Raw genomic sequence first — 72,089 nt, 5'->3', positions numbered from 1 at the left:
ATTTTTGTCAATTTATGGATATTATTCACCCTAAGTTTGGAGGTAATGATGATTCTGGTGATCATCAAGTATCCCTAATTGAAGTCCCTAACTTGGGACTTGAGATTTGTACTCATAAGGTATTACCTGAGTTTCTTCAAACTCTGCTACCCGATCTTTCAGATACTGTCCATGAGGAAATCCAGCTTTTAGAGACCTGTCATTCGAGTGATCCTGTTTTTTTAGACACTCATATGGATCCCAAAGGGACACCCCAGATAAGTCTATATGCCTTAATAAAATCCCTAGATAAAGTTATGTTACGCATGTTCATTAATCTGATTCAGTATGGTAGTCTTATATTTGTGTCAGTTATATTTGGTTATGAGAACTCGCAACTATTTAGGCTATTGGTATATGACTTTAGAAGGTGAGAATCCTTTTTGTGGTATTTGATGTCTGGCTGAAGACTCTAAACTTAGCACTTGATGGGAGGTAACCCATGCTCATGCAACACGGTAATATCTTTCCTCATTTCCTTTCCTTCAAGTGGTAGCAGTTTCTACTTGTTCATGCTTTTCATTTCATCTTTAGAACATCGAGGACAATGTTAGACTTAAGTTTGGGGGTATGGGAGAAACACTAGCCAAGCTAAACTCCAGATCCTATAGACTTTTTCCAATTCAGGATAACACTAGCCAAGCTAAAAAGATGGAAACATCTTGGTCGTAGGAGTTGAGGGACCCAAAAAAAAAAGTCTATTCATAAAAGGACAAAGCTCAAGTGTTAGAAATAACATAGTAGTTTCATTGTGTCTCGGAGTCGTCATATCATTTTATGTTTTTATTTTTGCATACTTTTTTTTCTCTAAGTGATTTGATGGGGAACTAGTATCGCCTTGATTTCCGCTAGGGTGAAGTAGAGTGATTGAGATACCAAAAAGGAAAAAAAAATGTTCAATAAGGAAGACCATACCAATCAGACCAACCAGAATAAGTTATTCAATAATATCGACCATTGGGACCCTCGTATATACCAGTTGTGTTGATATTAGAGTTCACACCAGTATCTTAATCCATTAGGATTCATAGGATTTATCTTGGCGTTGATGATCAAATAGATATTCTGGGAAACACCATTCACCTTAGTCAACATCGCAAACCATCTATCTCTATATCCATCTTATTAATCAATTCATGTGATTGTTTAATTCCGGATATTGATGTCCATAGTGCAACTATCGAGTAGAGCTTTATCACTTATATATGAATTTTAGTACGCTTGAGTGCAAACTCATGTACACCAATTGGATTCGCATCAGGGTAATTCCTCATATAGTCAATAAGAGTACGCAACTAAGGAGATTGTTTACCGTCGTTCCTAGATTCTGCACATGTATCTAGGGTTTGGAGTAAAAGGTTTTGTGGGTACACCGCTTGTAAACCCTCCCGAGACTATAACTCGGCCACAAGGTCCACCTAGGGGTTTAAAGGCTTGTTCCACACGCTAAGTGCAATCGCGATGTCTGCGACAGTGAGTTAGGATTTTTATTTTTTAGATTAGATTTGCCCAAGGACTAGCAAATAATAAGTTTGGGGTATTTGATAGACACAATTTTGTGTCTAAATTTTTCTCAATTTTTTGTATTGTTAGTGCTCGATTTTGTACTTATTATGGTGTTTTATGTGTGTAGGTATTTTTGGAAAAATAAACTTTCATGGAAAATTTGGTTCGAAAAGTGATGTTTACACCCATTTAGAAGAAGTACTAAAGGCACCCACTACTAAAGGCACCCCTAGTCTGGATAAGGGGCGCCCCTTCTTCTTCACAGATTGAAATGAATTTTGGCGGGAGATATTGCTTTGCAACTGCGAAATTTCTGTATCAGATTGAGGTGAGATTTAAGCGGAGCGAGTACCCTGTTTCGACGAATCAGGGTTGATGAGTGATTAGGATTCGAAGAATTAGGAAGTTTACGTGGATTGGAACAAAACAGGGGAAGTATATTTACGGGGAAAGATTCTCGGGATTTTTATCTATTTTTGGGGAAATTTTGTGAGGAATCACGAGTTTAACTCAATATATTGCGTGAGTAAAACGTATCTGGATGATCTCTGCTAAAGAGTAACGCGTGCATGAGTTAAAATATAGAATTATTTCTCGTGAACTACATAAAAAAGAAACAAGATTGTTTGGGGTTATGACGAAAATTTTCTTAATGCTGCGAGTATGTAAAGGTGTTACGGGATTCATAGAGGGGATATAAAGAGTTTGGGGCCGGGAGGCTTAGAAAGTGGCAGATATACAAAATCACGAGTTGCAGAACTCTGTTTCTCCTGTTGTGTTAAAGAAAAAGACGAAGAACTTTGTGTTGCTGAAGACAATCATTTAAACCGTGGTTTATTCTCATAGTTTACGACTATTTTCCTACAACAATATTCTTTGTCACACTAGCGTTTGTAACATTTAGTTTGAATATGCAACACTTGCTTTGTAACAATGGATCTGCAACGATCATTTCCGTTGCAAATTCCCTGCTTTATTATATTTTCACCTGTTGTAAACACTTATTGAGCAATGAATCATTATTTTGAGCGAGTGCATAATATGAGGAGCTAAATCCCATGGCAGAGGCGATGAAGGAAGCCGTTTTTCCGATAATTATGTGGTAATATCAATTTAAATTAATTTGTGCAATTGTTTTATGACTATTGGCATTAAATAAAAATTGATTAAATGGTTTTTATTAATTAGTTGTGTTTTCTTTTGATGATGCATGCTTAGTCTAGGGCTTTTGATGCTTCATGCTTGCAATTAACAACTAATATTTTGAAAATTTAATTTTAGAAATATTATAGAATTACTTGAACGTAAAAATTGCATGATGATTGTTAAAATTGAAAAGATTGGTCATCAGTGGAATCTTAGCCTCGGCACTCCTTATAACTTGATATCATTTCTTCCAATTTAGTTCGCTATTTTTAGTTTGACAAAAATTAGGTCTAAAATTGAATCTTCACAAATCCGAGCAACGAAATCCTTTTCTTATCACTGTAAAAAACCATATCAGTGGTTCAGTCTAACTTTTAGCTCTTCTATAGCTTGTACAATATAAATGTGGATACCATAATCTACACGTCTATCTAAAGGTTCAAAGGAAAAATGTTAAGAGGCAAAAAACTAAAAACCCATGTATAATAAAGTACTCTACAATGTATGTTATTTAGTTATGTTAGTCCTTGAGTAGCACCAGATCGTGGATGTTTGCCTTCTTAATCAATATTTATTCTCGAAGATAGAGAAGGACAAACCCTCATAATCAAGATCATATTTCCATTCTTACTTAGTTCATATGCACTTAGGCGTGTGTTGTGTGTATACTATATTAAAGACTATTTTCTGGCATTGACATAAGGGGATAGTTTCAATATTTGTTCGTTGAAAAAAAATCAAAAAAACAATTTTTCTTTTAGATCACTAGAAGAGTAGTAAGTCTCTGAGATCTCAATTTGAGATTCATTTTTTCGTAATTAGATTTTCCGACAAAAAACTACAATTATTTTCTCAATTTTTTGAAAACAACAAAAGATAATTCTCATTTTGTACACAAGAGGATCATTGTCAGCTTACTATACCAATAAAACTATGTTGCGATAACTTGTAGTAGGTGAAAAAATATAAGATCTGTGCAGCTGGCATCTATATGTTAGGTAAGTGGTGTAACCAACTGCCGGAAGTGTTAAATTCGGTAAAAAAAAACGCGTCATGCCTCATGTAACATTGGAAAAACACAGAATGAACGACGAAACTAAGATTTTATATTTGCATATCTGGGAGACGATATATGCGGCAACATTATCGGCTCAGACTCGAGCACTCTATCAACATGGAAAAACATACATACAAAATTAAAGTATGTCTCCTTTCATACATTTCCAAAAACATATGGCAGAAAGGAAGAAAAGGCAAAACTGGAGGCAGACCTGGTTACCAATGAACTTTGCAAGAAACATATACACACATGTCAGTCATTAAACGACTTTTATAAATAAAACTCAGATGGAAGACTTAGCTCATCGATACCCTCGCAAATGGACCAATAATACGGGGAAAACTCGCAAAGCTTAACGCGAACTGGAAAAAGGAATCACATACGCAAGTACAACATACACACTTTATAATTAGATACCACAATCAAAGTGTTAAGAATTTGATATATTTCTTATCTTATTCTCTAACTCTTTACAACGAATTATATATGATTCAATACTTGGGAAAGAAATAACTTCTTTCCTAATACGACTCTTTTCTAGACCGACCTTAAGAGTCCCAATTAAACCATATTCCTAATCAGTCTCGGATCCTCATATTTCTTACCGAGCTTAGAAGTCTTATTGGTTAGACTTTCCTAAACAATCTCTAAGAGACGTGTATAACTGAGACTTTCCTAATCAGTCTCGGATACACGTCTCAATACCCCCCCTCAAGACGGAGCATGCAGGTCACAAATGCCCATCTTGGACAAAATAGCATGGAACTGAGCTTTTCCCAACGACTTTGTGAATATATCCGCCAACTGCATTGTTGTAGGAGTATAAGAAGGTAGAATAATCTTCTGTATTACCGCATCCCTGACTAGATGACAGTCCACTTCAATATGTTTCGTTCGTTCATGAAAAACAGGGTTCTTCGCAATATATAAAGCTGATTGACTATCGCAAAGAAGACTCATAGCTTGTGTATGGTAAACCCCCATATCACTGAGTAATTGTTTCAACCATTTTAACTCACATGTAGCCGCCGCCATGGAACGATATTCTGCTTCAGCCGAGCTACGAGACACAGTTGGTTGCTTCTTAGTCTTCCAGGATATTGGCGAATCTCCAAAACAAACAAACCATCCCGTCAGTGAGCGCCTAGTTAAAGGACAACTTGCCCAATCTGAATCACACCAACCTCTCAAGGTTAAACTACTATCAGAGCGCAACAGAATTCCTTGTCCAGGATTCTTCTTTAAATATCTAACCACACGAAGTGCTGCTTCCCAATGCTCCATTCTTGGTCGTTGCATAAACTGAGATAAGATATGCACTGAGTAAGAAAGATCTGGTCTGGTGACAGATAAATAGATCAAACGCCCAACCAATCTTCTATATTTTTCTACATCATAAAGCAAATCTCCTGTTGCTAAAGCAAGACGATGATTGGTTTCAATAGGAAATTCTGCAGGTTTCGCACCCAATAAACCTGTCTCCATTATAATATCCAACGCATACTTTCTCTGGCAAATGTAAAAACCTTGTTTACTACGTGCCACTTCCAATCCTAGGAAGTATTTCAGTTTTCCTAAATCTTTCATCTTAAAACATTGACCCAAGTATGCTTTAAATTGTGTAAGCGCAACTAGATCATTTCCTGCAATAATCAAATCATCAACATACACCAGCACATTAAGTTGCATTTTTCCCTTCATCATAGTAAAGAGAGAATAATCTGAGTACGATTGCCGAAACCCATAATTCTTCAATGCAGTTGACAGCTTCGCAAACCAACACCGCGGTGCTTGTTTTAGGCCATACAACGATTTCTTCATCTTACACACCATATGAGGGTTACCCTTAGCGAATCCAGGTGGTATTTTCATATATACTTCCTCTTCCAAATCTCCATGTAAGAACGCATTATGCATATCCATCTGATGCACATTCCACTGTTTAGCTGCAGCAACAGCCAAGAACATACGAACAGTTGTCATCTTTGCCACTGGTGAAAACGTCTCATTGTAATCTAATCCTTCAACTTGATGATTTCCAAAAATCAAAAGTCTCGCCTTTAAACGCACCAAACTCCCATTTTCATCATACTTTTCCGTATATATCCACTTACTTCCTAAAGCTTTCTTACCAGGTGGCAATTCTGTTAGATCCCACGTGCCTTGTTCTTCTAAGGCTCGTATTTCTTCCGCCATTGCTTTCCTCCAACCTGGATGTTTCATTGCCTCTCTGAAATTCCTCGGCTCAGACTTTGCAGATAATGCAGCAATATAATTTTTATGCATGTCAGAAAACCTGTCACAACTAACATAATATGTCAAAGGATAAGGTGTACCTGAGGATGATGACTGTGATGGTTGAGAGTGAGATGGACTATTTTCTCTAATGGTGTGTGTCACAAAACCTTTCAGCCTACTCGAGGGAATCTTCTGACGCTTCCCCTTACCTAAATCATCATTCCCAACTGCAGCATCTGTGGCTTGTCCATCATTTTCACAACTGCCTGTTTTCTGAGTTGTAGTCTGACGCTGAACTGCTACATCTCAACAGGTGTTGCAGTTTGCACTGCGACATCTTCATCCGTCTGTCGCGTTTTCTGCAGTTTCTTCACCATCAGCGACTAGCACTCTTCGTCATCACTCCACTTCACCAGCACGATCAGTCTCAGTTGTAGTCCCAGCAACATCAGTTGCTATATGACTTCTAGAGTCTCCATCATATTCCGTTCAACTATATTACCATTCAACTCAGTCTTAAATGGAAATTGTGTCTCATAGAATTTTACATCTCGAGACACCATAAATTTTCTTGTGTCTAGATCATAAACTTGCCATGCCTTCTTACCATATGGATAGCCAAGAAACACACACCTCCGTCCTCGACTAGCAAACTTATCTCCTTTACTATTTTGATCATGTACATAGCACAAACACCCAAACACCTTCAATTGTTTATATATAGGTGGTTTTCCAAACAATACTTCATATGGTGTTTTATTATTTAGGATAGGTGTAGGCGTACGATTTATCAAGTACGCTGCTGTGTCAATGCACACTCTCCCCAAAACCATTTCGGCAAGCTTGCTTGAAATCTTAAAGCCCTTGCTACATTCATTATATGTTGATGTTTTCTCTCTACTCTTCCATTTTGTTGAGGAGTACCTACACATGATGTCTCAAAGACTATTCCATTAGTCTTAAAATAACCACGTAATGCATTAAATTCCGTCCCATTATCACTTCTAACAATTTTAATATCTTTGTTAAATTGACGCTTCACAAGAGCAACAAATTCACGAAATATTGATTCAACCTCTGTTTTATTCCGAATTAAATAAATCCAAACACCTCTTGAAAAATCATCCACTATTGTCAGAAAATATTGAGCTCCACATGATGAATGGATCTTATAAGGACCCCATAAATCTATATGAACTAAATCAAAAATACAATTTGATTTACTCAAACTACTAGAAAAGCTGCTTCTACGATGCTTTGCCCGGGGGCAAATATCACAAGCATCATTATTCTTCTTAATTAATCTACTAACACCTTGCAACTTCTGCAAAACTTTCTCTGAAGGATGTCCCATACGTTGATGCCACAACTCATATGTATCTTCACGCACAGCCATAACTTCAACATGCGGCACACCACAGAAAATATATAGTCCACCTTGTCTCTCAGCCACTCCAATCATCCTCCTCGTAGACCGGTCCTGTATAAGACATAATTTGTTAGTACACTGAATAATACAACTCATCTCATCAATAAGTTGTGTGACTGAAATTAGGTTACAGGTTATCTTTGGCACATAAAGTACGTTTTCAAGTTTCAATCCACCAGGAAGAATCACAGTTCCTATTTTCTCAGAGGATGCATACTTTCCATCAGGCAATCCAACCGAACATGCCCTAATATCTCTTACATTTATCATGTTAAGAAGTTCATACGTAACATGGTTTGTTGCTCCTGTGTCAACAATCCAAGATGTTTCATTCTTTTTACCTTGTAGATGAGAACCCGATTTTCTTGAGTTTAAAAACTCCATCACCTGTTGAACCTGTGCTGCTGTAACTCCTACTAGACGTTTCATCAGCTGATGACGTACCAGCACTATCTTTGTTGCCGAAACATGCAGGTTATGAGCACGGACAGGATTACCTCCTTGTCCTCTACCTCCTCTTCCAGCACGTCCTCTTCCTCCAGTTCTTCCTCCTCTGCCATTCTTTGGTCTGTCTCCCCACCATTCTGGATATCCAATGATCTTAAAACACCATCATCAGAGTGTCCTTGTCTGCTGCAAGTTTTGCAGTACTTGGTGGGATCATAAGCACTATTAAGTAGGCGTTGATCAGCTTGCACTTGAAGGCCATAACATTCTCTGCATCTCTGTAGGTACTACTCCATCTCCAATCTTCAGGCGTTCTGAGTTCACAATGGTTTGATACGCAACGTCTACAGACGGCAATGGTTCCCTTGCAAGCAATTGTTCACGCAAAGAACTGTATACAGAATCTAACCCAATCAGAAAATAGTGCAAGAAATCTTCTTCTCTTAACATACTACCTGAGATGCAATATTACATGTACACTGTCCACACTTGCATTGCGGTATCTTCATATAAGTCACCATCTCATCCCATATTTTGTTCAATCTTCCAAAATATATAGCAACTCCCTCTGTTTTCTTCTGTTTACAGTCACTTAAAGATGCTTTTAGTTGACATATTCTTGTCCACTAACAACACAAAATCTTCTCTTCAGTGTGCCCATAATAGACTTGCATCCTCATAATCTCCCAGGGTTGATCTTACTGACAACTCCAACGTGTTACAATCCATGACACCAACGTTGATTGCACTGCTATCCATTTCTAACTGATCTGGATCTTCAGGTCGCTTATGGTTCCATCAATGAAGCCATATTTTCTCTTGGCTATCAGCGATCTTCTTATGGCTCTAGCCCATTCATCATAATTATTCCTCTCATAACTATTGGCGTGATGATAGTTCCTGGTCCATCACTCGATCCTAGATGATATACAGGATTCTTCTTCTGTGTATCATATTCCACCATCTTACTTTTGATGATTCAATCTCATTGACCATCTTGTTTTTTTTTTTTTTTTTTTTTTTTTTTTTTTTTTTTTTTCAAAACTGGCTCTCGATGCCATGTTAAGAATTTGATATCTTTTTTATTTATTCTCTAACTCTTTACAACGAATTATATATGATTCAATACTTGGGAAAGAAATAACTTCTTTCCTAATACGACTCTTTTCTAGACCGAACTTAAGAGTCCCAATTAAACCATATTCCTAATCAATCTCGGATCCTCAGATTTCTTACCGAGCTTAGAAGTCTTATTGGTTAGACTTTCCTAAACAATCTCTAAGAGACGTGTATAACTGAGACTTTCCGAATCAGTCTCGGATACACTTCTCAATACAAAGACACTATATATAAGAACAACCCACAGGACGGGAACTAATCTAATGATCGATAACCAAAACAGTTGCCAGCAGCAGAAAAATTTGTCAAAGGGATAATGACACTTAGGAATTGGCGTCCCGATATCTTCTTGGGCGATGAATCCAGTTTCATTACATATTTTATCTGAGACACAAACTAGAATAAAATAACCCTATTTGAGAGATTGGATGTGATCCAAACACCTACTTACCATGGATCCATAACCCTAATACGACAAAAACTTATATGACTACAACTAGAAATTTGCATATCCCCATAATTATGAGAACACCCACCTCCAAAGGCGCAAGATACCCGGAGAATATAGGAAGAGCGCATAATCCATAAGCTTTGAACAACTTATTTTACACTTCATGCCTACAACCGTCAAACCGCTAGAGACCGATGACACACCCACGACATGCACGCAACCATCACAAAACCATCAAGTTCCAGAAACATAATCCAATGTCATCATCGATCGCGATTGGAAACAACCTCCACCCAAAGTAAAAAATAAACAAAATCAGTAAGAGGAAGATACTAAAATATGACTTTACGAAGTGAATTAGAAATAATATATAAAGTATCTCGCATATTACCAAGGGACTCGGATGACAAGAGTAGTCATGGAATCGAGATTTCTATATACCGATGGTGTATCAATTACAATGAAGCACTGCTTCTTATATACAGGCTATATAATACTAAAAAGGAAAATAAGTATATTACAGGATATGAAGAAAACTAAGAAACTAATATATACTGAATATCTTCAGTATATCCTAGAGTAATGAAAATGAAACTAATATATACCGAATATCTTCAGTATATCCTAGAGTAATGAAAATGAATGTGCAAAGATATGCACATTACTCTAGTATGACAACATGATTCTTAACACACACACCCTCCCCCCCCCCCCCCCCCCCCCCCAAAACTCAAGATAGTCTAAAACACATATTGAGTTTGGAACTTAGAAACTGAAGTCGTTTAGAGGGATGTGTTTTCGTGAACAAATCTGCAATATGTAATTCTGAAGTAGCATAATGCAGCCCAATAGTCTGTTTCTTGTAATGATGTCTAACAAAGTGACAATCAATTTCAATGTGTTTTGTTCGTTCATGAAAGACATCATTGTGTGCTATATGAATAGCAGCCTTGTTATCACAAAATAATGGAGTAGGCCCTGAAAGATGAACTCCCATGTCACCAAGAAGCCAACGTAGCCAGACAATCTCCGATGTAGTATGAGCTAAAGCTCGATATTCTGCCTCGGCATTTGAACGAGAAACAACAGATTGTTTCTTACTACGCCATGAAATTAGAGAATTACCAAGGAATATACAATATCCAGTAGTTGATCGACGATCAGTTACATCACCAGCCCAATCAGAATCGGAATATGCCTTCAGTTTTAAATCAGATGTTGAAGAAAAATGTAGTCCTTGATGTAACGTACCTTTGAGATAACGCAGGATTCGAAGAACAGCTGCATAATGTATCGAACGTGGAGCTGACATAAATTGACTCACAACATGTATTGCATGGCTAATATCTGGACGTGTGATAGTCAAATAATTAAGACTACCCACTAGTTGTCGATACAACGTAGGATTAGATAAAATCTTCCCATCTGTAGGATTATACTTAACATTTACCTCAAGAGGAGTATCGACTGTTTTATTATCAGTCAATCCTGCACGATTAATAATGTCAGTAGCATACTTCACTTGAGATACAAAATATCCTTTAGATGATCGATCAACTTCAATACCGAGAAAATATCTTAGATGGCCAAGATCTTTCATTTGAAAAGACATACTTAACTGTGATTTCAGAGCATTGATTCCTTCCAAATCACTCCCAGTAATAACCATGTCATCAACGTAGAGAAGAAGAACAATCCCTTTATCTGACCTTTTAAAGAACATGGCAGAGTCATATGCACTTTGAGTGAATCCATATTGAGTAACAGCACTGCTGAACTTCTCAAACCAAGCACGAGGTGCTTGTTTGAGACCATATAACGCTCGACGAAGCTTACAGACTTGATTTGGGGAATGAGGTAATCCTGGAGGTGGCTGTATGTATACTTATTCTTCAAGGTCTCCATGAAGGAAGGCATCTGTAACATCCATTTGGTGAAGATCCCATCCACGATCAGCAGCAACAGCAAGAAGAATACGAATTGTTATCATACGAGCTACTGGTGCAAATGTTTCCTCATAATCAATACCATATTCTTGAGTATAACCTTTAGCAACAAGGCGAGATTTATAACGTTCGATTGATCCATCATCTCTTGTCTTAATTTTATAAACCCATCTGCATCCTACTACAGATTTTCCAGGTGGTAAATCTACCATGTCAAATGTTTCAGCTTCGTCAAGAGCAATTAATTCTTCCTTCATTGAGTGTTGCCATTCTGGAATTGCTGATGCTTCCCTGTAACTCTTAGGTTCATACAAGGGTAAAATAGTTGAGAGATAACAATGATAGTCAGAATACTTAGTTGGTGGACGCCTTTCTCGAGGAGCTAAAGTAATCTCTTCAGGTGCAGGATCCTGTTCTGGAGAAGCAATGTCAGGATGAGGCATAGAGTGATTCGAAGAGGATTCAGGCACATCTAGAGTATCAGGAGTGGAGGATTGATGACTTTCTGGTTGTATACTGGTCTCGGGAATGCGTGTGTCAGAGATGGGTTCTAATGGAAGAGATTCAACATCAAAAGGATCTTGATACGAGAAATTTTCAGATGACTTACTTCTTGGAAGGGAAAAGTATGGTATTTTCTCCCAAAATGTTACATGACGAGACACTACACCATTTTAAGGTATTAGCAACCGACAGTAGATGTTGCTAAACAGGGTCCCAACAGGCTTTCGCTGTTGCTAATGACAGTGTCGCAATTTTTAGCAACGGCATAAGCTTTATTGCAAATTTCGGTCAACAACGGCAATTCGCAACGGAACATGTCGTTGCTACATTGTTATTAGAAACAACAGTCTGTTGTTGCTAATCTGTTGCTAATTATAGGAATACCCTTACCTGGAACCAGATATTGTTGGTTCTGGTTCTAATTTATTGGTTCTAGTTCTGATTTAGCAGCAGAGAACTGAGGTTGCTAATTTTTTGCAACCACAAAAAAAAAAAGGTCAAGTCTATGTTTATTGACTTAGTCAGCATTCATTACCCCCACATTTCCCCCCCTACAATTACCCAGTTCCCCATATTCAACATCCACACAGATATACAAACTACAATGGCAATACAAAACTGATACAAATATAGTTAAGAACCACCAGTGATAATATTATCATAAAAGAAAGGATTCTTCAATTGAATATTGTATGTCAGTCACAACATACATATGTTGTGACTCACATACAATATTTCGATCTATGGTTTGTGTCAACTGACAGGCATTGAAAAACAGGGAAAGAAAGACTAAATCACCAGAAGTATCACCAGACTCCGCTTGCTAAACCAATCTCCTCAGCAAAGATTCAACTGCTTCTAAAATATCACTAGAGTACTACTTTTTGACTTAAGCCCAAAAACCTGCATGATAACCAACTTGGTGTTTCAGTACTGATGTCACAAACAAAAGACTAAACCCTAGATTTTGTATAATCTGCAGAGCCAAGTCAAAACCATGTAAAGCAAATATCAACAAACTCTGTTATAAGTGAACTAAATGGAGATGTATGTAGAAGCAAATCCAAACAAAATATTTAAGAGAACATCATGTGAGAGGGAAAAGAGAACTCTTTCTTCCACTACTCTACTAAAGTGAACTGAAATTGAGCTGTATGCTTGTAGGAGGCTTAGAACAAAATTCAAAGTTCCATTTCAGTTCACTTATCAAAATCTAGTAATAATAACTAGGAGCCTTGATAATGCAGTTAGTTCAGAGAGACAAGTGTGAGAATGAGAGAACAATAATACACTCATAAAATCCAACCTAAATATCATATAATCGCACAAGAAAATAATATCATGTTCAGAATTGTTTACCTAGTCCAAAGGAACAGTTCACTAATCCCTTAAAAATGACCAAAATTTCAGCTGAGGGCAGTTGTGACACTGGTGAATTTTTCTGGAATTGTGAAAGAAGAATCTTTGACGGGTAGACACCTCTGTTTCAAGACAAGTGACAAGGAAATCAGAACAATTCGGTGGAAAGCTATACAATGTTGAAATTCCCAGTAAAAAGTAGAGTATATCAGAACATACCTTTTCAGAGAAGTCATATCAAGAGTTAGAGTCACTTTACATCCAGTCTTAAAATCAATAAATTGAAGTTGCAAATCAAGTTGGTCAACTGTCACATAAGCCAAAGTTAAATTGTGCACAACTATGCTGATATATGTAAATGTGAAAAAGGGAGACCTTCTGGGGATATGCAAGAACTTTAAATCATATTCTAGTTTAGGCATTACACATTTAGACTTCTTTTGTTGACGTGTCAACCTGGCGGCACTAGGGACTATTATTACGTAGGACAAACAACACGATTCACAACTAAGAGTAGGTTTCGAAAAAAAATCAACCATTGTTGAGCTGAAAGTGGAAATGCTAAAGGTGTTAAAGCTAGATTAAACAATATATGCATAATATATAGCTTGTGAAAGAGAACGAAAGAAACGTTTTTACCTCTGGGAGAATGGAAACTTTTTTTAATCACATTATCAAGCTCTACATGTATCAAGTATGCCTCCTCAACCACATCTAGAAGATTGCTCAGAAGGAGACTAGTTAACTGCAGCATAAAATTCAGTTTAGGAATACAGTTGCCAGAATTTCATTCCAGTTAAAAAAACAACAGGGGAGAAGAAACAACTATGTAAAATATCAGGAAGCTAAGCTATTGACAGGCGAGTCCATCGCTCAAACAGCATTATACACAATCCACAACATGAAGAGCAAATTGTAAGCATAAAAGATACATTGCTTATATGAGACGATTCCAGGTTAAAGACATTCCCAACAAGATGAAAAAAAAGAACAATAACCAATAGTTTCTAATCACTTGCTTGTGTTTCAAATGCCAGGTTTTTTCCACTACCAAGATTCTGAGATCTCATAGCATTGGATACAAACGTAAAGGCAACACAAGCGTTTATATTCGTGAAACTATACAAAAAGATGAAGCATCGCATGAATAATTCACACCAAGTGTCGTATTAAGCTCTTCTAAATCAATAAATAGCATTACCTTCATAATATTCACATCAATCAATTTGATTGTTGCTACTGTACTTGATGATGGACCAACATCTATGCTAAACCTGCCAGCCACGAAGAAAGGGTTCAATATATATATCAAGAAAATTTATTATTTAAATAATTAGTCATAGATAGGAGAAAAGGCAACAACCTTTGATGGAGGAAATCACGGTAGTTGAGCAGAAGGTCATACTGAGAAGTCTTTCTCTCAAAACCAACCACTTCCCAGAGCTGAAGGTAAAGCCATAAAAGTAAATACACAAAGTTAAATAAGTTAGTTTAACATTGTGGTGAAATCATATCAGTAACGATGGATTAGTACGTACCTGTAAGTCATGGCGAACAAATATGCTAGTTGTCTCTTTAAATAATCATTCACCAATTCAACTACATCATTGGATCTCGGTTGTATTGTGATCTTACAGGAGGAAATGAGTGACTGAGTTAAGTCCTTTACTTTTTTTATCTAAAGCCCCAAGCTCTTACTTTTTAGAAGTCACTTCATCATGTTCATCCTAGAAATGCAATCAATCAGCCACATTGGAGATACCCCAACGTACCTGGGAAAATGAGAACTACACAACACATTCACACATTGAGAGCCAAATTACCCTGGTTTTATGTTCTGTTCGCATGTGAGAGGAAGAGCCTCATAGTACGATTTCCAATACTTCATTTATCTATATACACACGATACATCAACAACGAGAGCAATAAGATTGATAAAAGTAACAAGTCACTACCCACCGCCAACAAGTTGGGTGCCATTGCAATGAGATGGAAAAATCGAGAAGGGAAATATAACCAATAATTTCTAATCACTTACTTGTGTTTCAAATGCCAGGTTTTTTCCCACTACCAAGATTCCCAGATCTCATAGCATTGGATACAAACGTAAAGGCAACACAAGCGTTTATATTTGTGAAACTATACAAAAAGATGAAGCATCACATTAATAATTCACACTAGGTGTCATATTAAGCTCTTCTAACTCAATAAATAGCATTACCTTCATAACAAAAAACACAAATTAGTAAAGAAGATTACGTGCGATCTTTCCTGCCTCAGATGCACTAACTGCAATTTAGCATGTTTATACACAAGCATCTGTTGCAAGTACCTTGCTTTGGCTACTCTGCACCCAAAACGCAGCTTAAAGTCAGTGGATTATTTTGTTAAATAAGAAATTCATCAAATAAATTGAATAAACGTGAAGCGTAACAGCATGTGAGAGGCAGGGCCGCATAGTACGATCGCCAATACTTCAACTATCCATATATACATGATACATCAACAACAAGAGCAATAAGATTGATAAAAGCAATAAGTCACTATCCACCGCCAACAAGTTGGGTGCCATGGAAATTTCCCCTTGGTTTATCATAACTACTAAAACCAGCCACCACCTCCAACAACAAAAAGGCTATGGCAGCAAGAACCAAATTGCCCCCATGGTTTCTTTTGGCTTCGTCACCACTAGCACCAACTCCAAGAACAACTTAAAGGTCTTGGGAACCATAGGGGTACCTCCAATACCAACAATAATTCAAAGGATTCTGTATTCCTTTAAGTGGAGGAATATAAAGGTGAAATGAAGTCTCGAATTCATAAAGTTTAAGGTGAAATGAAGTTTAAACTAACAAACATTCCACGAAGTTAATCAAACTCACAAAGTACCAGAAAGTGTAGGGCTATCTTAGGGACAGAAGAGATCCTATACCTATTTTAAGTTGGCATCAATTTTGAGTGTAAATCTATTTGCTACTACTGTATATGTAAGAACACTTACTGCTTCTTGTGCATTATAACAGTTTTTTGCTGGTTAATCTTTTCCCTTGGATCCGCACCATCAACAACTTTCAGAGGCAATGCTAACCTTAAAATCACTGCAATGGTAATACATATGTAATGAGAAGCATTAACTTATAGAAGTACAAATTAAAACCAAATACAAATTTAGTGTACGAAGAATAAGGCCTCCTTAGTCTGAACCAACGAAGCCTAGTCGATGATATACCAATGTGATAACGACATAATAATCTAAGAAATATATATGAATTGTAAAATAATAACAAAGGGAAATTTTTAGCTGAAATTCATGCAACTGTAAACCAACGTACATGGCTTCCCTTGTTCATCGTTCTCAGGTCCTGGTAGAAAACAAAGGGTTTAGAAACCTTAATATATCAGTGAGAAATGAACTATCTAGTGTCTTGACATGTGAGCAAAAAAAAAAAGAAATTACAAATGAAAATGGGAAGAACTAAAAAGAAGGCTACAAAATTTTACCTTAACTAAATTATGGCATATGCGATTTCCAATTAATAGGAGTTCCAGACGCAATTGATGCTCTTCCTTACTGGGAAATAGAATGTGAAACCCAATTTTATCTGCCTACGAGGAGCAAGTTCAAATCCAGGTTAATATATTTACTGCATCTTCTATAGTAACAAATTTCGCTAGTTCAAATAGGTCCTGCAATTGCAATTATTTCATTTGAAGTTTAAATGGTTATAGTAGATATCTGAATCATTGAAGTTGGATTGGGGAAACATAAAATCAATCACCTTTATAGGTCGCAAACCCATGAAAGTATAGGTCCTTCAGAAATCACCATTAATGAAGAAACATAAAAAGCAATCAAGATTGGGTATAAGTTTTGACATAACTGATCCAGCCAAATTACATTAGACAGTAAATTGAAAAAACCATAATTGCAGAGAAGATTGGGTATAAGTTTTTTAAATAAACAGAGATGAATAGGACTGAAGATTATCATGATCTCTTAGTTTCATACCCAGGTGAGAACCAATCAAAATCGAAAACAATAAAAACCCAAATCTCATAGACAACCAAACCTAAAATTGAAACCAAATCATAAAACTAGAACAAAAAGATGACCTTATTACCTCATATCGATGCTTCAAAGTCTAATAAATGCCCCTAAATCTCAGATCGATGCTTCTAACTGCAACAAAAATTCCAACTAAAATCCATTAGAAAACATAAACCTAAAACCAACATATACACAGAACAAAACGATTATTACATGCAGATCGAACTAGGGTTGTTGTGCTTCAATCAATTTTGTGAAAAGGGATCTGAAGATGATTCTGATGACTTTGTGCTCTTGATTAAGAAGAATTCAGTTAAAGAAGAGACTAGGGTTTTCTTTTGAATCTGAGATGAAGTGAAGAAATTGATGGTGGTTTTATGATCAATCTGGTTATAAGGGTTTGAAGTTGTAGTTGAACTAGGGTCCTTCAGAGCTGCAGCTCGAAGAAGAAAGAGAATGAAAGAAAAATGTGGCTGAGAAAACTCTAGGGATGATAGAAAAGGCGGATAAGGCTGAAGGGGTGGAAAAAAGAAGAAGAAGACTTGACCAAACTTTGACTTGGGCGTAAACAAAAGTCAAAGTGTTCCCGACCACATGCGCTCTTCGCATGCACGAACAACTAGCAGTTGTTATTCGCAACATAAATCTCGCGGTTGCGAAATTAGCAACAACAGCATGCGGTTGCGAAATATTAGTAACAGAAATTTCGCAACGGCACTAGTGTTGTTGCTACTCTGGGTTGCTAAAACCTTAAAATGGTGTAGTGAGAGACACGAAGTCTTTGACTTGCTGGATTATAACAATGATACCCTTTCTGTTCTATCCCATATCCTAGAAATACACATATTGAGTTCTTTTTACTGAGTTTGTTACGTTCTCATTCTGGAAGAAGAACAAAACAGATTGAGCCAAAAACATGAAGCTCTGAATAATTAGGTATTTCTCCATAAAGACGTTCATACTGAGATATACCACCTATAACAGCTGTTAGGATACGATTTATTGTGTATACGGCAGTAAGGACATACTCCCACCAAAAATTAGAGGGAACTGATGCAGAAAGTAATTGGGTTCTAGCAGTTTCTACTATGTGACGATGTTTGCATTCTGCAACACCGTTTTGTTCAGGGGTTTCTGTGCAAGACAATTGAAGAAGGGTACCCTCAGACTTGATTCTTTAAATGGATTTGATATATATTCCCCCCCCCCCTTGATCAGCGCGGAAGGTCTTAATAGTTTTTGTAAACTGCGTTTTGACCATGGTAGAGAACTCAGTATATATTTTTAAGAAATCTGACCTTGAACTGAACAGATATATACAAGTATACCTTGTGTAGTCATCGATAAAGATCACATAATATAAAGCCCCTCCTTTGGAAACAATAGGAGATTTTCCCCAAACATCGAATGAACAAGATCAAATGGTGCAGTGGGAAAAGTTGTACTGATATTAAAAGGTAGTGCCGGTTGTTTAGCTATCTTACAAGTAATGCAGAAAGGTTCTTTATCTAGTTGGGTTGATCCTAACAGACCTTTATTAATCATGTATCTAAGACGAGGGAATGAAATATGACCTAACCTAGAATTCCAAGACATAAATGGGGAAGTGGTGGATGGTAGTGTAGAGGCTGAAACAGCAGCAACTTGGTTTTTGGATTGTGGAGGGATAATGAGCATCTCTAGGAGGTATAGTCGACCCACTCTACGGCTTATCCCAACTAGCTTCTCCGTCCTTGGATCCTGTATAACACAACCAGAAGGAAAGAAGCTAATTTTAAACCCTTGATCACATAGTTGACCAATAGAGATAAGATTCATGGTAATCTTAGGATATAGAAGTACATGAGGGATACACAATTTGTTGGAATATTTAACTAGTCCAATATGACTTGCAGTTAATTCAGACCCATCGGCAGTATGAATTTTAGGAGTTATTATTGGATGCAAACTCTCAAAGAATTGAGGATTAAATGTCATATGGTTGGAAGCACCTGAGTCGAGAAACCATCCAGTTGAGAAAATACCTGTAGGAATTGCAAGTGCAGAAGTTATTGTGGAATTATTACCAATTGATATAGATTGTTTGATCATCGCCTGAATATCAGCTAGAGACCGTTCATGTTTCTTTTCTATCTTAGATGAGATACGTGTTGTAGTGAATCTTGTTGGTGTATTTGTACTGAAGTTCCTCCTCTTTTCACGCATGTTTCTGGATGTTGGTGATGTGCAGTTATTCACAGTATGTCCAAACTCCTTGCAGTAGTTACATTGATACGGAGACACGGCTTGTGATATTGATGAGTTTTTCTAGAGATTATAGTTTGTCCATCAAACTTGGTGGTGATAGGTTGAGAGTCTTCTCGAGACATGGTGGATGAAAATGATACCACGGGTAGAAAAAAAAGATCAAGGATACGAGGGGCACACAGGAATGATGTGGAAGATTTCAAATTTTGTTAAGAAATATGACTATCGGTTGTTTGCAGCGGAAGGTTGGATCTTGTTTGGCTCTGATGCCATGACAAGAGTAGTCATGGAATCAAGATTTCTATATACTGATGGTGTATCAATTACAATGAAGCACTGCTTTTTATATACATGCTATACAATACTAAAAAGGGAAATAAGTATATTACAGAATATGAAGAAAACTAAGAAACTAATATATACTGAATATCTTCAGTATATCCTAGAGTAATGAAAATGAAACTAATATATACCGAATATCTTCAGTATATCCTAGAGTAATGAAAATGAATGTGCAAAGATATGCACATTACTCTAGTATGACAACATGATTCTTAACATCGGACACCAATCAGACATGGGCGGAACCACATGTTGACTAAACCTAGCTATAGCCTCCCTTTTCCTTACAAAACCTCACCAAGTTATGATTTACCCTTTGTCATTTATTTTATAAGTGTTGTCCCCCAATCTTATCAGTTTAGTCCACCAATCTCAGCAGTTAGTCCACCATATTCATATCTATGGTTTCTTGTTAGCAGAGTAAGAAGATATGGGGAAAAATAAGAGGGATAGTTGGTCCATATTGTGCAGTTCTAGAGTTGCTTAGTAAGTGTTTGTTGAAATGATTCAAAGTAGTTGTGTTATTTATTTGATAGTTCCCATATAAACCTACCAAGGTAACATCCAGGTGAAATGAAATCATATTAATGGAGGAATAAAGATTAAGGATGGTGTTCCTTGCTATTCTCTCACAGTTGACTCCGTAGTTGGTATCATAACTGGAGGAGCAATTTGGGTTTATGCACATGGTTATATGATTCTTGTAAAAATTGGACTTCACAGTGTGGAATTTTTGCTGGAAAATGTACTAGTCGCGCGAACAAACTGATCCAGTTCCAGTTTGAAGAAAACTGTAAAAACAGAGTCCAAATTCCTTTACCGATTTATGTGAAAATACCCTAAATTAAATAAAATAAAAGTCAAGGTGCATATCTGAAAAAGCGGGGGTCTAACAACACCACCCAATATTTCGCTTAGCAATCTGTATGGACTAACTCCGAAATACTTTGCTAGAGAATCAACTAGACAGTCAGACTAAATCTAGATAAAAGTATCTCAAGGAGTTAATATCTCTCTCTTGGTTTGATTTTTACTCAAGCTAAAAACAATAGCGAGTCTTTATCAAATACAAGGAATAACTTGGATGGTACCAAAGACCAATGTCCAAGTGTTAATCAATGAAATCGACAACCACAAGGTCGGATCTTCAATCGATTAACCTTTAACGCACAACCTGTATTATTTCAATTATAAAGATAAACAATATAATGCGAAAAATGAAATAACACAGACACCAAAAAATTTGTTAACGAGGAAACCGCAAATGCAGAAAAACCCCGGGACCTAATCCAGATTGAATACACACTGTACTAGCCTACTCCAAGCTAACTTCGGACTGGACTGTAGCTGAACCCCAATCAGTCTCCCGCCGATCCAAGGTACAGTTGTACTCCTACGCCTCTGATCCCAGCAGGATACTACGCACTTGATTCCCTTAGCTGATCTCACCCACAACCAAGAGTTGTTGCAACCCAAAATCACAGACTTGATAATAAAAAGATCTGTCTCACACAGAAAAGTTTATCAAAGGATAAATATGTCTACCACAGATAAACCCTAGGTTTTGTTCCGTCTTAAGATATAAAATCAAGATGAACAGGAACCAATTGATAATCCGGTCTTATATTCCCGAAGAACAGCCTAGATTAATCAATCAACTTTCTACAATCCTTCCTGACTACACAAGCCGATCGTCGAGGAATCACAAACAGTGAGACGAAGATGTTTGTGACTTCTTTATCTTGCCTATCAGAGAACTCTCACGATCTCAAGTCAATCAATCGATTGTACTCGTACGATAGAAGATGCAAGATCAGATCACACAACTACGATAAAAGTAGTATCGGTCTGGCTTCACAATCCCAATGAAGTCTTTAAGTCGTTAACCTGATTTTAGAGAAGAAAATCAAAGGTTAATGGAGATCGACTCTAGCGGGTGCACTAGTAGCACACATACGTGTGGGTATTATTTTTGCACAATGATAGATGTCTCATTTATATATCCGTCAAATCAGGGTTTTACCTTAGGTACAAAGCAATCCTTATTCACCGTTAAATGAAAACCTGATTTAGATTCAAGCTAATATTTCTCAACCGTTAGATCGAAAACTTAGCTTGTCACACACACTTGGGTAGAAGTTTACTGGGTTTGTGAAAACCATGCCCAAACGTGTATGTGTATGTTGGTTCAACATAGTAACCCAAAAAGGTCAACCATATGAGCATTTCATATAACCTTGTTCTTCTTCACCATAACTAGTTCAATTGACTCAAATGAATTAGTTAAAGAGTTGTTCAATTGCTATGAGATCTTATGTAACTACACAAGACACAATTGAAAAAAAGATGATTCGATTCGTTTGAATCGTCTCATGAACATTATAGCCACGGTTTGCATAAAGCATTCCTTAGTAATTTAATGTTTCATGTTCAGATCACATCTTTGGATCATAACCTCTTAAGTTCACAAAAAAGTTCGCGGACTTAAGTTAATCGGTTGAGTTTTCCAAACTCAGCAGAAATTCTCGGAAAGAGAACTTCTGCCAGTTCGTGGACTTAGCACACAAACAAGTTTTAGAAAAAATCCAGCAGAAATTCTCGGTCGAGAACTTCCGACAGTTCGCGGACTGAGTCTGCGGACTGGGTTTGCGGACTTGGCAAGCCAATTCCACAATCCTCCTGATTTCTCTTGATCAACAAAGTTCGAAAACTTCGGTTCAAGGAATACATGGTTATGTAATCTAAACTCTCATTTCAATTATTGACACATTCTCAGAGGACGCTATGTAGCCGTTATTCACAGACCGATTCATGTCAGAGCAATTCTCAAAGTGATTGAAACTTTTCATGACTTTCGTTACTAGGTGAAGATAAACTTGATCAAACCGAAACGCTTTACCAACACACGATTTCGAGATAAAAGATAAGCAATGAATGCTCATCTCGAAATGTCAAATGTGTATGATCTAGTCTATATAACATACGACTTTTTGTCTCATAAGAAGTAGGAAATAGAAGAGATAGAATTTTGAGTGATAGATAAGTTCAAGTCTCCACATACCTTTTTGTTGATGAAGTTCCACGGTTCCTTGTATAGATATTCGTCGTTGTATGATGAATCGCCATGAAGTCCTTGAGCTCAACTACACTTTTCGATCCTAGTCCGAGATTTAGCTATGTAGGCTAGAAATCAAGACTCATAGTTTTGATCACTAACATTGACAAACATGCTTGAGATAGCAACGCATGCGAGGTCGACCGAGCTATTCTCTAACAATCTCCCTCTTTGTCAATTTTAGTGACAAAACTATTAATACATATGGAATACAAAAATATAAACTTTAGTGGCTCCTATTCCATAGTCTAATCTTCAACGTTCCCTGAAATCTTCGTCCTTCCAAGTACTCCAATGATCCCAAAGGTTGTAAGTTTAGCATCACCGTTGTTGAAGATCCGTAGCTATAACAATGAGAGAAATCGAGATTCTCGATCATTATTATACAGTGTCATAGTATTATTATGTCATATCAAAGTCCAATTGTATCACGACTTTAACAATAATACTATGGTGATATGTATCACTCCCCCTTAGTCAATACTCCATCTCGATCATGGAAACCACTCCCCCTTACACAATGATCTGAAAACCATATGTATTTGTAGTGTGAACTACATTATTTCTCCCCCTTTTTGTCAATAAAATTGGCAAAGGTACAAGAATGGGATCATAATGAAATTTCCACAAGAGACATTTCATAGACTAAATTAAAAATACATACCAACTTAATTTAGATGCAATCATAAAGCCGAAGCAAAATGCATTCATCAAGGAGTTTTAAGATACAAGATAACCCTTATAAAATTCCACAGCCGCACACCCCGCAAGATATTACCATTAAGCACAAGTTCAAAAGAACTCTCCCCCATTTGATGTCATTCCCCAAAGAACAACAAGAGCGACCTTAATTTCAAAAGAAAAGGAGGATTTTTCAATTGGACACCAAAAACCATAGGAATGATTTTCTATATCCAAAGCTCAACCAAATTAATCACAAGTAAACCCATGATTAATTCAGTTGGAATACGCAACTAAATCAAACCACAAAAGTGATCAATTTAATTGAAAGTGCTCAACATAAGTAAACTCACGGAGCTACGACTAAGTCAATCATATGGAGATGAATAACTTAACCGTTCAAATACTCAACATAAGGAAAACCTTACGGAATATACGACTACATTAACCAATAGAACATGATAGTGTAGCCTTTCATATACTCAACACAAGAACTTGTGGAATATATGAAAACTCAACTAGATTAATTACAAGAGAACCTATAATTAATCTAATTGGAATACAAACAACCAAACTAATCACCGAAGTAATCAATTTAATTATTTTGGGCTCAACATAACAGAACTTATGGAGCCCCGACTAAGTTCATCATAGAATATGACAACCTTAATCGTACATGTACTTGACATAAGAAAGAAAACTTATGGAGTACAAACTAAATAACCAAACTGGTTGATTAATTTAGTTCCTAATGCTCGACATATAGCATCTTATGGAACAACCAACAAGCCAATAAGAATAATCGACTTAGTTGTATCGTGCTCAACATAAGACACACAATGGAGCCTTCACGGTGAAACATAGCAAGATGGATCAATGAAGATCAATACCGTGGATAACATACAATGATCTATTCTATTTTCCATCATAACTATATAATAGACTTTATCCTTGTCAAACAAAAGATATCATCCTATTTTCCATCAAATACATAATTGCATAGGCATAACTTTTGTAATTGTCAAAAGTCCATTCGTCCTTTAATTAATACGAATACTAATTCATGGACAACTTTACTTTTGACCGCAATATGGGACCTTCAAGTTCACATACGTATGCAATACATATCCCATAAACAAATTGCAATATCACAAAATCATAAAGATCAATACTGCAATAACATCATCCTCCAAATATTTTTAGAATTTAATACCAATAAACCTAAAAAATAACACAAGAAGATGAAAACAGAAATAGCTATGTGTAATCACAATAATTGCTATTCCAAACTCTAGTAATCCTTCTCAAAAACAAGAATAAATTCTCATAAGAAGTTTCCTAGGCATCAAGACAAACTCGTAATGCACATATAAGATGATTTGTCCTTAAAGGGTAGAATCAATCTTTTTCGCTCGGATTTACACCAAGAATAGCTAACAAAAGCGTATAAAAATATTTTCTTAAGAAAGAAGAACATACAAAGTCATTAACGACCATGCACTACAGTTCACATAAGATGATTGTGAACATTCAAGATTCCCATAGTAATGCGTACTATTTCCCATTCTTCAACTCCCTTCTTTGTGATTCACCAACAACATTATTTTAAAAGCTACAAATTAGCTTAGAAGAGTAGTACTCCAAGAATCCAAGTGCCCAATTCCAAGAGAAGTGGAACAAGTGACGAAATGGAGCAAAACACTCAAAAACAAGAGATGGGACAAATAACAATATTAACTCATTCAAATTCAAGGTTTGTCATCTTCATTTTGAAGATAATTATAAGAGAAAGAGAATTCAAAAATAATTAGGTAATTTCGAGTTCGAACGAAGAAATTACGGCCAAAACAAGTTTACCGAATATCGACGTCTACAGGCAAGTATGCATACGGGTTTGCAAACGAATTTTCATGACTAAAAAAGTTTGCAAACTGGTTTTTCGAACTTAAACCCCTGTATTTTGATTTTAAATGATGGTAAGCATACCTGGTAGGTGTACCATGAAGTCCAAACATCCCAAACTACTATTTTCAAACCTAAACGTTTAAGAACCTCAAACACATATCAAGTTAGGTAGAAATGAACGATAAGCAAGGTACATGGATTATTATAAACACAAAAATTGATCAAGTTTATAGTCATACCTTTTTAGAAGAACCCAATTGAATTCTACAGCCTTACCGAACATAATATGTGCGCCCCAACTCTTGTGCTTCCCTCACCGTATACATAGCAGGGCATTTCTTGGTGAGGATGCACTTACAACACAATCAAGTTGTGTTGGGGTGAACAATGTATTGCTCACCACAAGTGACCTTTGGATTATCATGAAAGAGATCGCTTTTAGAACCTTTCACATCCAAATCCATCTTCCCAAAGAACTCTTTAAGTTCCAGCATCATGGATACTGCTTTCTCCATAGTCATGGAACTTTCTGGGAGATCATTCCTTTTCACACTCAAAACATCATTGACTTTCTTTGGTATCCACTTTTGAGTGCGTTTAGGAACGACCGAAACCTTCTTCCCATTACTCTCTTTAAGATTTTCCGGAAGAGAATTGGATTGACTATTCTTTTGCAAGTTAGTCTTTATCCAATTGGGAGCATCAGATCTTGTCTTCGTCTTTACGAAGTTATCCTTTTGATAACCATTACGATTGTGAAAAGGATTCGTACGACGTTTATAGGCAAATCTAGGCATATCACAGCACTGATTCCTTTGCCTAAGGGTTGGACACTTACAACCTGTAACGTTAAGAGGATTAGTCTTAACGTATGATCTTGGTTTCACAACTTCTTGTGATGCCCAAACAAGAACATCATGAAGTTTCCCATTCCTTATACGGAAACGGCATCTCCTTTCCAGGTGACCTTTATTTCCGCAATAGTGGCAAACATAAGGAATGTTCTTACCTCGATTTGTATGAGCTGACTTTGGAGGTTGATATATTTTGCTCTTTCGAACCTTAACTGCCGGTGAAGGTATTTCACTTTTGCCATCAGTGAAAACCTTTTGTTGAGAAGAATTACTAGCCTTGACAAATTTTACCTCTTTGTTAATACTTTGAGCATCTATTCCCTTATAGCCCAATCCTCGTGTATCACGATGATTTTTACTTGCTCCTAGCATAGTGGTTAATTTGCTTGAACTAGTATTGAACTTTTTCAAGTCATCTTCCAACATCCTGACTTTATCAAGAGCAGCAGCTAAATCAGCCTCAAGGCGTTTTTCTCGAGCGAGATAAGCGCTTTCTCTGTCATCAAAACTTGTTTGCTGAGAGTTAAACCTTGCTTCAGATTCTGCAAGTTTCTCTTCCAATAAAAAGTACTTTTGATAAAGATTATAACATTCAAGTGACTTTATATGTAGGTTTTCCTCAGAATCCTTGAGGATCGATTCGCAAGAACGATTCGATAAATAAACACCTGCGTAACATCTTCTCAATTTCTTGTTTTCTCGACAGAGAGGAGTCAGAAGAGGTGAGACATGAGAAGTTTTAATCTTCTTCATATTCCACGAATCCAAAAACTTAACATACTCTGAGACTTCCTCATCAACCTCTCTATCAATATCTGAATCACCTTCATCAGAAAGTTCATCCAACTGTTCTTCTAGGAGAGTTTCTCAATCAACAGTTTTTATATCAAGAGAACGTTTAGATATTGACTTAGATATGAAATCTCTCTCAGGTGAATCCAAACTTTTAGAATCATCTGGTAGTTTCTGAACTGGTACGTTAATAGAGATAGACTCGTCCATAATCAGATCGCTACAAACACAGACTTATAAGGTCTTTAACGTGTTTGCCTGCTCTGATACCAATTGAAAAAGCGTGGGTCTAACAACACCACCTAATATTTTGCTTAGCAATCCGTATGGACTAACTCCGAAATAATTTGCTAGAGAATCAACTAGACAGCCAGACTCGATCAAGATAAAAGTATCTCAAGGATTTAATATCTCTCTCTTGATTTGATTTTTACTCAAGCTAAAAACAATAGCGAGTCTTTATCAAATACAAGGAATAACTTGGACGGTACCAAAGATCAATGTCCAAGTGTTAATCAATGAAATCGACAACCACAAGGTCGGATCTCCAATCGATTAACCTTTAACGCACAACCTGTATTATTTCAATTATAAAGATAAACAATATAATGTGGAAAATGAAATAACACAGACACCAGAAATTTTGTTAACGAGGAAACCGCAAATGCAGAAAAACCCGGGACCTAGTCCAGATTGAATACACACTGTATTAAGCCGCTACAGACACTAGCCTACTCCAAGCTAACTTCGGAATGGACTATATTTGAACCCCAATCAGTCTCCCACCGATCCAAGGTACAATTTTACTCCTACGCCTCTGATCCCAGCAGGATACTACGCACTTGATTCCTTTAAATGATCTCACCCACAACCAAGAGTTGCTGCAATCCAAAATCATAGACTTGATAATAAACAGATCTGCGTCACACAGAAAATTCTATCAAAGGATAAATCTGTCTCCCACAGATAAACCCTAGGTTTTGTTCCGTCTTAAGATATAAAATCAAGGTAAACATGAACCAATTGATAATCCGGTCTTATATTCCCGAAGAACATCCTAGATTAATCAATTACCTCTCTACAATCCTTCCTGACTACACAAACGGATTGTCAAGGAATCACAAACAGTGAGACGAAGATGTTTGTGACTTCTTTATCTTGCCTATCGGAGAACTCTCATGATCTCAAGTCAATCAATCGATTCTACTCGTACGATAGAAGACGCAAGATCAGATCACACAACTACGATAAAAGTAGTATCGGTCTGGCTTCACAATCCCAATGAAGTCTTTAAGTCGTTAACCTGATTTTAGAGAAGAAAATCAAAGGTTAATGGAGATCAACTCTAGCGGGCGCACTAGTAGCACACAGACGTGTGGGGATTAGTTTTGCACAATGCTAGATGTCTCCTTTATATATCCTTCAAATCAGGGTTTTGCCTTAGGTACAAAGCAATCCTTATTCACCGTTAAATGAAAACCTGATTTAGATTCAAGCTAATATTTCTCAACTGTTAGATCGAAAACTTATCTTGTCACACACACTTGGGTATATGTTTACTGGGTTTGTGAAAACCATTCCCAAACGTGTACGTGTATGTTGGTTCAACATAGTAACCCAAAAAGGTCAACCATATGAGCATTTCATATTAACCTTGTTCTTCTTCACCATAACTAGTTCAATTGACTCAAATGAACTAGTTAAAGAGTTGTTCAATTGTTATGAGATCTTATGTAACTACACAAGACACAATTGAAACAAAGATGATTCGATTCGATTGAATCGGCTCATGAACATTATAGACACAATTTGCATAAAACATTCCTTAGTAATTTAATGTTTCATGTTCAGAGCACATCTTTGGATCATAACCTCTTAATTTCACAAACAAGTTCGCGGACTTAAGTTAATCGGTTGAATTTTCCAAACTCAGCAGAAATTCTTGGTCGAGAACTTACGACAGTTCACGGACTGAGTCTACGGACTGGGTTCGCGGACTTGGAAAGCCAATTCCACAATCCTCTCGATTTGTCTTGATCAACAAAGTTCGAAAACTTCAGTTTAAGGAATACATGGTTATGTAATATAAACTCTCATTTCAATCATTGAGACATTCTCAGAGGACGCTATGTAGCCGTTATTCACAGACCGATTCACGTCAGAGCCATTCTCAAAGTGATTGAAACTTTTCATGACTTTCGTCACTAGGTGAAGATAAACTTGATCAAAGCGAAATGATTTACCAACACACGATTTCGAGATAAAAGATAAGCAATGAATGCTCAGCTCGAAATGTCAAATGTGTATGATCTAGTCTATATAGCATACGACTTTTGTCTCATAAGAAGTAGGAGATAGAAGAGATAGACTTTTGAGTGATAGATAAGTTCAAGTCTCCACATACCTTTTTGTTGATGAAGTTCCACGGTTCCTTGTATAAATCTTCGTCGTTGTATGATGAATCGCCATGAAGTCCTTGAGCTCAACTACACTTTTCTATCCTAGTCCGAGACTTAGCTATGTAGGCTAGAAATCAAGACTCATAGTTTTGATCACTAATATTAACAAACATGCTTGAGATAGAAACGCATGAAAGGTCGACCGAGCTATGCTCTAACAACATCAATATAATGTTTTCGTACAATACAACGTATGTTTTCCTTCTCCATCGTATACTATTTCCGCAAGAAAACTAGTACAAAACATTGACCATTCTTTAATTATTATTTTTTTATGAATCTATGGAACACTAATTGCGATCTAATTACGCTTTTGTTACACACAGGCATACCTTTACAGAGTCTTTTTGGGTACACCCAAAGTCTTTATATAATGGGGTACACCAAAAGTTGAACTCTTATTATTTGATGACTATTAAAATGCTGCAAGCTCAAGGTATTAGTAATCCTAACAATTTATGTATGTGTCGTTCGTCAAAAGTAGAGTCTGTTGAGCACACTTTTGTATATTGTTGTTTTTCTCAAGTAATATAGTCTTATTTCATTAGTGCTTTCAAGGTGAAGTACTATTTCCCACGCTGACTTGGGTGTGCTAATTCTTTTTTATCCCCTTATTTTGGAATTTTGGTTTCACCACCGCCACTAGAGAAATTACTGAACCAAAACACATACATGCATAATGGGCATAATATCAAAGAGATAACAAACAACACATGTCATGTGGAACAACAAATACGAATGCGTATAACAAACTAGCAGAACATGGGAAAGAACCTGATAAGTCCATCATTTGCACTTTTTCGATACTCAAATCATTTGATCTGAAGTTATTGTTCATGTTATTGTCTTTTGTGTTGTTTGGATTCTTTGGAAGCTTTCGAGCAGAATTGAATAAGTTATAAGAAAAATGAGCACGAATTGCATCAGGTTAAAGTTGAAAGATATTGAGCAAAGAAACCATGACAACCGTTCCCACTTCTCGGGGAGGAGATTTCATGATTTTGGGTCCCACAGTTAGCAGGGTCTCGATGCCGACTGTAACAAGTTTTATGGGAGCTCTTTGACGCATTTTTGATAGCTACATAAGAAGATATCTAATATTCAAAAAGAACACACAAGATACTCTACAACACAAGGAGTCAGAGGAGGATCTAGCATGTAACACCCTGTGTTTTTAGCATGGCGCATGCTAAAAGATGTGCCATGGCATGAGATGAAGCTTCATCTCAAATTTCTGTCGCGTTAAGAGGAATATTGTCCCAGAGCCAATGTTGCATCATCATGATGCATTAGGCCAGTTGGGTAGGTGTCCTTGAGCTTGTACCGTAATCATTGCGCACTATGAAGGCTATTGGCCTAGAGCCAATATCGTACAATCATTGTGCATTGGGCCAGAGAGTGATGGTCGAATGAATGTTGCACAATCATTATGCGCAATCATTGTATGTAATCATTGTACGCAATCATTGCGCGCAATCATTGTACATGAATAGTGAAGCAAGCATGTCAATTTGGTCCCTAATTCCAACTTGTAGAAATTGCAAGTTAACATATATAGAGAGGGGTAGTCGGTTGAAGTTGCATATGCGGACCATGTACCAAGTAAGCTTCATAGCTTAGCCGGAAGAGTATAAATGAGGCGTAAGCTACGTAGCCTTGCGAAGAGGGCCTTTGATGCTTATGCATCACTATGCCATATTGCGGGCCCGATAATGCATAATCATTGTGCATTATGACGAAATAGACTATACGGACTAGGCCATTACTAGTTTTGTTATGCCACAGCCTTGCAGATGAGTTTTATTAAGTTTCTGTTCTTTCAAGGATGAACTACGGTATGTGCTTGATCACTTTGGAGTAGGGAATGGTACGTAGGCAGCCGCAATGAGTTGCAGGATTGCTGGTCCAGCACTTTGTCTCTCATATCATCAAATTATGAGATGATTGCGGCACTTTGGCCACTCATATCATCTAAGCTCGGTAGCTCGATGCAAGAGATGATTGTGTCCAGACTTGATGAGGCAAGTTTCATGCCAGCTAGTGGATGTTCATACTTCCTATCAAGTCGTTCGACTTAAGCATGTACCAATGACGCATCGGGAATGGCCTCGGAGGTATGCTAGATCTATATGCAAGTTTTCGGAGCTTGCATGAGCCTAAGGGAGATGGAATTAGGCTGTCAATAGCCAATGTGCAAGTAGCATGCCTTATGCTTGAACAAGACTCGGAATCCAGTGATGCATGCAAGGTGCATCGGCCATAGCCTTCAAGGCCTTATACCCCTTTGCGGACAAGGGTAAGTTTGGAGCGGTGTGGAAGCTAAGTTATCCGCATCATGCTCCACGAGCATGCTTTCATGGGAAAATGGACGTGCGTTTTCCAAGCTTAAAGGCCCGGATCATAGGATTATTATGGCGCATCAGGGAAGGTACGGCCTGCGATCCCAGGCGCGCCAGGCATAGACTTTCCGGTCCGTCACAGTTTGTGTCAGAGAAAGTTCCGAGATAACTCTAAGAACTGTGCGGGAATGGCTTGTCAGCGAGTATTTTCCTTAATGGAAAACTTTAAGTTGGAGAGTAGGCCAACTTTTACGCGGAAATAGTTGGTAACTGTTATGCCAGTTACTTTGCGAATCGAGTTGAGCTTGTTTAAGTACTATGAGTTTGCTTGTCCTAAGTGGAACCCCACTTACGAGTGCATATCCGGAAGACCGTCTGGGAAGGTTGGTAGATAATGGGACTGATCACCCCCACACGTTGGAAACTGGCCAACGGTGTGCGTTTCCAGACCCGGCTAGCATCCCACTTACGAGTGGAAACCTGGATGACCGTCAGGGACGGTAGGCAACTGGATCCTGTTCCACACAGTACTACAGTTTGTTGGCACCAACTTTGTGAACTTTAGGGACCCCTGAGTTTGTAGTATGGGATGCATATTTAGGATACCTTGTTGAGATATCCTTTTGGCACTGGCCAATTGAGATTCTTGGTAAAGTTGTGGACTCTTTTTGGATTCCTGGGCAGGCGGTATGGGACGTTTGCTCAGAAGGTCCTAATTGATGCTCCACGACAAACTGAAGAAACCCGTGATTTCTGAGCATCTGGTATGGGACTTTTGCTCAGGAAATCCAAACTGAAGAGATTGTCCACAATAGTTTTTGTTTTGAATTTCGGGGACGAAATTCTTTAAAGGGGTGAATATTGTAACACCCCGTGTTTTTAGCATGGCGCATGCTAAAAGATGCGCCATGGCATGAGATGAAGCTTCCTCTCAAGTTTCTGTCGCGTTAAGAGGAATATTGTCCCAGAGCCATTAGGCCATTTGGGTAGGTGGCCTTGAGCTTGTGGCGTAATCATTGCGCATTATGAAGGTTATTGGCCTAGAGCCAATATCTCACATTCATTGTGCATTAGGCCAAAGAGGGTTGGCCGAACAAATGTTGTGCAATCATTATGCGCAATCATTGTACGCAATCATTGCGCAATCATTGTACATGAATAGTGAAGCAAGCATGTCAATTTGGTCCCAAATTCTAACTTGTAGAAATTGCAGTTTAACATATATAGGGAGGGGTAGTCGGTTAAAGGTGCATATGCGGACCATGTACTAAGTAAGCTTCATAGCTTAGCCGGAAGAGTATAAATGATGTGTAAGCCTCATTTATAGTTGCGTAGCCTTGCAAAGAGGGCATTTTATGCTTAGGCATCACTATGCCATATTGCGGACCCGATAATGCATAATCATTATGCATTATGACAGAATATCCTATACGGACTAGGTCATTACTAGTTTTTCTATGCCACAGCCTTGCAGATGAGATTGCTTAAGTTTCTGTCCCTTCATGGATGAACTACGGTCTGTGCATGATCCCTTTAGAGTAGGGAAGGGTACGTAGGCAGTCGTAATGAGTTGCAGCATTGCGGTCCAGCGCGTTGTCCCCTCATATCATCTAAGCTCGGCAGCTCGATGTAAGGGATGATTGCGGTCAAGTTTGATGAGGCTTAGTTGCATGCCAGCAAAGGGATGGTCATACTTCCTATCAAACTACATAGAGTTGGTAAGAGAAGTCAGTGATGCATGCAAGGTGCATCGGCCATAGCCTTCAGGGCCTTATACCCCTTTGCGGACAAGGGTAAGTTTGGAGTGGTGTGGAAGCTAAGTTAGCCGCATCATGATCCACGAGCATTCTTGCATGGGCAAATGGACGTGCGTTTTCCAAGCTTAAAGGCCCGGATCGTAGGATCATCATGGAGCATCGGGGAAGGTACGGCCTGCGAGCCCAGGCACGCCAGGTGTAAATTTTCTGGTCCGTCACATAGCACATGATTATTAGGGTTTTCCCATGAAAGTAGGAAACTGTGATAACTCTATTGCTTCTTTTCTTCTTATTTTTTTTATATAATTTCCACGGGTTTTAGTAAAACAATTGAGTACATTATTCTTTGTTGATGAAGGATGAATTCGAAGTTCTGAACATGAACTTTTATTATTAGCAGAAATTTATTTGGATTTTTAATCATGACATCACACGTCTTTATTATTTATAAAGTTCATGATTGATTTTTAGATTGCTTAAGAACGCAATTAAATCAATCGAGTGATGACTCAATAACTAGTTTTGTAATTGCTAAAAAACTAACAACACCCGAGTAGAAATGGAAATTCACCACTAAGAAGTGTTGATACCCACACCGAGTCGTTATGTTTTGGACTCACTATTAATGTTATGGTAGCAGTTTGAGTAAGATTTTTCATTATTGAGACTAATATCCTTTTATAGGCGCGAGAAGACAATTATGACAACCATTTTGGGACTTAAAAGTCATAAAACATTAACAACATATCACATAATCTATATAAACATCGACTTATCTATTTCGAGCAAGTGGTTCAACAAAGGATAATTGTTAGGGGGGAAACATATTTGCGACAAGGAAAGCCGGTTTTGGGATGAAAAAACTTTCCTCGTATCGATAATCATTTGTGATTTTGATGTTTCATCAAATATTTCATATGCATAATGATCACAATTATCACTGACAATATACGGCACAAAATGTGGGAGGACCTCAGCTCCATATATGAAATCAGGGTGTAACAAATAACTGTTAGTATATTATACTTTGATCTCTACTTGTTAGAATAATACATGACCATCCATTGCCAACATCAGTTGCACGAGGGACAAAGCTTTAGACTGAAATGATAATAAATATCACAGTCCAAAACGTGTCAATTTCTCCAGTTATCCTACCATCTGTTTAGAAGCAAAGAAAACTGATTATTTGAGGTGATTTTCAGTCAAAAAATTTAATTTTAATCAAAGTTTTCTTTCATTAAGCTGAACTTGAAACTTGAACATTACTAGGTTTACTTTAAGTGGAATTTCACATTATTTTTGTGCTCCAAATCCAAGAGTATTCCTAAGCAGTAGCAGAATACTTCTTCGTTGGGAATCCTTTTGAGAAACAAAATTAGTAGTCCTTCGTGGGAGAATACTATAAAATCCAATGTTGTATAAGTGTTGGAAATTGTTTGTACACATTGCAGTCTGCATTCAATCACCCATTTCCCAAAAGAATATTGTATGTATGAGATTTTATGGTATTGCTTTCATCAGATATAGTTCTGAAAAGCATCAAGAAACATTAGAAGCTTAATTAAAGAACACAAAGATCTCCGAAAATAGTAATTATATCAATTATATAAACAATATACGCATCATTTTGGGGAATGATTATTGATAAGGGAAAAGTTTTTTTTAAATCCATTCTGAAATCTACTTTACCTCAGAAAAAGATTCGCTCTCGCACTGCGGGAGCATATCTTGAACTAGTACCATTTCCACCATTAGATGCACAAGATGTGACATATGCAAACTGTGACTGAACGCTAGTTATCTTCCTCGTGTTTTAAAATTTTCTCTAATCTAGTTAAACGAAATACTATATCTTACTGTGGATTTGTGGTACTTACATATGGTTATATCATACTTAATTAAACGATATACTATAGCTGTGATACTTAAAATTCCGATTGCCCTGATTGGATTCTATATGGTTATACCATATGGATAAACATAAAGGTTACGAGGGTACTCTAGTGCTCCTTGATCGACAATGTTCTCAAGCCAAGAGTTGTAACTAAAATTTAATTGCGAGAGCAAAATCTGTAAATAGTTTTCATGATTGTTAGATCAAAATCTTAATGCACCATCGCATGTATCAAAGAAGATTGCGAAGATTGCCAGTATCATCAATGTCCTAATTCTTGATTCATTTTGATGTTGCATGTGAAAATTTGAATCAAGCTTATAATTTATGACTTGTTTCTGAACTTGCTGAAATTAAAAGATGTGTTTCTTGGAATACTAATATACGAATAAGCTGATATGAATCTTGAAAATCTTGAAAACGAATAAACTTAGATCATAACATATGTGATGCAACTCAGAAAAAATGCTAAACACTTTAAGCTCATCTTAAACATAATGGAAGAGATAACGTAACATGTATGTGTATTGCTAAATAAAATGAAAGAGATAATTGTGGTTAAAATCCACAATTTGCTGATGTCATATCTGGTGTATCAAACGGTTTTAAAGCTACTAATTCAAATATGCTCATGAAGTGCGAGAGCAAAAAAATTTCTTTCACTTTGGTAAGAGTAGCTTTCCCCCGGCAATTATCCAGAAAACTGCAGTCAACAATAGTAAAACTAAGAGATTTGACATGTCACCAAAACTCTCATAAGATATTCTAGAGTCCTCGCTGTGCACGGTCCATTGGTCCAACACTTGACATGTGCAACCACCTACAGAAAATAACATAAATGTGCGTCGCATTGTCTTTTTATATCTTACCGTCGCTTTAAATTGAATCTACCATGCAGCTACTCATTATTTATTGATCTTTAAGTACATACACACCTTCAACTTCTCAAGAACAAGCAAATGGCTGTCTCTTTGTCAAAATTGAGCTCTTCTTTAACATGAAGACACGGGTACGATACGTTTCCATCACCATCCCCTTCTTCATTCAAGCCAAGACCCAATTCCTCTACTGTTTTCGGTACCAATTTGCTCTATCAAGGCATTAACGTTACACGAAATCCGTTACAAAAAGTGTCGGCAGTTACCGAAGATAACAGCTTAAAATCGGCTATTATCGAGCTCGAGGAAGAAGAAGATCAAACTTCAGACATTAGTGCAATTGAGAAACAAGAAAAACAACTGCGAGATCGTTGGGAGGAGATTCGTGGTCAAGATGATTGGGTCGGATTACTTGATCCAATGGATTCAACTTTACGGTCAGAGTTAATAAGGTACGGAGAAATGGCTCAAGCTTGTTACGATGCTTTTGATTACGGTCCATATTCGAAATACTGTGGTAGTTGTAGATATATACGTCGCAAATTCTTCGACTGTCTAGGCTTAGCAGACCGTGGATATGACGTGACGCGGTATCTTTATGCAACAACTAATATCAATCTTCCGAATTTCTTCAAGAAATCAAGATGGTCTAAGATATGGAGTAGAAATGCGAACTGGATGGGGTATGTAGCTGTATCCAACGATGAAACATCCATACGTTTAGGACGTCGTGATATAACAATTGCTTGGAGGGGTACGGTGACACGGCTAGAATGGATAGCCGATTTGATGGACTTCTTACGGTCCGTCAAATCAGATAAAATTCCGTGTCCGGATCCAATGGTTAAAGTTGAATCAGGATTCTTAGATGTTTACACTGATAAAGAAGAGAATTGTAGGTTTTGCAAGTACTCAGCAAGAGAACAAATCTTGACTGATATCAGAAGGTTAATAAAAATGTATCCAGGTGAAGAACTGAGTATCACTATCACAGGGCATAGTTTAGGTGCAGCCTTGGCGGTTGTAAGTGCGTATGACATAGCTGAAACCGGTGTCAATGTGACTGACACTGGAAAAGCCGTTCCCGTGTCTGTTTTTTCATTTTCTGGACCTAGAGTTGGAAATAAGAGGTTTAAAGAAAGGTTGGAAGGGTTAGGAGTTAAGGTGTTGAGAGTTGTAAATATTCACGATACCGTACCCAAAGTACCCGGTATATTTTTTAACGAAAAAGTGCCGCCACTTGTTCAAAAGCTTGCCGAGGGACTTCCATGGAGTTATTCGCATGTGGGAGTCGAGCTTCTTCTTGATCATAAAAACTCTCCATTCTTGGAAGATACTAATGATCCTTCTTGTTTTCATAATTTGGAGGCTCACTTGCATCTGCTGGACGGGTTAGTGTTATTTTTTTCCATTTATTAACATCAATTCATTCACGGAAAACCATACATCAGGGAAGGGAATAATAATGATGTAATTGATGTTGGAGAAAGTACTAATAATGTAACTGAGAAGAAGATACTTAGCTCAAAATAATGTTGTCGATGTTGCTGCACAGAGAATGTAGAGGCACGTAAACTACGCTGTCCTAAAGGCAATATCGCCTGCCACTCCTCTGAGATGCTACAGCAGTTGGCTACCCTTAGAGCTTGGCAGAACTTAAAACAGTAGAAGAAATGTTTACAGAAAAACAGAGGGACTACCATTCATTTGTTGAATAGACAGATCGATTGAAAAAAGCATAACTATACTTAGTAAAGAGAGTAGAAGAGATATTTCTCTGTGGTGTGTGAAATGAGCTCAAGACTCCTCCCTTATATAGTGTTTAAGACGTTACAAACGAGAGGAAAAAATGCATGCAACCAAACCATGCGTATGACAGAAATACTGGTAATGTTGGGTTAAAAACAGTGTTGCTTTTGTCAGGCTTAGAGCAGTGTGTTGTCAAGAAGCCAAGCCAAACATGTACGGACAAGAAACCCAAAACAAATACGTACAGACAAGTGCAGACAAAGAAGAAGATTCTTCTACATGTGTGTAAAACACACCCGAACCCGAACCGACCGACCAGCGGCGGCGTGCGTGTTTCTGTGCGAAGCACCGCGCGTACGGGAAAGACAACCTTGCCCTAGTCTAAGCCTTCCCTCCAAGCACAAAAGTCTAGTGACCCAAGGGCCATGCCCTTATAGCCAATTCTATGGTATTTATGTCTAAAACTCTTTAGATTTTAGTCAATGTGGGACTATTGTTTTATCTATTCAAAAGAAAAAACAATTAATGGGCAATAGGTCTAGAGATCAAAACATAGATCAAGGAAAAATTGGTAATTTTAAAGCGTTTTTTCTAACAATTAATTGCAGGTACCATGGAAAGGGAAAGAGATTTGTACTTGCAGGTGGAAAAGATCCAGCTTTGGTAAACAAGGCCTCGGATTTTCTCAAAGATCATTACTTGGTTCCACCTCATTGGAGGCAAGATGAAAACAAAGGGATGGTGAGGAGTCATGACGGCCGTTGGGTTCAACAAGATAGACCAAAGCACGAAGATCATCCACCTGAAACACCACAACATCTCAAAGAACTAGGTTTAGCTCCGTCTTCTACCAGTGATCAGTAGTTGCTCTGTAGGACATAAACTCGGGCTTTTTAAATCGTATATTCTGGTATCAATAGGAATGATTGATTCAGATAAAGTACTATCTATCTATGCATAAAATAATCGTGTGATTAGTCATGGGTTTTGAATGAAAGCTTGCTATGAACGTTTTTCTTCTTCGGCCTTTTAGTAGTTGCTTACTCATATTCAAATGGTTTGTTTTATGGGGCAGAATTGATGAAGGTCGGAAGAAATGCAATGTTCCGGCTAAAGAGGGAGTTTGAGAACATATTTTAAGAGACAAATACTAAGCAATATTTCTAGATTTCCTTCATTCCAGTTTATCATTCCATGACTACAATTCAGGCTCCTTCTCTTGACCATATACACTATTGTCTATTCCAATGTGTCGTTTATAAACTTTAACAAAATTCTTTTCCAAGCCTACAACTCTGTTATATGTGGATGAATAGAACAAACAAGTAACCAAAATTCAACACATTATTACTTATTAGGGGATTCCATGTCTTAATAAAGGGTGTATCATATTACCCTAGAGGGACAAACCTGAATCCTCATCCTCATCCAGGGTAGAAGTATAAACAAAGTAAAGAGTCCAAATCAGACCAAAAATTCCAAATAAAATCCATCCAAGGAGGTTAGGCCCATTGTGGGTGCAAAACAAAGTAAAGAGTCCAAAGGGTTTTTGTCTGGGTCCAATGTACCAGGTCAGAGCTTGTTTCTGAGCCATGGAAAACGAAATCACCATTGTGGGTGCAAAAAAGTTCACACCACCATCAATACAAGTTCCAATCCTCAACGCCACAAACTACACAGTATGGGCCATGAGAATTAAGGTACTGATGAAAATCTACAAAATTTGGGAAACAATTGATCCTGGTACATTGGACCCAGACAAAAACAATGTTGCCATTGGATTACTCTTTCAAGCAATACCAGAATGTCTTGTTCTACAAGTTGGTGAACAGGAAACTTCAAAGAAAATTTGGGATGCAATAAAGGCACGTAATCTCGGAGCTGATCGAGTTAAAGAAGCCCGTCTGCAAACCTTAATGTCTGAATTTGAAAGGGTGAAGATGAAAGACACTGATATTATTGATAGCTTAGCAGGAAAGCTATCAGATATAGCCTCAAAAGTTGCGTCACTTGGACAATCCATTGATGAAGATAAACTGGTAAAGAAGTTTCTCAATAGTTTATCAAGATCCAAGTATATTCATATCATAGCTTCTCTAGAACAATTCTTAGATTTAAAGAAGACTATATATGAAGATATAATTGGAAGATTGAAAGCATATGAAGAGAGAATCCTTGATGAAGAAAACAATGGAGAAACTCAAGGAAAACTCTTGTACACAAACTCTTACCAACAAAACTCTGCGACAAGAGGAAGAGGTCATGGAAGAGGTGGTAGAGTAAACAGAGGCCGAGGAAGGGGAGGAAGGTTTAACTCACAAGATAGAACAACAAGTCAGAATGATCAAAACCAAGGGAAAGAAAAGAAGGATATATCAAACATTATTTCTTATAGATGTGACAAACCAGGACACTTCTCCTCTGTATGCCCTGAAAGAATACAAAAGATGGAAGAAGCAAACAAGAATGAAACAAGGGAAGCCGATACTGCTCTTTTCATGCACGAAGTGGTATTCTTAAACGAAAAGAAATTAATACCAAAGAACTATGAAACAAAGGATAGTGAAGAAGGAGTATGGTATTTAGATAATGGAGCCAGCAATCACATGACTGGTAAGAGATACTACTTTTCTGAACTCAATGAGAAAATCAAAGGACAAGTGAAGTTTGGGGATGGATCTTCTGTAGAAATTGAAGGGAAAGGATCAATTCTATTTCAGAGCAAGACCGGAGAACAGAAGCTTGTCACAAACATCTACTTCATCCCAAACTTACAAAGCAACATTCTAAGTTTAGGACAAGCTACAGAAGTTGGATGTGATGTTAGAATGCGACAAGATTATCTAACAGTTCATGACCCAAGTGGAAGACTTTTAGTTATAGTCTCACGCTCACAGAATAGACTCTACAAGATAAGTCTCATGATTGGAAGGCCATTGTGTCTGAATATGAGACTGGAAGATCAGACATGGAAGTGGCATGCAAGATTAGGACACATAAGTTTCAGAACCTTAAAAACTATGTCTCAGAACAAGATGGTTCGAGGGATACCACAACAAAACGGAGTGGTGGAGAGGAGAAACGGGACTCTAATGGAGATGACAAGAAGTTCTTTAAAGGCTATGCAGGTACCTAATTATCTTTGGGGAGAAGCTGTACGACACTCCACATACATAATAAACAGGATATCTACGAAAGCTCTGAAAGACATGACTCCATATGAAAGTTTGCGAAAGAGAAAACCAAACATAGATCATTTAAGAGTGTTTGGTTGCAAAGCATACGCAAAAGTTGATTCTGCAACTCTTAAGAAACTGGATGATCGATCTCAGACTCTTGTGAATCTAGGAATTGATCCTGGATCCAAAGCTTACAGATTATTCAATCCAACAACGAAAAGAGTGATAGTGAGTCGAGATGTGGTATTCGATGAAAAAGCAAACTGGAACTGGAAAGAAACTAATGATGGACCAAGTAGGGATCCAGGAATGTTTCACATGAGATGGGGTCAAGTAATTGATGAAGGCGAAGGACCCATAATCATCAATACCAATGGAAACAATGATGTTAATCAAGAAGAAGAAGAGAATAATGAAAACACTGAGAATAACGAAGAAGAGAAGAAGAAGAAGAAGAAGAAGAAGAAGAAGAGAAGAAGAGAAGAAGAGAGATCGATGAAATAACTCAACCCATTCCACTGCGAAAATCAACAAGACAGATACAAAAGCCACAGTATCTGGAGGATTATGTTCTTCAAGCTGCAGAAGAATGTGAGATTATGCTACTTTCTGTTAATGATGAACCAAGGAATTTTCAGGAAGCAAAGGTCTCGACTAAATGGACACAAGCATGTAGAGAAGAAATTATTTCACATCAACAGAAACAAGACTTGGTTTCTAGTTGATAAGCCAGGTGGGGTAAAAGTGATTGGTCTTAAGTGGATCTTCAAAATAAAACGGAATGCTGATGATGGTACTGTCAACAAATATAAGGCAAGACTTGTAGCTAAGGGATACGTTCAAGAATCAGGCATAGACTTTGATGAAGTTTTGCACCAGTTGCTAGACTAGAGACAATTCGTCTCTTAATAGCAGAAGCAGCATCAAACTCATGGGAAATTCACCACTTAGACGTTAAGACAACATTCTTACATGGTGAATTGCGAGAAGATGTGTATGTTGAACAACCAGAAGGTTTTGAAGTAAAAGGACAAGAGCATAAGGTTTATAAGTTATCAAAAGCTCTATATGGTCTAAGACAAGCTCCTCGAGCCTGGAATACAAAGTTAGATCAAATCTTAAGAGAAATCAGATTTGTTAAGTGCTCTAAAGAAACATCAGTATACAGAAGAGAAGAAAAGGGAACGCTTCTTGTGATTGCAGTCTATGTAGATGATCTATTTTTGACTGGCAACTCCCTTAAGGTGATCAATGAGTTCAAGAGAGAAATGTCATCAAAGTTTGAGATGTCAGACCTCGGAAAACTCACTTATTACCTTGGCATAGAAGTCCATCAAGGAGTAGATGGGATTCAGATTAAACAAGAAGCTTATGCAAGGAGAATTCTGAAAGAAGCAGGACTTGAAACTTGTAATCCAACTAAGATACCAATGGAGTTTGGACTTAAAGTTTCAAAGGCACAAGAAGAAGCTGAGATTGATCCAACGAGTTATGGAAGAAATGTTGGATGCCTTAGATACTTGTTACACACAAGACCAGACTTGGCTTTCTCTGTGGGAGTAGCAAGCCGTTATATGCAGAGTCCACGCAAGTCTCATGGTGATGTAATAAAGCAGATATTGAGATATCTAAGAGGAACAATCAGCTATGGATTGAAGTATGGTAAAGGAGGATCAAAAGGAATTGTTGGGTATAGTGACAGCAGTCATAATGTTGACCAAGATGATGGAAAAAGTACAACTGGTCATATATTTTATCTAGGAGAAGCACCTATTACATGGTGTTCACATAAGCAAGACGCTGTAGCCCTCTCATCCTGTGAAGCTGAGTTTATGGCTGCAACAGAAGCAACTAAACAATCAATATGGCTTCAAGAACTGATGGGTGAAATCAAAGGAAGAGAACCTGAAAAAGTTCTCATCAAGATTGATAATAAGTCTGCAATTGCACTCACTAAAAATCCAGTGTTTCATGGGAAGACGAAACACATTCACAAAAGGTATCATTTCATACGAGAATGTATCGAGAAGGAGATCATCAACGTTGAACACATACCAGGAACTGAGCAGAAAGCAGATATATGACAAAGGCATTAGCTCGGATCAAGTTTGAAGAAATGAGACAATTGATTGGAGTACAAGATATGTCACGGGTAAGGTTGAAGCTTAACGGGGAGAATGTTGGTTAAACTTCAACATTAAGCCTAAGATAATCTCTAACAAGTTGGTTAGGATAAGAAAAGGCAATTGATGTAATCCTAAGGGAATTAGAAGTCATCTAGTTCTAAGAAAAGGAAAGACATGTAATAAGGTAATAGGACTAGGAAAAAGAATTCATACTTCTATATATATATGATCACCAAAGTTGTGGTTGATCATATGAGCAAGATTAGAGCTTGCGTTTAGTTTTGAGAGATTTTCTAAACATAAATAAAGAGAGTTGTCTTTATATAAGCTAAGTTTCATCTTGCAGTTGCCATTAGTTACTCAAACCAAAGGGGAGACCAGTCCCTTCGGTACTCATCCGTTCATCAACCAGAGCTACAGCTGGGCTTGTCACCGCTGATACTGCGCTTGTCGCTGCCATTAATGCTGCAGTTAGGCTGACATGTGAGCTCTTCTTGCTCGCAGATGAGTTGTTCTCTACTGTTGAACAACATCTCATGCGTCCTCTCCTCCCCATGGCTGGCAATCCTGACATCCATTTAATCACACTTAATCGTCAATACAAAAAACGTATGCTGTAATCACAACTGTCATGCAAAAGTGCTATTAACTAATGATTAAGGTAGGTTATGTGATTCCAAAAAACCTCTTACCAAGAACCGATGAGGTTACGGTCCTAAGGCTACGCTTTTGCACAACGCCAGCACTGACCACCACTGATAAGGAAGTTGGTGTGGCTGCAGTGATGGTGGCCATTTTCTCTTAGAATATCGAAGAGAAGTGATGGAGGGCGTAAAAGATGGAAGAAAACCGCTCGACTGTTCCTCGATGTTTTGCTAGTGTTTGTTCTTTTTCGTGATCAAGAGGAGTTGCCCTTAAGAATTGATTATGAGAAACTGTCCTGCAGTGCGAACCTGACAACTGGATATACAGATGAGTTCTCTCCATCACATTCAAATTCCCTCATCTTCATTCGCCCAATTAATATTCTCCACGTCTCACATTATGTACCAGGATTTAGATTCACAGAAATGAAAAAGGAAAAGAAAGAAAAAAATGTGGAAGACTTGCAAATTGAATCTCATCCACTAATAGTAATCGACTCGGCTATAGTTTACCAAAAAAAAAAAAAAAGACTCAGCTCTAAGGATTGTGACCGGGGATAACAAGTAGTGAAAGAAGTTGAATTTACATTATAATAGGACAGAGGAAAAATCAAGTGACACTTGTGCAGCTTCTGAAAAATGAAGCAATTATATGTAAATGGATTAAGAATTATTTTCTACCCTTTAAACCTATTTATCTATTCATGGATGTTACATTGTTGCAAGTAAGGGTGATCGTATTTGACATATCTGTTCCAGTATCCCTTGTATTTCCCAATTCCAATTTCCAGCCATGGCTTCATAACACCATCGTAGTGAATTACAGCTCCCCTTTCGATCTCTCCACGTCCTAATCCTGACTCATAGCCAAGACCTAGGATATGCCATCTGCGGTCGAGAGCTACCGTTTGGTTATAGAAGGTAACCAGACCCAACGGTAAGGTCCCACCTTTCCACAACTCCCTCTTCATTCCCTGCAAATTCCTCACTCGATTAGTTTTTACAAGCTTTATAAATCCCCCCAAATAGGCAGAATACAAGAAATTGAATCCCAGATGTCAATTCCAATACCATGAATAAGAAAACAGAGGCGAGAGCTTGCTTACCATTTCTAAGTACTTAGTGTAGACTGCTGTCAAATCTTTTCTCCTCCACTCCCGTAGATCAAACACGTTCATCCCAAATGCCCATGTGCATGCTTCAGGATCAAATCTTTCCGCCACAATTGGGTCTGAGAAATTAATAAGTGCATTCATCTTACGAAATGAGGTATCACCCTCTCGACAGGTCTCCACTGCTCCATTGACTTTCCCCTTCATATCTACTTGCCACAATCCCTTGAGATCTCTCTGTACAACCACGTCATGGTCAAGGAGCAGAACTTTATTTTGAGCTGGGAACATCTCTGGCAGATAGAACCGGAGATGATTCAATGGTGAAGAGTATCTACGGTCCCGAGAGTTTTGCATATTTAACGCTGAGCCATACATGGTAGCTAGCCATTCAAAATCCTCAATGCTCTGGATATTGATAGTAGCTTGATCAGGTGGGTTTAGCAAGAACCACATTCTTATTGCAGGGAGGTTGATAGCATCAGAAATCACGTGGAAGACAAGTTTCTCCTTTTCCTGAAAATGATTCGAGCAGGGTTAGAGTCTTTGATAACCTGTGTTGCAACGATACGGATACGGTATCGGATACAAGATACCAATACGCTACTATGATACACCAACTTGAAAAACTAAAATACGGCGATACCGCATAATACTCAATATTGATCAGTAGTTTAACATAAATATATTATATATAAGATAGAAACTTAACAAAATACATACATGTGTTTGCATGATTAAAATATAATCCGTATGATTAACCTCACTGAAGAGAGAAAAAGTCTGGATAAGATGGAAGAAAGTCTAGAGCAAGATTAGTGGACAGATTCGGAACTAATATTTTGTCACTACAGTTAAAACTTCTCCTAAAATCTAGTAAAATATCTAAATTTTCTAATATTTAGTCAAAGTTTTCTAACTGAGTTGTATCTTGAAGTATTGGGAGTATTAGTACGCGTATCCGTGTAAATACGTATTGATACGGCTGATTTTTTTTTAGGCGTATCGTTGTAACACAGTTGATAACACAGTATTCACTACACGCGAGCTTACATATGGAAGTGACACATATCGAACTACTAGAGACACAGGCAAACAGAGAAGCAGGGAAAATTTCTACTTTAGGAAATGGAAAAGTGAGACACTTTCTTGCTATCTGGTGCATCTAGTTGTGCCCGATTATAGGACAAGAGAATGGGTTGATATTCTACTTACGAAGAAAGAGAAGCAAACACTTCACTGCTATCCTGGTGCTTCTAAACTTTTTTACTACAATGTGCTGCCCCATAAGAGGGATGGGAAGGGAACACTAGGTATAAACAACAAAAAGAACGGCATATGAAAGGATCAATGATCTTACCGAAGAAGAAAAGATGGTGGAATTCACAACCACTGCGCTTGCAAGAATGTTGTCAGAAAATACAACAAAGTGATAGAGATCAGGGTCATTTAATTTATGCTGGTTTGGGAATTCTCGCTTTTCAGGCTGCAGTGAGAAGTAACTATCCGTGAGCCTCATGGAAAGGCAGTGAAGACCTTTAGGTGTAGTCCTGGAAGCAAGCTCAACAAGATATATAGCTTGATTTTTCTGTGCCCGAACTTGTTCTTCAGTATTGTATGTCATTGCTCGGAGCTTGGTTGCCATGGAAGAGCAATCGTGGTAAACACGGCTGGCTTTACCCAAAGTAGCTTCCATGGATTTCATCCTCTGCAAAGCACTGCAAAGTATTTCGTCTCAGATGCAAAACATGATTAATCTCTTATTGACTCATGTTTACCGCATATGTTAACCTTATTCTTGGATAGCATTCGTACTATCACCTTTCCCCCTCGACTAGTCAGCTTAACTTCAATGTTCTGCATTACTTTTCAAAGGGAAAGGAGAATCAAACTATCTAAGTGAGGTTATACCTTCTTGGTAAATCTGCATCCTTTGTCGCATCGCCCAGCGATCGTTCTAGCTCTTTTATCCTCAACTTCAGCTCTTTTACCAAGTGGGAGTTGCTACCTGGTGGTGCAAAAGTCAAGTATGCCTTGGCTCTGATCACCTGGTCTTTACCCTCTTTTACCTTCTCATCAGTCCCTCTCCGAGCTTCTCTTTTCTCAGTTGGTTGCTGCAATTGCTCCTGATTGGGATTAAAAAAATTGTTTAGGACATGAACAACACCAATCAATCAATTGCACACAAGTTATTACCACGAAAAGTCCAAACATTTAAATGTTATTACTGTCTCGTGGACACTGTTAAGTCATGAGCCAGAAACGCGAAAGGCATTGCAAGTCAATCAAGCAACTATGAGTAGGTGAATTGGGGTTTCTACTCTGGGAATTTAATACCAATATTTCCTTCACTCATAGAAAAACACAAGAGATCCTGAACCCAATCTCATCTGAATTTTAACAACACCTTTTCGAGCCTAATATCTACCCGATACTCTAATCCAAAAAAAAAAAATTACTGCCAGAGATCAATGCCACCAGCCACCCTCTAAACCTATCGGTAACAAAGATTCCACCATAAACATATCGAGCTCATGATTCATGCTAAATTTGCAAAGGCAAGGAAGACTCTGATTCAGTTTACAAAAGATCATACCTTTCTTTCAGAAGGAGCAGATACATTTTTCATCTGAATCAGTTGGTTTCCTCCATTTACATCATAATCAGTCTCTGAAACTTTTAAACAATAAAATCCAAGTAAGATGAGTAATTTTCAGTAGAAAACTTGGAATAATGGAATCAAAACAAAAACCTTCATAAAAGAACAAAAAACAAATGAATACAAACCTTTACGTTCTATTACACGATTTGAAGTACCTCCTTCTGTATTGCTATCAACTAAAGAATTAATAGAATCACCATCTTTATACACAACTAAAACAGGCTCTTTCAAACCTTCCCCTAACTCCTGTTGTACAGCATTTAGTTTAGGACTATCTGTCTTGAATTTCTGCATAGATTTAGACAACAAAAAAACATCTTCAAAACTAATAATAAAATTCACAAAAACATACACATACACACAAAGAATCGAATAAGGTTGAAGATTCATACAATTCCAGGTAAATCCCCAACAAATTCTTTATCTCCTGAAATAGAAGAAAGAAATCAATTAATACCCAAATTAATTAAAAACCTAAAATGTGGTGCAGTATGAAAAAAATCTGAGATTTTGGTTTGTTCTTACCAGAAGAAGATGAGAAATTTGAGAGTTTATTTGAAACTAAAAAAATAGGAGCTAAAACCGAGATTAAAAGTAAACAGAGGATTAAAATCCTCTGATATCTAACACTCTGCTTCATCAAGAACAACCAAACAATACTTTGCCCAGATATAAAATTCTAGGGTTTTCTTAATCTTCTTCGTTTGATCAGATTATAACTATTATGCATTTGTTGATTTAGGAAGTTGAAAGAAAGCCTATATTTCTGTGATATGAAGAAAGAAAGAAAGAAAGAAAGAAAGAAGAATTTAATTGAAAATATCTGTTATTATTTTATTATCCTTTTGAAGTTTGTCCTAAAGGGTGAAATTTGGAATGATGATGGTGATGGAGATGTATGGGAGATGAATCAGATGATGATGATATGATGGAAATAGTATATGTTATGTTATTGTGTTAGTGCGTTTTAACTGTGTGAGCGACGTGTTGTTTGTGCCTTACGTGTTTCTTATGTGCATAAAGAACGAGGGTACCCAAAGAACGATAGGAAATGTGAATTTTACGTTCCGTCATGAGTGATTTCCAGCAGTCGATCTGGGGAACCGAGATTATTTGCGGGCCCGATTGGTCACTTACACGTTTAAGAGCAACTGCAATCACGCCAGCAAAACTAAAGACCAAAAAAACTAAAAAAAATTGGTTTAGTCCATGGTGTTACATTAGGGTGGAAGAGTAAATTTGGTCAAGCACACATATAATGTTCGCTTGGAAAAAAACATACATCAGGATCACTTTATACATCCGTTCATGAACCATCACGATCACTTTATACATGTGCCTCACTGAGACGTAACTTATATGTACGCCTCACTTTTTTTTTTTTTTTGAAACTGAAAAATGAATAAATTGAAAAGTTAAGAATGAACATAGTTTGCATCCTCTTCTAGTTGAGTAATAATCAATGTAGTTAATATCGGATATCGGTTTATCTCGGCCAGGACCGATACACTGGTACGACTTTGTATCGGGGATATTATCGTTCAAATATCGGTATAATATCGGTTCCAAATTTAGAGACTATAATTTTATAGCTACCATCAATTTTATCAAAAAACACAAGAGTAACTTCAATAACTTTAAAGTTCACTACCTAAAATGATAAATAAACAAGTTCTAACTAGAAACAGGAGAGTAACTTCAACAACTTAAAAGTTTACTGCCTAAAATGGTAACTAAACAAGTTAAAAGTTCAAACCAAAAACAGGAGAGTAACTTCAACAACTTTAAAGTTTACTACCTAAAATGGTAATTAAACAAGGATATTACAGTTTTATTCAAAATCATACGAGCCACTATGGATATCATCATCTTCAGTAACTCCATTAGTCCCATCAAGTAGTCTATAATCTGTGTCTAGCATCAATTGATCGGTATCATATCCATCATACTCAGAGTCGGTTGGGTAAGTAGACTTACTTAGAGAGCTACATGCACCTCTACTACCAACTGACCGACTTTCTTCACCAAGTATATCTTGCAAATCATCCAAAGTTACATTATCACCTTCTACCTCCAAGTCTTCCAAGTTCTGTGGATCCAACCATTCATCATTTTCATCATGCTCATCAAGAAAAATAGGATCACGAAATATCCCCGATATATCGGCCGATACGGCTAATATCGGACGATATTATCGCCAAGATATCGTACCACCGATACAATGCTTATCCTACCGCTCCAAGGCCGATATCCGAAATATCCCCGATATATCGGCCGATATTGACTACACTGGTAATAATCAAGCTAGGGGGATCAGATGACCAAACATTACTTAGCTTTTCTACTCTAGATAGCTTAGACAACATGTTTGCTATTTTATTTTTCTCTTTGGGCACATAAGAACATTCCCAAGAGTTAAAAACTAAAAAAGAATTCTTAATAGTACGAATCAAGTTGTATAATCTCCAGTCACAGTTGTTTTGCTCATTGTTCACTGCATCAGCCACCATCTTTGAGTCCAATTCAAATCTAACATTCTGAAGGTTCATCTCCTTAGACCATATAATCGCCTGCCACGGACCTTGACACTCTGCGTGTTCTGGACTATCTGAAACTGCTAAGTGGATGCATTTGCTCCCTTTGAGTACCTAAAAAATCACGAGCAATTAGTCCTATACCACCACTGTTGTTAAGATAAGAACCATCTGAATTAATAGTAATTGTTCCTCTGGGAGGAGGAGACCAATGCAAATTATGTATGTTCTGCCTACGAGGGTTTATAGTTTTCTTCCTACACATGTCAGTGAAATCAGAAAGATACTTCCTGCAGTTTTGAATAATAGTTTCAGGTGACACTTAAACTCCCTTGAAAATGGTATCACATCTGTGAGACCATATGCACCAAGCTACAATAGTTATTCTGCAGATTATATCTTCATTAATCTGTCCAGATTGAAACTGCGTGAAATGACTTATTATCCAGTCTTTGAGAGTGACATCAGAAGGACTTCTTACACCCAACACAGCAAACCAGACCAAGTGAATGATGTGGCATTCCAGAATACAGTGAGAAGTTGTTTCAGTGACTTGCTTGCAGAAAGAACAGCTATAATCACCATCTTGAATAACATGCGTTAGTTTATCTCTTGAAGGCATAACATCCCTCACACATTTCCAGAGAAATTGTTGGACTCTTGGCAATAATGGTAACCTCCATAGCCTCTTAAAAACACTCTTCATAGCATCACTAACTATTTGACCTGCACGGACGGAAAATATACATCCGCTTCAACTCAAACGTAACTTAAAAGCTTGCCTGCTAATAAACGAACATTTCAACTTCGCTCGACCAAATTTGGTTTTGGTCCGGGATTCAGACCAAATATAGTCTGATATTTGGGTTTGGTCTGGTTTTTACTCTTTAGTCCGTTCGACTGCGTGTGGTTTCTGGATCAAAATTTTGGGATTAGTCGTCCATTGTGGATGCTCTAAGTCCTAAATATGGCTTTGTTGACGAGTAAAAGTTTGGCTTGGGTGGAATAAACGGCGGCAGCGCTTCTAAACATTAGGGGAATGGTGAACCTCACCTGAACCTGAATGCGGATCCCGATACAGATGTGTGGTTTAGATTGTAGGGAGATGAATAGGGAGGTGGAAAATAGGGAGCTGAATAGCATTTTCGTGGAATAAACTCTAAAAATTCATGAACATTACTTTCATATTACTTTTTTAATGATTTTACTGATGAAGTTTATATTTTCTGTAATCTGAAAACAGAAGTAAAGTAAAATTTCAATAAATTAATAATTTTGGGACTGTTAAATTCTATCTAATTTAGCGAAGTATTAATTTATCACTAAAACTTGTTGTCACGATCCATTGAGATTCAGTCTCATGCTGCAACGATTCGTCCTTCAAAATAAGAAAAAAAAATTATCGATAAATTAATAAGTTATTATTATATCGAAACATACCAAATTTAACTTTAAATTCCTAATTCAAATTATTTTCTAAATATTTTATGACATATTATATGTATAAATGTATATATTTTAATGTTATAATTAAAATAAGAAAAAGAAAACACAATAAAATCATTTCGGAACTTCTCAAAGGACAAAAAAATAAATATGAAGTCCAATGTAATATAAATGTGCAAAAAAAAGAAACGGTAGATGCATATTTAATAAGCACCATACTATAATGTTATCACGCAGATTATGAATTTTTATATATATATCTATATATATATATATATATATTTATATTTATTTATTTATTTATTTATTTATTTATTTATTTTTGGTCAATCAACATATTTCAATTCATTCAAATCAAAATACTGATTACATGATCGTTTACAAGAATAACAAAAACATCAAAATACAAGATAATTATGCCCCTAATACAAGTATATCCCAAAGGGAAAGAGTCATAAACCATAAAGATACCCAATTTTTGTTCATGTAGTAGGGAAGAATGATGGCGTTATCTGGAATCAATTCCGACCATTTAATCTGATTTTTTTCTTCTTTGATAAGAGATGCTCCTGAAAGAAAGGAGTACTTTTCCCCTAATCTTGTATAATCAAACGAACTCGGATTCCCTAAATCTCTTAGATTAAAGAAAGATTCAAAGCGATATCGTGTTGAATGATTGACGTTTTTGAATCGAGAATAGCAAGCCACGATCAATCCATCAAGATTTGAAGAAATCACCCCAAATGGCGAAGAAATATGCCAAAAGACATAAAAACATTAAAAAACATGTTTTATTTGATTAAAACTTAAAAAGTAAAAGTAATCTTGCTTAGATCTGATCCAAAAGGAACCAAATCTGAGAAAGAGGTGTATGAAGGCTAGAGTTTTTCTTTTTTGCTTTTAGAGAGAGAAAATGAGAGAGAAGAAGAAAAGTTACCATGTTATGAATTTATATATTAGTTGTGTCCTATTGGAAACTTAAATTTTTTATTATCTTATAAATTTAGCGGATTATTAATTCAGCATATTCAAAGTTGGGACTGGCAAAAAATATCAAGTTGAGACTGATAAAAAATATTCAAATTGGGACTGGCAAAAAATATTATTTTAGCGAAATTATTAATTTATCGCGGATGAATTTAACAAAGTTCTATCATATAAAGATTCGACTAGTTTTGACTTTAGATTTTATATTTTCCATTGTTTTAACGGTGGAATAACAATAAAAAAACATAAAAATATAGTCCTTATATTCCACTTTAGATGATGGTTTGGAAGTTTCACAAAGATTAAAAAATGGATTGTAATATGAAATATTTTCTACTATGCGGTTGAGAAAAGTCTTCAACCATTAAAAAATAAACTTAAAGTTCCAAGATAAAATGCAGGGTATTGTTGGTGGATTTATGAGAAACTACCAAGAGTACTATGGAACAAAAATATATTCTTGAACCCTCTTCTAAAGTGGAACGGGGGGGAGTATTAGATTTAAACCAAGAGTAAAGAAGATAAACAAACTTTTTAAAATGAAATTAGTTTGTTAAGGACCCAATAAGTACCCGGACTTGATGGCCGGCTTTTTTATACCTTCGATCCTGCCTTGGAACTTTTATAAATAGGTCTAAATCAAGTGATAATCAAGCGAAACTAAACCCATTGACGGTCTTATTGTTAATGTCTAAGATCCCTTTCTAATTTTTGTAACTTGTAAATTGGAACTAGCAATTGGGGTATACCGGAAATAATTTGGGGATATTTTACTTGTTCATGCCGGCAATATAAATCGCCATGGTTTCTCACTGCTGGCATGAATAATAAAATATTTCCCAATTATTTTATGTACACCGCAATTGCTTGTTCATAAATTGTACGGTGATTCTACTTTTGTAATACACACCAAATTTTCAAATAAATAACTTACTATGAGGTATGATCCATTAACAATGTTATATTTTATCACTTCGCTACTGTCTTTTCCGAACCCAAGCTAAAATTACCTGGCTATTTTGGGGCCTAACCATTCTATTTGGGGCCTATCAAAATTTTGATCCTAAGCTAAAAAGATGATAGTGGGTGTCTAAAGTGTCTGAAAATACTAAACTACCCTCTACACTAATAAAACAAATAAAAACCAAAATCATTTATGTCAATCTTTGATCAAAATCTTCAACCAAAACATAATATTTCTCAATTCCATCAAAATTAAAAACTAAAACCTAATCCCAAGCAACAGTTCAATTTCTTCTTTTTTAGGTTCTCAAAAGAAAAAAATCCGACGACAAACAATTCGAGTTATCGAGTTAAATCCCTTGAACCCGTTCTTTTTAATAGAGATTCAGCAATAAATTAACTATGAATATCTGAAAATTCCTCATCAAATTTTTCTGAAAATCAACCATAATCGGTTTATATATGCATTAACGTATACCGATTCTACTTCTTTCCCACATTGACCAATTCTAGTTATAGAAAATACCCATTTTTTTTAATGAAATTATTATATCCAAATTGAAAACGAGTATATAATTAGTACTATGATTTATACTCATTTTCAGTTCGAGTATGGATTAAAATTTAGTTTTATACCAAGTTTTTAGTTGTTTTTTTTTTCTTTTTTTGCTAGAATAAGTTAATGTAAATGTCTACATAGATTGATTCTCAGTGGAAAAAATATCAAATTTTTCTGTATACTTTTTAACATGGAATAAACCGATTATTTTTTGTGCATTTTTGGAATCGGTATATGTGCATATATCGTTCTTATAGATCCCTACAATCGGACTATGTAGTAAGTAATATGCACCGATTCTTTTTCTTCATGAATTAAAACATCAACACAGAATCGGTACAAGAGTGCACGAACATCCACCGACTCTCGATTGATTTTTGCCAAAAAAAAAATCAAAATTTTTCGTGTTTTGATGATGAATTAACGTTAGTTGATTTCAGGGTTAACTTGATTAAATCTCTACTACTCATCCGAATTAACACTAATTAATCAGAGATAAATTAGCCATTAAATAAAATATTTAGCTAAAAAAAATTATTTTACCTTATAATGTCTTATTTTGTCATGTAACGATAGGCCCCAAAATGACCGGGTAAAATTAACTTGATTTTTTCGGTGATTAATTCTCTTATGAAATACTACATTTTCGCAAAAGAAGTATGTACACTTTACGTCTAACAATCATTTGTTTAAGACAGTTCAAACTGGCAGATGACGAGGTTAAATGTTGAAAGATATACATGAAGACTTTTCTCACTATGGGAATTCCCGTAAGGGTGATTCTAGGTACATCGAAGGGTTGCACCGAGAAGTGTACCGAGAGGGGATCTCACGGTCTCAAATGTCCCTTCTTTATATTGGGATAGGGGTGGGGCTGGAGTGGGCCCACCACCCTCTCACACGGTGGACTCTCGATGTTTTTTCTTCGGTGACTATCATTTTCGTTTCCATAAACCTCCACATATGTCTTTGTAGACCTACCAATCTAGAGGGACCTTATCAAATACGAGGGTTCTTTGTTGATTTGATTCGGTTGCCGATGGTTATTGGCAATATAGATAGTAAGCATTTATTATTTGCATATTGTGGTGTTAAGTATAGTCTGACATCTTCCGGACTCCCTGGATTTGTGAAGTGTATATGTTTTGGGCAACCCTCACCTTATAAGCTGGTTTTCAAAGTTAGTTAGCCTATGCACTTTAGCTGGCACCGAAGCAGATGTTTGGATGGTGTGTCAACATTGTTTAGCTGTTAAGCCCGGTAAGGGTCTTGTTTATTTTCTTCTTCTTCGTTCGTGTGTCAGTAAGGGTCTTGTTTGGCCCCGACTCTATGTAAAAAGGGTATTAAGTAAAATCCTGCATTGCCTAGATTCTCTGGATTTATGAAAATTGTATATGCCTCGCCAACCCTAACCTTGCAAGCGGATTTTCAAGGTTAGTCAGGCCCACGAATCTTTACTTACATATCGTGTAAAGATCTTTGCAGATTTGTAGATAGGTCTCTTACTCTCTTTTCCCATAAGAGTTGCTACTGGTTATTTGGGAGTAAGCCTGCAAATTTTATGGTGACGATTATAACTAGCTTGCAAACAACTAGTTGTGCAGCACGACTCCTATTTTCTTTGGGGGCATTTCGACCAACAAGAACAGAGGAAAAAACAACTCTTTGTTAAAACAGCCCAAAATAGAATCAAGACATTAACGCAACTAGCAATGAATAAACCAATAACACAAAATTGGTTAAAAATACTAAAATCAACGATTCCTGAGGGAAAAGAACATTTAGATTTTGATACTGTTTAAATAGACAAAAATGTAAAAATAGCCAGGATATAAATAGTTTCATCCTACCCATTTTCAAATATTTTTTTTATTTTTAATTTACATCAGGATGCATCCAGTTTCATCTTTGCTGTTTTTTAAGTTTAAGTCAGGATGAATCCATTTTCATCCTTGCTATTTTTTTGATGTCCATTTCATCCATACTAATTTTTACTCGGCCATTTGAACCATGTTTTAAAAATATTTGGACAAATGACCCATTTTCCGAAATCATAATGGACAAATGATCCATTTTCCGAAACAATAATGGTTAGTTACGGAAATGGTCAAAGATTTTTTGAATTTTGTATGCAGTGGTCGGCCGAACCATACAGAACATGGCATATTGGCATGCATGATGGGGGCAAGAATAGGTTTATTTATGCTGGTAAAGGCAAGTGGGTGGATGAATACAGAAACCTCGTATCTCTCTGCCGTCTTCAGCTTGACAATTAGAAGACATGAGGAAAAAGAAAGAAATATGGACCAAAAAGAAAGAAATATGAGACCACGTTATTTGTTAGGACAAAAAAAAAAAAAATCTGACAGATTTGCACAAAACCATCCTTTCCGCATCGACCTCATAATCGCATACAGAGTATCTGTTTTGTTCGCATTGCTGTATAAACCTTTTGCAACTGAGTATAAACCTTTTTTTTTGTTTTTTTTTTTGAGATAAAAGGATAAATATATTGAAAAAAAAAATATATTTACAAGAGTTCAAGATGAAACTGAACTCACACCGAAAAAGAAAGAAAAAGCAATTACAAGACAACTATATCTTCCCAGTTATGTAAACTTTGATTGACTGAATATCCTTTGAAAATGTCTGTATCCGAACTCCATAAGCAAATGTCCAATTTAACAACATAAATCACTTCATTTTTTGATCTTGTTCTACCCCCGTGTACCCTTTTATTACGCTCCAGCCAAAGCTCCCAACATATCGCAAATGGGAGAATCTGCCACACAATCCTTCTTCGCTTTGTAGTTCTAAGAATTCCCCAGTTCAAGAGAATAGAGTGAAAAGTTCTGGGCATTACCCACATGACCTGCATGGACGAGATGAAGTAGTTCCAAATGAGTTGAACCCAGCTACAATTCACGAAAAGATGCTCCAAAGTCTCAACTGCATTGCAAAACAAACAATCCGCTGATGGAATAACCATTCCCCTGCGCTGAAGCATATCTCTTGTTGGAATCGAAGCATGCATTGCTGCCCACAAAACGAAACAGACCTTCGGAGGAATGAACTTATTTTCCAACACATTGTAACCCTCTCAATCATCACCAACCATAGCTAATTTCCTGTAAATCACTTTTGGAGTTGCTTCACCATGAATTTTGTCACCTCTCTCAAGAGATAGGACTGTATACCTTACCTCAAACTTAATTTCCAAGAGATCAATTCTCTCTGTCGGGTCAAATTCTCTTGAGAACAACATATTCCAGTTTAATTCATAAACATATGCTATAGATGCTTTCTTCTTGTTAGAGCATAGCTCGGGCGACCTCGCATGCGTTTCTATCTCAAGCATGTTTGTCAATGTTAGTGATCAAAACTATGAGTCTTGATTTCTAGCCTACATAGCTAAGTCTCGGACTAGGATAGAAAAGTGTAGTTGAGCTCAAGGACTTCATGGCGATTCATCATACAACGACGAAGATCTACTCAAGGAACCATGGAACTTCATCAACAAAAAGGTATGTGGAGACTTGAACTTATCTATCACTCAAAAATCCTATCTCTTCTATCTCCTACTTCTTATGAGACAAAAGTCGTATGCTATATAGACTGGATCATACACATTTAATATTTCGAGCCGAGTATATCTCGCCTATCTGTATCTCGAAATCATGTGTCGGTAAAGCGTTTCGCTTTGATCAAGTTTATCTTCACCTAGTGACGAAAGTCATGAAAAGTTTCAATTACTTTGAGAATTGCTCAGACGCGAAACGGTCTGTGAATAACGGCTATATAACGTCCTCTGAGAATGTCTCAGTGATTGGAATGAGAGTTTATATTACATAACCATGTATTACTTAATCCGAAGTTTTCGAACTTTGTTGATTGAGAGAAACCGGAGGAATTGGCTTTTCCAAGTCCGCGAACCCAGTCCGCGAACTGACGGAAGTTCTTGTACCGAGAATTTGTGCTGGGATTTTTCAAAAACTCGTTTGCGTGTAAGTCCGCGAACTGGCGAAAATCTCTTTGCCGAGATTTTCTGCTGAGTTTGGAAAACTCCACCGGTTGTCTTAAGTCCGCGAAGTTGTTTGTGAGCTTAAGAGGTTATGATCTAAAGATGTGCTCTGAACATGAACCTTAAATTACTAAGGAATGTTTTATGCAAACCGTGGCTATAAAGTTCATGAGCCGATTCAATCAAATCGAATCATCTTTGTTTCAGTTGTGTCTTGTGTAGTTACATAAGATCTCATAGCAATTTAACAACTCTCTAACTAGTTCATTTGAGTCAATTAAACTAGTTATGGTGAAGAAGAACAAGGTTAATATGAAATGCTCATATGGTTAACCTTTTGGGTTACTATGTTAAACCAACATACACGTACACGTTTGGGCATGGTTTTCACAAACCCAGTAAACGTTTACCCAAATGTGTGTGACAAGCTAAGTTTTCGATCTAACGGTTGAGAAATATTAGCTTGAATCTAAATCAGGTTTTCATCTAACGGTGAATATGGATTGCTTTGTAACTAAGGAAAACCCCTGATTTGAAGGCTATATAAAGGAGATATCTAGCATTGTGCAAAACTAATCCTCACACGTCTGTGTGATATTAGTGCGCTCGCTAGAGTCGATTCTCCTTTAACCTTTGGTTTTCTTCTCTAAAACCAGGTTAACGACTTAAAGACTTCATTGGGATTGTGAAACCAGACCGATACTACTTTTATCGTAGTTGTGTGATCTGATCTTGCATCTTCTATCGTACGAGTACAATCTATTGATCGGGTTGAGATCGTGAGAGTTCTCCGATAGGCAAGATAAATATGTCACAAATATCTTCGTCTCACTGTTTGTGATTCCTCGACAAACCGCCGGTGTAGTCAGGAAGGATTGTAGAGAGGTTATTGATTAATCTAGGTTGTTCTTCGGGAATATAAGACCGGATTATCAATTGGTTCATGTTCACCTTGATTTCATATCTTAAGACGGAACAAAACCTAGGGTTTATCTGTGGGAGACAGAATTATCCTTTGATAGACTTTTCTGTGTGAGACAGATTTGTTTATTATCAAGTCTGCGATTTTGGGTTGTAGCAACTCTTGGTTGTGGGTGAGATCAGCTAAGGTAATCAAGTGCGCAGTATCCTGCTGGGATCAGAGGCGTAGGCGTACAACTGTACCTTGGATCAGTGGGAGACTGATTTGGGTTCAACTATTGTCCAGTCCGAAGTTATCTTGGAGTAGGCTAGTGTCTGTAGCGGCTTAATACAGTGTGTATTCAATCTGGACTAGGTCCCGGGGTTTTTCTGCATTTGCGGTTTCCTCGTTAACAAAATTTCTGATGTCTGTGTTATTTCTTTTCCGCATTATATTTTATATAATTGAAATAATACAGGTTTTTCGTTCGTGATCATCAATTGGAAATCCAACCTTTGGTTGTTTATTGATATTGATTGATCCTTGGACATTGGTCTTTGGCACCGTCCAAGTTATTCCTTGTATTTGATAAAGACTCGCTATTGATTTTAGCTTAAGTAAAAATCAAATCAAGAGAGAGATATTAACTCCTTGAGATACTTTTATCTAGATTGAGTCTGACTGTCTAGTTGATTCTCTAGCAAAGTATTTCGGAGTTAGTCCATACAGATTGCTAAGCGAAATATTGGGTGGTGTTGTTAGACCCCCGCTTTTCACTTCTGTCTACTCACCCTATATAATTTAGGATACTTTTCTTTGAAAATATAATTCCCCTTCCACCGGTCAAGCCAGAATCTTACACTTTTTCCATTATTTACCTTCACAGTAGTCGCTTCCCTGAAATCGTTTTGAGCCTTTAAAATTTCATACCACATGCTTCTTCCAACTGATTCATTCACCTGTAATGGAAGTAAAAAGTCTACGTCTGCTTTTGATTTTTCGCAAACGATTTTTCTCCATAACGCTGTCCTTTCTTTGCAATACCTGTCATGCCATTTAGCTAAAAGGGATCTGTTAACCAACCTGATATTTTGTATCCCTATCCCACCTTTACATCTTGGTCTACAAACCCTCTTCCATGAAACCCAACTCATTTTTCTATTATTTTCATCTCCCCCCCACAGAAATTTCCTCATTATTGTATTGAGCTTCTTTTCAACCGAAACAAGCATGTAGTAAAGAGATAAGAAGTAAACAGCCACACTCTCCAACGAACTCTTTATCAATGCTATCCTTCCTGCCTTATTCAGAAACTTACGCTTCCAGGGAGCTAGTTTTTTCTGCATCCTCTGAATAACCACTTCCCAAATAGCCACACTTCGCTTAGAAGCACCAATTGGCATTCCTAAATACGTTATAGGAAGAACATCAATTTTACACCCCATCTCCATAACCAACTCTTGTATCAATTTGTATGCTCCTATGCTGGTCATGGAACTCTTTTCCAAATTTAATTTTAGACTGGTTAGTGCCTCAAAAAGCAGTAAAATAATAAGAAGTCTTCTTACCTCAACTGGAGAAGCATTAAGGAAAACAATTGTATCATCTGTGAACTGTAAGTGTGACACAACAGTGCCTCCATCCGCTACTTGAAACCCACTTATTCTCCCTGTCGTTACTGCCTCATTAATCAGGATTGATAAAACTTCCACCACCAGAAGAAAAAGGAATGGAGATAATGGATCGCCCTGTCTAATACCTTTAGAAGGTTGAATTACAGAGGTAGCCTCACCATTGACCAATATCAAAAACTGAGCACCCATTACACACCACCGGATCCAAGAGATCCATTTATCTCCAAAACCATTCTTACGCAAAATAGAAAATAGAGAAAGTCAGTTGACGTTATCAAAAGCTTTTTCCATATCGATTTTACATAAGATACTCGGCTTCTTTTTCCTTAACCTTCTATCGATGCATTCATTAGCGATAAGAATACCATCCAGAATCTGTTTGTTCTTGATGAAAGCCCCTTGAGCATTTGAAATTAGACTTGGCATTACCGTTTTTAATCTTTCCGCAAGTACCTTTGAAACAATCTTGTAAAATCTATTGATGAGACTCGAAGGTCTATAGTCCTTTGGAGTAGCAGAATCCTCATTTTTAGGAATTAATTTCAAGAAAGACATATTTAATCTCCAGTCCAAAGTACCTTTAGAAAAGAATTCGTTAGTAGCATCCATAATGTCAACCTTTAACGTACTCCAGCAAGCCTTGTAAAACTCAAGATTGAATCCATCAGGACCAGGTGCGTTGTTAGCACCACACTTCTTAATCACTTGCATAACTTCTTCTTCATCAAAAGATCTCTCCAGACAGCTCTTTTGAGTATCATCGCAGGTGCTCTTTTGAGTATAAACCTTTTGCAACTCAGTTTAGTTTGGAATTTCTAACTCCTAAATATTTGTTCATTCTGAGATTGTTATCAAGGGTGGACGGCAACAAATAGGCTTTAGTTTGGTATTGGTGTGAGTTTTATAAAAGTCGTCGAACATTTAGTAAAATAAAAATTAAAGTTAAAACTGATTAAAAATGCGAAAAAATTGCATTTCGTAATGTATCAGGTTCAGTTATTATTATTGTTGTAGCAAATGATAAAAACAGACATATCTCTGAAAATAGTTTTATTCAATTACATCGAGACGGATATAAGATATTAGCCGATATTAGCCGATATCCGCTAATATTAGCGGAACAGATATAGAACGGAACAAGCTTATCATACCAAAATTTCCACAGTTCGACAACTTTACATATAAAATTCATCACCACTGTGGTTTTCTCAACCTTCTCTGCTTCCCTCCCCTAAGATCAACCCATCTTCTCAATTTGTGAACGAAGAAGGACGTGAATGGTCGTTGTCTTGGTTTAGGCTAGTCATGTACGATTTTGATTTTCGAACCTAAAGAAAATACTTCAATAATATATAGTTTTGCCTAGGATCAATTTTTAGGTATTACCAATTGGCGACCATATACGGAGATCAAACTCTCGGTAAAAAATTAAGTTCTTCAACCGTCTAATAAAAAAAATGTAGGTCTTAGGTCTGGTTCATAGACTGACACCAATTTAGGTTCAGAAACTAATACCAATCGTGGTAACACCAGTGGTGGTATGTCAGAAACCATTCCTCAAAACACCACCACTGGAAATACCAACACCCCTCTTTCTGGCCGTACTTCTGGAGATGTCAAGGATGAACAAGCACCACCAAGCCTAATTGATTTGATGAAGCTGCAGGAAACTCTCCTTGAAACACAAGCGGACGTGACAACCATTTATAAAGGGACGCTAGTTTCTCTCAAGACTCGGATGGAGGAACCACCTCTATAACAACACAAGTATCATATGGAGTAAGCCAGAAACTCCTCCAAATTTATTGTTGATGCGAACACCTCTAGAGCCCATGTCCAAAGAGATAAAAGAGAAGTTCGTCTAGTCCCTGACCTGGTATCAGGAAACAGTCAATAACAAAGTTTCGACACCGGTAGTTATTTGGAAAAGTCTGATCTATATTTCATCAGCACCAACCTCTATGTCTACTTGAGATACAGACGATCATATGCTACGAGGATATCTCTCTCCTATTTGCTTGCCACATGAAGAGATAAGTAATGATTATCATCATGTATTTCAATCCTTAGAATCATCGTGAGGTCATCCAAAAATTTACACCGCCAAAACTTCTTTAATTCCATGAGGTGACCAAGCAATCAGCAACAACTACTTTTGCATAAAAAAAAATTTCATCAGTAACCAAGTTGACATGACAACTGCTCTGAAGAAGTTCCTCACCTTTCTCAAGGCTATCATGGAGAAACTGACTACAGAGCCAAGCAATCACCATATGGAGTAGACCAGCGCTCCTAACACTGCCAATGTTAGTGCATCAAGATCCAACATTGTGACCACGAGATCCTCAACAAAGGATAAAACTTCTTCACTTATGGAGGCATGGAGAGACTACTACTATTTTGTGGCCAGAAGGGTCCACAACCACTTCATGAGCAACAACCCTGTAGTCTCAGAGTGACGAATAATATCTTGATGACTACGTACATTGATTTAAGATCCATACTCTTAATTGTCATCACCTGAATCTATGAAGCTTCATTACAACATCCAACCATCCATAGGCGCTGAAGGCAATGAAGATGTCAATAGAAAGTCTTTATCTCAACAAACGTCCCAAACTAAATGCTCACCATCATTCTCAACTCCAACACTGGCTCAAAGACAAGGCTTGCTTCAGACTCCAGACTCCGGCCAAAGCTTCAACCACTACATCCGAAGGTAACCCATACTTTTCCATATTTTACTTTCCCGTGGAAGAGGTAATAGAGTTAATGGAAGTACGGATACAAGATGATCTCATGGTCAATGTCAGTTGACCGTACAAGATGGAATCATGTGAACCACACTTGAGGACTGAAGGTTTACATAAAATCCCCTCACTGCTGACATCCTCTCCAACCCAGAAGAGACGGTCAACCCAAAGAGTCGTGACCTTGATGAGGTCCTCCACTCTTCAAAGGCACAACGCAAGGATATGATCACCTCTCTCGGCTACATCATACATGGTAGGCGCCTACAACACTATACAAGGCTGAGACGGATCCCAAGTCTACTCCAGAAAACATAACTTCAATAACTAAATAGAAGTATGACCGAGGATTGTTGACCGCAACCCATCCCCTATAACAATAAAAGATCATAAGATAACTCAAGATACGCTTATGGAAACATAGTTCTTCTGGAAACATAGTTCTTGAAGACACCCGTGGCTCCACGTCAGGAACAAGACACTTTTTACCTCATCATCCTCATCCTCAACGTATCTAAAGAACTTCGTCTATGTGAGCGTTCCAAGCATATTATCATTACATCCATAAGCGTAAAATAAGCTTATAAACCAGAGGGTCGTGATAATACACGACTTCATTCAATGATCACAAAGTCAGGAGGACATCCCTCGTGGATCAACAACCCAAACGCCAACGAAGGATTCACATTCAATTCAAGTTGTCGCTCCAGCCCCAGTACTGCAACGACAATAACAAAAACAAAGGTACAACCTAATCGTCCTGAATTCCCTAGCGTGATCAAATCCTAGAGGCACAGACTCGTGGTGGTACCATCAAATCATCTATATAGGGTAGAAGAACCAAGTAAGCTACACTTGGGGACTGAAGGCTCCTTCAATTTTAAAGATTTAACACAGTCACCTCCTTCAACCAGAAGATCTGGTCAATGTCATTATGGGATGATTGTGATATGTTCAAAAATCTGAAATATCATGACCACGAAGCCTTCGTTAATCATATGGCTCCTGGTAGATCAGATGTTAACCTCCTTCACTTGGGGACTGAAAACTCCTGAGCACTACAGGCTTCGAATCTCAACATCTGTAATATGGGCTTATAAGCTACTGTCAGGAATTCAATGATATGTTCAAAAACCTCATGCCTTGCTTCCGCCTTGTTGGCATGATCCATACAAGTGGTCCTTTCTTCTTGTCAATAATTTATCCTACTTCTTCAGCAGTCTTCTCCAGAATTATGTCTATGATAAGTCAAAATCATGCACGAGCAATAAATTTTCTAAGATGTGTAAGAAACTCCAAACTATGAGGCCTTCACCGTTTTTTATGAGGTCGCCAGCCATGAAGACTGTCACGAGGTCGTCATCCATGAACTCATTCATATGATCGCTTACCATGAAGTCTTAACCTCCACCGAGATCCTTAAATTATTTCTCAGAGCGTTAAATACTCTTGAAAATCTTAAGAAGCCCACATCCTCACTGCATCAGCATTTACCATCATGATCTCTTTTGTTCGTCGTTGTTGCTCTTGATATCACATCTGCATCCCATAAACTCGGAAATCGGCAATAATCGGTGAGAAACAAGACAACGGATCCTTCACGAAAAATGTATGTTTATGTCGCTTCTACGATATAGTAAAAGAGAGCATTAAACGGATACACGTGCTAATAGATGTGTCTCTTTCACTAAAGTCTATGGAATCTGAAAATGTGCACGGGATTACAAATTACAAATATCCACACATGGATGGCTGACCATATAAATTCCGAATCAGGTGATTTTTTTTTGTTTGTGATAACTTGGTATCTTAGCTTCAGGAATTGGGGTCAAATGTCAGAATCCGACACCATATGAAGATTTTAAGGCTTCTAGAGTGAATGATGCGCAAACAAGGATTTACATACGGGATTCAATAAACAGAGGGACCTCATCCGCCTATGGTCCCTCATCTACTCAAAGAGACGATCACCTTAAGTTCTACGTCATCTCCTAAAATATTTCACAATATCAGAAGACGTTACCAACCTTATGCTGACATTGCTCCGCCGGTGTGACCATTGTCATCTCAACTTCTGATGTTACTGCGGCTGCCAGTCCTTTTACTCAGTACTCCTTTTAATACGAGACAAAGTCAACGGATCTTCAATACTTCTTTTTGACGTGCTTCAAGATGTCGGCGTCCACTGCCAGCCTCATATGCAGCTCCAGTTTATCATCAACTCCTCATGACGACTCATGTTATTTCCAATCTTGCTACCACATGCTACAACTTTATGCTTCGTCTCTGAATGTCCATTTCGTGCCCAATGTTCTCATAGTGACGTCACCACTAGTACTTGGCGCTTCATAATCAAATCTTAAGCACTGGCGTCTACTGCTTGCTCACAGGAGGGCCTAATCCAAAATCCCAAGTTTGCGCTAAGGACATTGACTGGAGGAGATAAAGCCAAGTAACTGCTCTTGAACTAAGTTTCAAATTTTAATATTTTATGTCTTATCGCTACCATCTAATGCTTACCAAGAAACATTAATTTTTCGCGCTAAGCATGGGACTTAATGTTGAAGGTGGTTTTTCAACAAGGGAAAATCTTGTAATTTCGCCTCTGAGCCTAAATGAGAGACATATCTATAAGTATATATTCGCTAGGGATCATCCCAAATGAACTCTTCGCGTCCTATATATACTTATAGAATATTTATGTAGTTGTAGTGTAGTCACTTCTACCACACTGATTGAACAGCTCCTAAATGGATTGGCCGCTAGTATAGAGCAATATAGTCCTCAAGGCCACTGGTGCTGGTTGCGATTCCTTTCCGGATGATGTCTGACTATACATAATATACGTTGAGAATATACTCTTGTTCCTGAACGAATACCAATATTGAACCTGTTCTAATTCGACGACTGAATTCCTTGGATCTGTTCTGAATTCCTTGGACTTGTTATGTATATATATATATTCTCAAATCCTTATCTAAACATCATTGATATTTTATTGACTTCGCGATGAAGGCCACATTAAAATGTCACATTGGCTAGAAGTATGGTCTTTGTGGCCAAACTCATGTCCGCAGCGCCATGGCCTTAACTACCTCGGCCATGACCATGATTCCATGGACATCACAGCTCGACTACGACAATGATGTCGTGACCTTCCTACAATATCGTTTATGGCCAAGACTTTGAAGACGCCACGATATCGTGGCTGTGGCTAAGCTGTAATGTCCATGAGACTTGACACTAATCGGCCTATCCAGAACTGACATTTGGTTAAAGCATATCATAGTTGTGACTTGACTAATATAAGAGGTAGTCCAAAACTCCACTAATTCCCAGGAAACATCAAAACATGTCACATGGGGGGATTCCTCATGGGGTATTGGTCTGGTGGTTTATAGCAACATGCGGCGTGGTAACACCCCATGGTGAGAAAGTGACGAGTAGTAATGACGGTTAAGAGCAGTTGAAGAGATGATGGAGTAATGTTCAAGAAATTTCCAGAGGCCTCCCTAGCATAATGGACGTGGCTTTACTATTACCTCTACTATCTCCATCCCTTCACGACCTCCACTACTTATGAGGAAACCAGTGTGTATCCCTAACAACTATAAATATATTCTTTTGACTATTGGATAAGAACAATACAAGCTTATCATTCTAAACTCTAATTTTCCATAGTTCGACAACCATACACACAAAATTCACTGTGATTTCCTCAACATTCTCAGCTTCCCTCCCCTAAGATCAAACCCATCTCCTCTCTTTATGACCGAAGCAGGACGTGAACGACCATTTTCTTGGTTTAGGATCGTCTTGTATGAGTTTGATTTTCGAACCTAAAGAAAGTACTTCAATAATACATTATTTTGCGTAGTCAATTTTTGTATACTAACAACCGGTTATAATATGATGAAATAGGTGGGAATTTACATTATTGGGTTTTATGTGATTCGTTGGGTTTGGTTTTCCTTTTAAAGGATTTGAATCCCTTTTTCTAATTTGTTTTTAGATCCCTTTTTCTTTCTTTTTTTATCACTATCGCGTCACAAATCTTGATTGGTAGGTAGGGTTAAAAAATGGTAGCAGATGGTTGTATCAGTGGGAAGAAAGAAGATGAAAGATCATTGTCCTTAGCCGTCCATGCGTACTTACGATCAACAACTTAGATAAAATATTATTAGAAAGTTATTCGAGCCAGTTATAATATAGGTCGGGTCAATTAAAATCCAATTAAGTTTTTAACCGAATTAGGATATAATGTCACAAAACTATTTTATTCAGAACATTTTGGTAAACAAATCAGATGGTCGAAGATAGTCTACGACCCTAGTGCATCTTCTACATATCCCACGACCATACCCTAATTATGCATTAAACTTACAACATTTTTACAAAATATCTCTAAAAAAAAAATATACACGCATCATGCATGATTATGATTAAACGTTTATTTAGCGCTTACAACCAGTTACCATGAAACGAGGTTGTACGACTGTATGAGATTTATAGTTCATTGACAATCTTGTATCGCGTGCTCAGTTGTGAAAGATAAAGAATGTTGCTATACTTGATGAAGTTAGAGTTGATGTGAGAGAAGTATCAAAATAAAGTTGCGCACAATTAATTTTTATGAGGATCTGGTGATTTTGAATTACTTTAGGGTTGCAACAAGTAAAATGGACCATGTGAAACCAATAGAATGCATATAAAATCCTCCTGAAAAAGGTCAGCTTAATGCTCTAATGTGATGGTGCAGTTAGGGTAAATTCAGGTTTGGTTGGGACTGATAATTTATAGCCATTGGCTTGTGAGTCTAGAGTAATTATATGGATTAGATGTTGTCAATTGTTGCAGGTATGAAATGGGCTCCATCGTGGAATGTGGTGAGATTTTTACTGTCTGCAATTATGCAAGTGCAATTCAAGCTTTTCAAAGTGAAAATATGCTTTTGACTATGTGGGAAGATGACAAATAATCAAGAATGTGTATATAGAGATACTTTTCAAGCATACTTTTAGAAAATTGAACCTTTCACCAGATGCAACATAGAGATGTTGAGAGATTTAGCGGAAGATAGACTTACTCAATTGCATTAACTGAGGGGTAGATATCAAGTTATCTTAGATTCAACCAAGTTTTTAAGAAAATTTAGTTCATACCGACCTTAATATCTTCAAATACTTTGACTTACCGAAAAAATTTTGTGTTTTATTTTATTTTATTAAAAAAAAGAGTGAAAAAGCAGGGGTATAACAACCACAACCAATAATTCATACGACTATTTGTATGGACTAACTCCAATATTATTCCGAGAGCACCAGCTTATAAAGAGATCTCAACCAAGAAAGATGTCAAAGAGTTATATTTTTTTTTCTCAAATCAATCAGCAAATCAAACAGATCTAATATATGAGCCTGTTTGATGTGAGAAATACTTGGACGGTACCAAAGACCAATGCCCAAGTGTCAATCAATTTATATCCAACAAACAAAGGTTGGATTTACCAATTGATTGAACTACGCATAACCTGTGATATTTCAATTATATAAACAAATATAATGCGGAAAAGAAATAACACGACACCAGAAACTTTGTTAACGAGGAAACCAAAAATACAGAAAAACCTCGGGACCTAGTGCAGATTTGAACACCACGTTGCATTAAGCCGCTACAGACACTAGCCTACTACAAGTTAACTTCAGACTGGAATGTAGTTGAGCCCTAACCAAGTCTCACATCGATTAAGGTACAGTCGTGTTCCTTACGCCTCTAGAACCACGCCGGATTCTGCACACTTGATTCCCTTAGATGATCTCACACACAACTAAGAGTTTCTACGACCCAAAGTCGAAGACTTATAAACAAATTTGTCTCCCACAGATAAGTCTATTCTGATAGATAAATTTGTCTCCCACAGAAGTACCTATGAAGTTTTTTGTTCCGTCTTTTGATAAATCAAGGTAAACATGAACCAATTAATAATCCGGTATTATACTCCCGAAGAAAAACCTAGAAATATCAATCACCTAACAATAACTTAACTATATGGTGGTAGTAGAAGTTACTATGGAACCACAAAGTCTGAGACGAAAAACTTTGTGATTACTTTTTATATCTTACCTATCATAGATAAATCTCGAGCAAATCTTAGAGAATATAGTACTCAATACGATAGAAAACGCAACTACAGAGAAAATATTTGGATCTGGCTTCACGAATCCCAAATGAAGTCTTCAAGTCGTTAACCTATAATGGTTTTGGAAAAACCTAGGTTAAAGGAGAATCGACTCTAGTCGCAACTAGGACACAGGAAAGTGCAGGGATTAGGTTTTCCAGTTGCTAGAGTTCTCCCTTATATAGTCTTTCAAATCAGGGTTTGCTTACAATCAAAGCTAAGATAGCTTAGTAACAAAGCATTCAATATTCACCGTTAGATGAAATCCTGATTTAAGATTCAAGCTAAGTTTGCTTAAAACCAAAGCAATATCTCTCCATTGTTAGATGGTCTTAGCTTGTTACACACAAATGAAATATACCTTCATTTAGATATGGATAACCGTACCTAAATGTGTATATTGAGTTGGCTCAATAACAGTTAACCGAAGTTGGCCATATAAACACTTTTGTCTTAACCACATTCATCTAACACATATAGATCAACTATGATGATCAATCAATCATGAAAGATAATAAAATGAATCAAATTGTGTTTCAAATAGAGTTGTTCAATTGTTCACTATCTCACAAAAATATATATGAACAAATTGAAACAAAATCGGATTGATTCGTAATCATACAAAGTACTTATATAAGAATCAATTCATGAACATTAAGCCACAGTTTACAAAGATTGCATTCCTTAATTCATAAATGTATTTGTTCATGAGTATGAAAAACATACTTAACCACTTTTAGAACTTGAACCACTAAGTTTGCAAACCAGGTACGCAAACTGTAGCTTCCGGACTTTGGTCTTGTCCAACGGTTTGCAAACGGGTACTCAAACAGCCGTCCCGGACCTAACTCAGGTAGAATCGTTCGCATACTAGGTATGCAAACAAGGTTCACGGACTTTACAGTACTAGGTATGCAAACAAGGTTCCCGGACCTGAATCATACCAAAATAGTTTGCATACTAGGTACGCATACTGTGTTGTATCCAGTCAAAGATATTTGTTTTAAAATCCAATTTCAATCATTGAAACATCCTTAGAAGACGATAACGGCTGTCTCACACAAACCATTAGCTTATAAGTAATTTTCAAGTGATTGAATGATCAATACGAAACATTCCAAGTCGACATCAAATGATTGTCTCACACAAATCATGTAAGATGTTTCAAGGCAATTTTCACATGATCATCTTTTGACTTAATATTTAGTTTCCAACAAATAAATTGTTTCCAACTAAACTCGTCAAGAATATGATGAACGTAGCTAAAGCAAAAAGCTTCCAACACATATTTCGAGAAATGGATAAGCGAGATAAACTCATCTCGAAATATCAAATGCGTATAATGTAAAAAGTTTATATAGCTATACGACTTAGTCTCATTAGAAGATAGAATAGAATAGACTTCTGAGTGATAGATAAGTTTTAGTCTCCACATATCTTTTGTTGATGAAGTTCCTCCAAGTTTTCTTCAGTATATCTTCGTCTTCAATCGATGAACGCTGTGAAATCTAAAGCTCAACTACACTTCTATCATAATCCGAGACATAGCTATAAATAGACTAGAAATCAAGAATATAGTTTTGATCAACTAAATTTGACAAACAAGATTGAGATAGCAACGCTTGCGAGTTCGACCGAACAATGCTCTACCAAAGAGCCATTTCATTAAACCCACTAAAAAATCTACAGAGAAAAACAATTTCTGACAATACTAGCAAGAGGGCAAGAAATACTAGCGGGAAAGCAATCAACTCATAAATGGTTTACATACTTTTTTCAAGATAGTTTATTTAAACTATGATCGGCGTTAATAAGTTTTCTATTCACTTATTTGCAAAACGATTTTCTAAAAGTATTTAAACTATATTTCAACCATCCTCACGTAGGAAAGTAGAGTCCAGCTTCACGCTTAATATCAAGAACCAAGGAAAGATTGTCTGAATTATTTTTTCCATTTGTAATTCTTTACTCTTTAGCCAATTTTATAGCTTTCAAAACCTCGTCAAATTGGGGTATACCCAAATTAATTGGAGTATACTTAATAAGACGCAATCCGGGTCATTATGATATAAAATACACACCCCTT

At 37.1% G+C, this 72,089-nt stretch overlaps 4 protein-coding genes and 1 long non-coding RNA gene across 6 annotated transcripts; 1 reads left to right on the top strand and 4 right to left on the bottom strand.

Annotated features, from left to right (window-relative positions):
* Nucleotides 1-10,165: 10,165 nt before the first annotated feature.
* On the bottom strand, nt 10,166-11,158 carry LOC113316152 (uncharacterized mitochondrial protein AtMg00810-like). Its single transcript, XM_026564372.1, has one exon. The coding sequence runs from the start codon at nt 11,156-11,158 to the stop codon at nt 10,166-10,168; it is 993 nt and encodes a 330-aa protein (XP_026420157.1).
* Nucleotides 11,159-13,930: 2,772 nt separating this feature from the next.
* On the bottom strand, nt 13,931-14,699 carry LOC113318332. The gene is made up of 3 exons (XR_003344432.1): nt 14,608-14,699; nt 14,446-14,518; nt 13,931-13,989 (listed from the first exon to the last, which is right to left on the bottom strand). It is a non-coding gene; the product is annotated as an uncharacterized LOC113318332 (long non-coding RNA).
* A 21,478-nt stretch (nt 14,700-36,177) lies between these two features.
* LOC113316151 (phospholipase A1-Igamma1, chloroplastic-like) lies at nt 36,178-39,327 on the top strand. Its single transcript, XM_026564371.1, has 3 exons — nt 36,178-36,191; nt 36,684-37,949; nt 38,916-39,327. Exons 1-3 carry the CDS (start codon nt 36,178-36,180, stop codon nt 39,169-39,171), a joined length of 1,536 nt encoding a protein of 511 aa, XP_026420156.1. The 3' UTR covers nt 39,172-39,327.
* Nucleotides 39,328-43,806: 4,479 nt separating this feature from the next.
* Nucleotides 43,807-44,555, bottom strand: LOC113318671 (photosystem II reaction center W protein, chloroplastic-like). Its single transcript, XM_026566877.1, has 2 exons — nt 44,305-44,555; nt 43,807-44,179 (listed from the first exon to the last, which is right to left on the bottom strand). The coding sequence occupies exons 1-2, from the start codon at nt 44,405-44,407 to the stop codon at nt 43,965-43,967; spliced, it is 318 nt and encodes a 105-aa protein (XP_026422662.1). The 5' UTR covers nt 44,408-44,555; the 3' UTR covers nt 43,807-43,964.
* A 249-nt stretch (nt 44,556-44,804) lies between these two features.
* LOC113318670 (probable galacturonosyltransferase 6) lies at nt 44,805-48,954 on the bottom strand. 2 transcript variants are annotated; one of them, XM_026566875.1, is made up of 8 exons: nt 48,556-48,954; nt 48,423-48,457; nt 48,156-48,318; nt 47,965-48,044; nt 47,280-47,494; nt 46,729-47,086; nt 45,363-45,884; nt 44,805-45,230 (listed from the first exon to the last, which is right to left on the bottom strand). In XM_026566875.1, the coding sequence occupies exons 1-8, from the start codon at nt 48,668-48,670 to the stop codon at nt 44,955-44,957; spliced, it is 1,764 nt and encodes a 587-aa protein (XP_026422660.1). In that variant the 5' UTR covers nt 48,671-48,954; the 3' UTR covers nt 44,805-44,954. The 2 variants fall into 2 exon arrangements, with proteins under 2 accessions (XP_026422660.1, XP_026422661.1); XM_026566876.1 differs by having other exon boundaries at nt 47,965-48,038.
* Nucleotides 48,955-72,089: the final 23,135 nt, after the last annotated feature.

Source organism: Papaver somniferum, chromosome 10, assembly GCF_003573695.1.
Source record: "Papaver somniferum cultivar HN1 chromosome 10, ASM357369v1, whole genome shotgun sequence".
NCBI classification, from domain to species: Eukaryota; Viridiplantae; Streptophyta; class Magnoliopsida; order Ranunculales; family Papaveraceae; genus Papaver; species Papaver somniferum.
Note: the sequence above shows the minus strand (reverse complement) of the source record. Positions and strands in the feature narration are given on the sequence as shown.

What these genes read in the sequence shown, in the direction of transcription:
- LOC113316152 (XM_026564372.1), bottom strand. Translation starts at nt 11,158, where the DNA reads ATGTTCTTTAAAAGGTCAGATAAAGGGATTGTTCTTCTTCTCTACGTT.
- LOC113316151 (XM_026564371.1), top strand. An exon ending in CACTTGCATCTGCTGGACGG is followed by an intron (nt 37,950 to 38,915) that starts GTTAGTGTTATT and finishes AATTAATTGCAG; the next exon opens with GTACCATGGAAAGGGAAAGA.
- LOC113318671 (XM_026566877.1), bottom strand. Translation starts at nt 44,407, where the DNA reads ATGGCCACCATCACTGCAGCCACACCAACTTCCTTATCAGTGGTGGTC. An exon ending in CGTAACCTCATCGGTTCTTG is followed by an intron (nt 44,180 to 44,304) that starts GTAAGAGGTTTT and finishes AATGGATGTCAG; the next exon opens with GATTGCCAGCCATGGGGAGG.
- LOC113318670 (XM_026566875.1), bottom strand. Translation starts at nt 48,670, where the DNA reads ATGAAGCAGAGTGTTAGATATCAGAGGATTTTAATCCTCTGTTTACTT. An exon ending in AAATTTCTCATCTTCTTCTG is followed by an intron (nt 48,458 to 48,555) that starts GTAAGAACAAAC and finishes CTTCTATTTCAG; the next exon opens with GAGATAAAGAATTTGTTGGG. An exon ending in TCGTGTAATAGAACGTAAAG is followed by an intron (nt 48,045 to 48,155) that starts GTTTGTATTCAT and finishes ATTGTTTAAAAG; the next exon opens with TTTCAGAGACTGATTATGAT.